Here is a 72,089-nt window from a genome sequence, read left to right as displayed (position 1 = left end):
GAACATTATTCTACAGTAAATGGACATAAAATTCAACAGTGGGGATATTTAAAATAAAATTGACCAGCTTCATTGGCTAAGTTTTCAAAGCACCACATGGGAGAGATTCACACAAATACTGTTAATAAAAAGCTTTACAAATTTGCACCTTTATCCCTAATTTTAAGCTAAAGATCATTTCTAACTTCTGTGAATGAGGAAATGTAAACGACTGAAAGAAAATGAAGTAAAACCTAGCAACTAGAGCTTTTAAAGTTAAAAATACTCCACCATGCCCATTTGTAATCTCACAAGCTAAGGGCTAAATAGTAGTACAGTGAGGGAGGTACTCACGAAGCAGAAGATTTGCAACAATTTGGTGACATTTCTTAGCTATTATAATGCTAAGATTGTATGTAAAAGTGTAAGAGAAGAATAATGAAACATTAGGATGTTAAATTTTAGCTGTTAGAAAACATCCAAGTTCAGTGAGAGTAGCCACTGTTAACAGTTTACCTCCAAGTTTTCATTGTGATTTAGTCATTATCTCAGTTATACCTGGGCCAAAAGCAGATAGTTAAATAAAGCCTGTATAAAACTCAGTGACATTAAATGAAAGAGGAAGAAAAAATACCTGAGTGGCACAGTGTATTTTCCAAAATAAATCTTTTTTTTAAAAAAGGACTTTCATCTTTACTCATATTCATTGACTTCTCAGAGGAATAGCTGGTGAAAAAGTCTTTCATCCAGAGCAGCTTAGAATGCCAGATTGTCTCATTGCATGCTGAACTGGCCAGAGAAAACCAAACGTTTATGATGTGAAGGCTATATTGGACTTGTAAATAAGGTTGAGACACTCAAAAAAACAAAAGCTGTTTGCAAGTGAAAGTGCCCATAAATTAAACAAGAGGAAAACATAAGGGAAAATCACCTCAGTTTTCTGGACAATATCATCTCCCTATATTAATATTAGACCATAGTCAAGGACTGGGGCTTTATCATGAAAGACCAGGATATTTTGGTCTCAGGCACTTATGGGCTATTGCTTTCTCTGTTACACTTTTTTTCAGCAATAATATATACTATCAGCACAAAAGAATAAGAGCAAGGAAAACGAAAACGAAAAGGAAAAGGAAAAGGAAAAGCCTGATTTCTTCACAGATCACTGTAATAGTTAATTTTAATAATTTCAAAATAAAATGTATTTTTCCCCCAAGGCTTTTAAATTCTAAGAATAGTAGACATAATAATATAATATCATAAATTGTTGCCATATTGCTTTCACTCCTGATCAGAAGAATAAATGAGAGAACCACGATTACTTACTGTGCTCAGATAGTCTACAGTCCTTTATGATGTTTTAAAATTTTATTGTTGATGTGGAGAATAAGAGTTACTGATATTAATCTTTTAATTAACGTTCATATCACCTGCTGGCTATTACTTTGTCTGACTTTTTGGAGTCAAATCAAAAAGACCTCTAGCACAACTAAATAATGGTTAACAATAACATATTATCTGGAAAATATCCTGTGTCCATAAAAGAACAGCGAATTCACTTGTTTAGTAACCACCAATTTAACAAAAGGTTTGGTTATTTTTGGCAGGGTGGGAGGAGAGGAAGGGGAGCATGGGATCACAGAGTGTAAGACACTTAGTAGCTACTACCCAAAGCGGAACTGAAGAAATAAGCAACTAGTTTCTGGGGGACAACTGGTGCAAAGCTTGCCAAAACACTAGGGAAGTTAGTTGCTACATTTGTGAGTTACATTAGGAGCTGTCTCAGCTACTATGAAGAATGAAGCTTGAAGGGTGAAGAACAGCATGTGGGTTTGTTTACCTTGTTTCTGTCTGTGAATTTTCCCAGGTCAGGCTAAACAATTCCAGGTTGCAAAGCCACCTTATGACTACAGAAGTTATAGGCAGAATCTACTCTACACTGCAATATGTAGTGTAGATATATCTGGCAGTAGAGACTGATGCAAAGTACTCTGTCTCTTCCAGACCACAACTCAATCTGCTTAGAAAAGCCAAATTTATCTTATCCAGGAAAAGTCAAGGTTTAGTTAAGACAGAGGCATAATATTTTAATTATTTTAACTCGTCTCTCTGCTTGCTAAGTAACTGAGGCAAAAAAGAAAAAAAAAGTTTTGTTTTGGAAAAGCTGTTCTCACTTACATTATGAAGCAAGACTTTTAGTAGAAGTTTTTTAACAAGGAATTTACAAGGGATTATGAGCCAAGAGGTTACTTCACTGCTATGTGCCTATGCTCACTTCATATGCAAGTAGCGTTCCTATATGCATATTGTGTTATCTTTCCACTGTCTAGTTCTGCTTATCTAACTCCGCACTTGCTTACGTATATTTCTGTGTGACATTAGAACTTCTGTTCACCCCGACTTTGTCAGCTAGCCTTTCTACTAAGGAACTCCTGATTATTTGGTCAGAGCAAAGATCTGCTGGAGACACTTTCTGACTGACCGAAGTGTCTATGCAGTGATTCAAGGAGATGTCCAGTTGCTTTGTAGGAATTGCAGTGATTGTCTTGGATAAGCACTGTAGAACATAAGACATGATGGACTGCTGCCCTGTCCCCACATGTATTAGTATATCTTGACCAAGTGTCAAGTCGTCTAACATACTGTAGATTGTCTGCCAAATGACTTCTCATTGATTTTGAGGGCAGGGATAAAGGAAGAATTGTGGGACAGAGAACCAGCCACCTAAGAAGCAGGAAAACTACATTTGCACCTAGGCATACCAAGGAAGGAGGAAAAGAAACCATCAGGTGAGCTAAACACAGGTGGCAGAGCTTTGGGGAGGAGGAAATAGCAGGACAGGATAGTGAATTTCCAAACAGCTACAGGTCATGGTTAGCCATCCTATTGCAAGAAAATCAGCTGTTTTGGCTGATGATGAGGAAGTTTCTGACACTGTTGTGAAACCACTTAACTACCTGTTGCTAGCTCCAGAAATGTACCTGTTATAATAATTGACATCTGGAACATAAGCTTCCCGGCCTGTGCTGAGGCTACTATTGGAACATGTGTGCTCCTTTAAAAGAGGTATTAAGTTTGCCACATAAGGGACGCCATTACTTGCTTTTACAGGGCTTAGAGGATGGGAAAGACAAGGAAAGGAAGTTAGCAAACAACAGCTTTCAGAAGCAAAATGATGCAACCCCAGCAAACAGCCAGCTAACAAAAAGAAATGGTCAACTGGCTGAGCAGTCAGCCAATTTTCCATTTGGGAAATTACACATGACCAGCTGCTCAGCTCTGTAATGAGAAATTGTCTTTGACCCCTATTGAAAGTGGGCTGTTAACTGCTTGCATAGCCCACCCCAACATCATGGCAGGACAGCTGAGATGCATCCCCATTGCTGGAGAGTCCCTGCATTCAAGAAATCAAGGTCACTAAGAAATGCTACATATGTTCTCATGTGTGGAACATGTCATGTCTACTTTCTTTAAAGTACTGATTGTTCAGCATACTCAAAGTAGCTGACCGTCTAAAGGATTTTTTTTGTTGTTGTTTTATTTAGTTAATTATGGGACTGCTAGCCATGGTATTTTATTTTATATTTTATTTTGTGTGATTAGGTTTTTTTGGATTGTGTTGTGCAAGAGATGACTTATTTGTTCAGGTGAGTATCTATTTAAATGCAGTTATCTCTGCTTGCTCACCTGAGGGCATGGCATACCATTCTAATGTTCTGTGTCAACTTCTTGCTGTTTTTTTTATACTTCTAAGATATTTTTGGTATGGTTATGACTTCTCACTTCCTTACAATAGTGTGGACAGCAAAAAAGGCTTAAACAAACATGTAGCTTTACTAAACTCATAAGTATAGATAAGGAGAAACTTGGGAACAGAACAATAAGACCTTCAAAACCACCAAGAGGAAAGAAAACGATTTTTTTTTAATTATCTAACAATCACGGTTATAACTATTATTACTATTACTATAACTATTATTACACAGAATAACTATGTCACAGTTGTACTCTAGAAAACCAGAGTACAACTGTGAAATCAAAATTTAAAATAAAATCACAGGATTTTATTTTATACTTTTATATATATGGCACAGGGACTGAGTGAGAGGGCATTGTTTGCTACCACAATTGTTGAAACTCTTGACAGCTCAGGGTGCTAGTGAAGATGCCATGAAAGCGCTGAAGGGAAAAGAAATACCTGATTCCCTGCACCTGACTGATAATTTGGAAAAGGAATTGGAAGAGTTAAGCGACAAAGCTGTAAGGGGCTAGCCTGCATGAGGGACACCCTTGCAGGGAGGCAGCTGCTGGCACAGGGCCTGCGTAGAGCCTGATGTCATTTTGGAGCCACAGGTGGTCAGAGGTGATCAGTGCCCGGATTTGTGGGGGTGTCCTGGGAATCCCTTCCAGCCTTTTCTTGCTCTCCATGTCCTTTCAAGGGAGCTTGATTTTCTGTTCCTCCTGGGCCTCCAGTAGCTTCCTGGATCCAGCACGTATTTGTTGCATCTCGCCCTGTACTCTGAAGGAGAGTTCCTCTTCTCAGGCTCTAAGGAAGTATGATCACCAAGGACCTCCAAAGGGAAAAGAGTTTATTTTTTATTTCTTCAAGAAATGTAAGCAATATTCATTCTCTCTACAGTATGAAACTTTCACTGTTTTTTATACACTATCCTTTCAAATTTGCAAGATTGGCTAGCTGGAGATAACCAGTGAAAAATAAGCAAGACTAGTGAACACATTGTGGCTATATTTTTAACCCCACATCCACCATCTTTTATTATGTTAAGTGAATATAAGAATTGCTCACCTATAGCACAGTTGTAATGGTGAGGAGTTATATTTTGCAGCCTGTTTACCAGTGTGTGTTCCTACTAAGCTTAGGAGTTTATATCTGCTTTGTCTCTTCTCCTTGAGGTACCTGACATACTTTCACCACAATTATCCCAACCTGTGAATGCCCACATGAACAAGTGGCTTTAAAGTAGTATTGTAATACCTACTGCAATGACCGTAGTCTGTTACATTATAGTATCTACTCAGATATAATTCTCTGCATGTTAAAAATATATACTTGTGTTTACATAAAAGAAGCTAGCTGGCCATTTGGGACCAACTGTTTGATGCAAGTGTTCAAAAAAAAAAAAAAAAAAAAAAAGAAAGAAAAAAGGTTTTAACTGATGAATAAGAAACTGAAATGCGAAGGTAACTTAGGTTAAGGTCAGTATTGGGAACTTCAATTCAAAAGTTAGCTGCAATGATACAGTAAATTAGCTGTTTGGAACAGTAAACTGCAGTTACCAAGATCTACAGGAAAGACTTCATTCATTTTGGGAAACAGTACTATTTTCTGTATAGATATTAGGACAGTGTGGTGAACACAAAGTCAGAGATGCCTTGCAGTGGGGCCATCCCAAAGAACTGCTCAACTTGAGATCCTGGATTTCAGAGACTTGAGGCAAGCAAATTTATCACATGACGGGCACTCTCAGAAAACACAATAAAAGGTCTTGTCCATCACATCACAACTCCTACGGCTGACAAGCAGAGAACGGATCCCTTCTTTTACAGCATATAGATCCCATAACAGTTGTTTCTAATTTGTCCCACACTGATAAGCTGTTCAGCTCAGAAGCAAGTTCATTCACCTTGGGATTTACCCCAAAAACATGATTTACTTCTCCACTATCATGAAGAACCACAGAAGATGTGAGCAAGGCAGCAATCTTTTGGACAGCAAGTTTCACAGTTCCACAGTGAGTCTGAAATGGGAAATGAAGTGGAATAGTTAGAGGACCAGGAAAAACTGTTTATGGGCTCTAGTATAAAAGTGGGCTATCATCAAAAGATAGAACCTGGCTAAACCAATTGCATGCAACAACGAGAACTTCACATATGGACAACACATAGCTGGGTTATTTTATAAAGCTGTTAGTTATAATGAAGATCAAGAAAAAAAGGGTTCAGAGTGCATTATACTCCATTGATGGGATAGTTTTTTCAAAGACCATTTTCCTTTCTTTCCTGTAAAGCCAAGGAACTACTTGGGAAACAAGCAACCAAACAACATCAAAAAATCCTACCAAAGCAAATGAACTTAAAATACAATTTCTGCAAATCTGTGCTGCTCCCTTCATCTCTGACTCTTAATTCCCTTCAGTAGCACTTGTCAAACTATATTTCTGGTACAAATTCTTAAAAACAGTTCCCATGAGTTATTCAGCTGCTTAGTTTACCTTAATTAAGATGAGGATTTGTTTTACAACTCTCAGCACAATCTCAAGCCAGATTAAGTTTGTCCTCTACTGTCCCTGTACAGTCAATCAAGATATACGCTTCTAGAGAACAATTCAACCTCATCTAAAATATGATATTTGAATGAACGTCAGGCAATCCCCATTTCTTTCCATTCCTGAATGAAGGAGATTAAGCAGCTCATTTAGACTAGATGCCTAACTTTTAAACATGTAGAACTAGGTGATAATAATCCCAGCCTAACAGTCTGTAATATTTGCAAGAACTTTTGAGTCATTGTTTTAATTTTATAGTTTAAACATACATACTCTAACTAAACATTTTTTTCCTTAGTTATTTTAGGTGGTAGTAAAAATCAGAAGTAGAAAATAATCATAGCTAGAACTGTGTAAATTCAGCTCTCAGTTGCTCACATGCTATGAGAGAGGATTTAAAAGAAAGATATATTTATTATGAGAGTACTTGTCAAGCACAGGTACAAGAGTGGCTAGAACTTGTCTGCAGAATCTGAGAAGTTAAAAGAAAAACAAAATCACCCAAATATTTTTTTTCTTAAATTGTATGTCTACTCACATAGTACTACTACTACACATATGCATTTACAGCCACTCTTTTTACTGCTTGTATTTAAAAAGGTGACTCAGAGAAAGCTAGGAGGTCAAAATTCACTAAGATTATCACAAAGCCTGAATGTCAATAATTACTGGATTTGAGTCCCAGAAATAACGTATGAAGAACCAAAAGCAAGCAAAAAAAATCCATACTGTTTCAATCACAGTTTCTGGTCAAAACTAAAGTAAAATGATGAGACATTGTTGTTGTACTGAAAGTCGGTAACTTCAAAAACATCATGCGCAGTGAAAGCCCTGAGCTACCCTTCTTGTAAATCTTAGTACGGTGACTGAAAATGTAAGGAAATAGAGTTAAGAGGAAATGCTCATGAAGTTGGCCTCTAATATTATGGGTTTTAAGCACTGATGTCAGTACTTTGAACTGCATTCTAGATTCTTCAAAATACTGATGTTATATTTAAATACTACAGATGGAGAACCACTGCTAAACTTTGGTTCTGACTGACAAGTCATAAACAATTTTTTCCCTATACCTGCAGCTGACATTGTTTTCATCATGTAGTGTGTATTTTCCATCAGTTCAGAAAGAATTTCCATTTCTGTGGACTAAGATTACACCCACATGATATTTTTGTTACCTGATTTTTGCTAAGTAGTGAGAAACTAGAGGCGGTGAGCTGTTCAAATGCAATGAAAAGTACATCTCCCTATTGGCTAAGTGCATACTACTTTCCTTAGCACCTTCACATGTCTGCAAATTTTTAGAGATTATTAAAGTTTTGTAGAACTACACACGAGAATGGAAAAAGATTGAAGACACATGGTATCCCATCCATTTCGTGTGGTCAGTTGGGGCAGCCAAACTCTACTGAAAGCAGTAATGATGTGACCACAGAAAGAGGGAATTATCACAGTGTGCTCTCTACGCATTATAATCCAGACCAAGTTTAAGCAGTGCTACCTTTGTACTCTGGATGACATCTGTGTTTTCTTGTGGGTCCTCCCTTCTGATTCATCTTGTAAATGAACAGACATAGTTGCTCAAATCGTGGGGTTTTTGAACGCTGAGGGACTCCAATCTCAATTTGCAAACGTTAATGACCAAAACTTGTGGTTTACAATTTATTTCCTGTCACGAGGGTTAGGAGTTCAGTGATGACAGCTGAAAGTATTCCTTGAAAATCAAGAACCTCAGAATAATAAAAAAAAGGATGGAATTCCAAAAAAGAAAAGAGGTTATGCCTTCTGTTCCCCAATAATTTCCTAGCCTTTTTGACTATGACCTTATACAAGGCAAAAAATAACCATGATGAAAAACACCTGACACCCTATCCATTACCAACATTAATGTTCAGATGAAGAGCCTCCACCCCCCACACCATATTGTCAATTCTTCCATCAAACAGCTGGTAATTGTCCAGGAGATACCTTATCGGTCATGTAGTATCAGCCCAGACAGTCTAAAACCCTTGACCACTAAGAAAACAAGTCTCCTATCTTTGTAAGAAGTTAATGCCAAATGATGAATTGGAGATGATATCTTGACCATCCAGTAATCTTTACTTTTATTTTTCTATCCAAAATCAAAGCTAAGCTTCAAAGCGGAAAATATCAGAATCCATCTGCTTGTTTTACTTGATCTTGCCGTGGTTCCTAAAGGGACTGCTCAGACATCTGAAGCATAATAAAACCTGTATAGGAAATGAGGAATCAAAGAGGAAAGAGACAAAATGATCAATGTCATTTAAGGTTATCAGCAAAAATAAATAAATAAATAAATAGGTAGATAGATAATTTAATAAATAAGGCAAAGTGACCTAGGGAAAGAAAGATGTTGAACTACTATATCAAGGGAAAGAGAAAAAGTAGATTTATGAATAAATTAGATTGAATGGCAAATACATACTTTCTTTTCCTAACAAAGTTTTTTAAAAGAAAACATAGTCCCAGGCTATTAGATAATAGACAATCAAAATTATGCTTGCATAATTAACTTTTAAGAAAACAGAAAAGATTCTTGGAAGCATTTACAGTTAACAGCACAATTTCTCAATTAGCAGCCAGAATCTTAAGTCAATTAGCCAATCAGTTTTCAGAATATTTAGCAAATATTTTTGAAAATCATGTAAAACTTGACTGATAAAATGTTACCATGTTTTGCAGGGTCCATCAGAATGTGTTCAATCTGAGTGCCACTTTTTGTCATAAGTCATACTGTTGACACTTGTCAGGTATGTTTAATTATTAAATAAATTATGTAGAAAGATATACACATTTATTTGTACATAAGAAATAACCTGTAAAAGGCTAGGTGGCACTTTGGCAAGTCATTCCTATGAGCGTGCACAGGAGCACTGGGATTGTAAAAGAGGATAAGGGACAAATGACAAGGAATCCAGCAAGCCATCACAACAGGCAGCAGTAGGCCTGATTTCATGTCAAACTTCATCTGATGATCCCTAGGAAGTGCCTGAATAGTACAAGTAAAATTTTCAAAAGCTTGACTTCCTAAGTAAAAAGGGACTTCGGCACTTAGGGTTAGATTTGTGAATCTACAAATTAGCAACCCAGTGGACAGCTTTTTGGCATCCAGCTCCTGAAGCAAAAATCAAAACCCAGAACGAGAGCACAGAAAATGATGATGCAATGCATCTTTGCAATGAGTGAAGGAAGTTCCTATCCCCTGTCTCCTCCCTCACCATGAGAGCTTGCAAACAAGGAAGTTATATACATTTGTTGTGAGGAAGCCTGAGACAGACTTAAGATTGGCACTTCAGAATGCTTATGATCCCAACTCCAGAGTCTTATCTTGATGATCCTTTCAAGGAATAGTCCAGGTTTCTTTTTTTTTTTTTTCCCTTCTTCTAGTATAGCAAAGCACAAGTGCTAATACTGTTTCAAACCCCAATCCAGCACCTTGAGCTGCTCCTGATGCTTCATAGCCATACAGATGTGGTGCCAAACTCCAGTGAACTACCTTACCTCTCAGAGAGAAGCAACAGGCATATAACTGTGCTGACCTCTCCTAGGCTTTGAGGTTATTTTTTAAATGAATCTGGATCTGAAAAGCTAAATGTAATATTTCTGTGGCTGATTGCCTTAGGAGACTGCATATGAATGCAGACGAACAAGCTGTTTTGGGGCAGGCTAGGTCTCTACTCCATGGTAACTACTGGGAATGTTTTTTCTCTTTTGGAGTTATTCAGCAGTGAAAGGCTAGAGGAGGGAAGGAAAGGGGGAGTAAAGGCAAGAGGTCACCAGAAAAAACTTACCCATATGTCTATGAGGAAAAAAAATCGGTTTTGAACTCAGAAATAGATGAAAAGCAGCAGTGCTTAAAAAGTCCTAGGGTAATAGTGAATAACAAGTCAAATATGATCTTGTAAACACTATAGAACCAAGAAAGAAAACAAAAATAAAAACTGTGCTATCATTTTAGGTAAACGGAGATGCAACCATCACAAATAAGACATGCATTCAGACCTGCCTAAATGTTGTGGCCTACCCCCATAATGCTGATCTCTGGGCATCTCAGAGTTTACAAATTGTGGAGAATTCTGAAAAGAAAAACACAAGCTAAGGTGCTGCATGGTCTGACCTTTGAGGATGGAACCAAAAAAGGTATAAAATATATATACCTTGGCTAAATTGTGTCAATGAGAGAAATACCTGAACAGTGTGGGTATCAAAGCAGGAAGAAAAATGGCTTAAACTGGTCCAAGGAGCATAATTAACAATAAAAGGAGAACTGTAAGGCAACATACAATTTTGTTGTCTTGAAACATATTCAGCTATAGAACAGTCCTCCAAAGGAGTGGAAGAAAACCCATCACTCAAATAAGTATACAAGTTCTCTACTTGTAATATGATAGAAATTTACCTCAGAAGTTATATCAATCATACTATTCAGCAGAAATCATATTCAATATGAACAGGACACCTAAATCTAACCTTTAAAACAATTATAAAAAAAAATACTATTGGATATGTGGCAGAGAATAATATTCTATTGGCAAAGAAAATGATAAGGTAAACAAGTGTTATGGCCAAATGGATGCATAATTCTGAATTTCTTACAGAATAGTATCTTTCATTGCAACAGATTAAGATACTATGGACACAGATTTGTGACTTCCAAAAAATGAGCAGTAAAGCTTATTAGGGATGAGGAGAATTTTTTTTTAATCTTACTCTAAGATCTGCAGTGCCAGGAAAAAAAACTCATAAGGTCACCATAATGACAATAACAAATATCTAAATAGAAAAGAATGATTTGCCCTCTTCTGTAGCGGGGGAAAAAAAAATCCAAACTAGGGAATAGCCATTTACCCTTCTCCACCAATGCAGGTAAGATTTTTCTTACCTGGCTAAGGGATGATGTAGTCAAGTAGTCAGAATACAAGGAAATGAGCTGAAGGCAAAACACTGCAGAGATACTGAAATAGCGCTGTAGCACTCAGTCAAATTCCATACACGATGTGCATACAAACGCAGGCTAATGTAATAGATGTGTTTGATGAAAAAGATAAATGAGACAGAACAAACAAAAATACAACTTTTGAAAAGGCATTTTTCTCTAGCAGCAGCAGCTTGTTCTCTGTCTCTCAAAGGAAAAGCTCAGTAGTCTACTCTGCTTCAACTCTTTTTTTTTTTTAGTATTTATCTGATGTTTGCAACCACTGAAGTTTCAAACTGAAATGAAACCTGTTCAAAAATACCCTGCACGACTACAGATTCTTAGTAAAATGTTTTTTCATTTAACAAAAATACGAGCAGTATCCAGTACCCTGTGGACCTCTGACCATAAGTGCCCCTGAGGCAAGAACTGCTTCTGTTTTTGCAGATGAGTGGTGGAGACTTATTGACTCACTTTAAGGACAAAGGAATAGTTAACAGAACAGAGTTAATGAAAGGAACTTGAAATTAATTAAGAATATACTACTTTTCCCCTGACCCTCCTCCAAAAAAAGAAGTGGTAACAAGCTTTCTTAGATTTAATACTGATATAATCAAAGCTCAAGAATTCAAATGACATGAAACAGGCTTTAATAGAACAAGTGGAAAATTTTCGTCTGTGCAGAGGAATACTTTGTGCAAGGTGACCAAAGCAGCATAATATGTTAAAGCACACAGCTGCATAGAAGCAGGAAAAACATGTCAGCATAGAGAATAACATAAAGTAGATTTTAAATGGAAAGCTTATGCTTCACATTGTTTCCAAGGCTAAGATGGGACTTCTATACATGTCCTAGTTTTACTGACTACTTTGGCCTTGTGGCATGTCCAGAATAAAAGGTCCTGTTGAAGAACTTTCCCAATATCCAACAGTCATTTACATGTAAAATTAATATTATATATTTCTTCATTTTTGTACCTACTTTCTTCTTTTGTGAACTTATTTACATCTGAGCAAAGACACTGGAGAATCAGGCGCAGAAACGGTGATGTACAGAGAGCTGAAGAGTTATAAATAACAAATCAACCAAAGAAACCAGCTTGTTGCCAAAAGGAAGTAGTGCAGAAAAATCATTTGCGCATGGCTCCTTCACAAACCAGAGTGTAATTTGGGATAAATATAATGTAATTTGGACTAAAATGTCTTTTGTTGCAATGAATGACAAACTGGAGATGCCATGATCTCGGCTATACCATATTTAATATAAGCATACATGGATATAAATAAAGTGCATTTACAAATGTAAAAAGTTGAAGGCAATATAGCTCCTAAAAATTGCTGCTTACCCCCTTCACTCACTAGAATGTTTTAATCAGATTGACCTACAGCACATAATCAGGCAGTTTCCATTAGGACACATTTAAGATCTTATCCATTTCATCTAGACTCTAAACTAAGTCCTTCCAATCACTTTAACCTGATTACTAACAGATGAAAAATGACTTGTCTAGTACAATTGTCAAAACAAGTCCAGATCAGTGATCTAATATGAGCTCTGAGGAAACAGTCATGACATCCTAAATGTTGACTCAAAAAAAAAAAAATATATCCAACTTGACCTTTCTAATGTTTTTGTATTTCTCCTACAAATTCAATGTTTTCAATACTTACACAGGTTTTTTGTTAAGACATATGGGCAACTTTTTTATTTTGAATTCATTAGTAAAATATTAAAGCCTTTGACAATACTGTATATCTTTGTTTAAGTTTGTTCTTACAGGTCCCGGAATTGGACCCATATGCACACAAACTGATTAATCCTCCTGTCCATCTTGACTCTGAATATTGAAGTGACTTTGGTATTGTATTCCTATTTAATAAACAAATAATTGAAACACATAACCTAGCAAGAGGGCACTCTTAGCATGTGCACATAGGAAGCTGACAGCAGACAACCTTCTTTCACACTGTCATGCAATGCTTACCCCTTAACACAAACTTCAGGCTTTAAATTAGAGGAAGATAGGTTTTAAACAAAATCAAGCAGTAACTCTGCCCCTATTAGATCAGCCAATTTGAACTGAACAACACAGACTTTCTAATTAGAGAAAATTACATTTCAGCTCATCTTCTTGTCTTCTATGGTTCGTTTTCTACTTCCTTAAGTTATCAAAATAACTACACAATACTTACCTTTACCTGACCAGCTGTAAACTCAGATGGGAAGTGAGAAAGTCTTTTTTTGAGGGTCCAGCCCAGGGAAGGACAGTTTCAATTTCCACCTGAAGCTCTACAGAAATCTTTTCAGCAGCAGTTGCTTATCTGTTAGGATGAATTAGCAGAGCTTCCAGCTGCTCTAATAGCACTTTTGCCTTTGCTAGAATCGACTGATTTCAAAATCATTGGAGGAAGATTACAGAAAAATTGTACAAATTTTCCTCTTTGTGCTTTCAGCCACTGTGGGATTTTCGATGCAGAAAATTTCAAGGTTAGATGAATTAGACATGTCATGTATAGTTTTCATGACAAAGACAGTGTAAAATCTGAGAGCAGACATTTGGATTCTCCTGGCAATCTACTTACAAGCCCATTTCTCATTAAGGCGGCTCATGTTCAGTGCTGTTCATGGTGTATGCAAACATAAAAGTATTGTACAAGAGTGAGTACAACCAGAAGATGTTTCTATGTATTGACAGACAAAGCCAGTCACATAGCCAAAGCCAGCTACAATGAGGTTAAGGAATTGTCTATAAAATCCGAACTGATATATCTGAGTGGTAAAATTCTGCTTATGCTGCAAAAAATCCAAACCTATTCCTACTGCAAGGTCAAGCAGTGTAATTTTTCTACATTTTTCAGAATTTATAATGAGGCACTTCTTATATGCTGACATTAGTACATAATTTATGTTCATCTAACATGTGCACACCATCAAAGAAGCAAATCTCCCATGCCTCTGCTCTTGCACCAATTTATGATTGATTTCTATTTGAGATTCCTATACCTAATAATAAATTCTGAAAAATGTAGAAACATTATCTCACTGCTTTTTGTGATTTAAGTATATGCTTGGGTCCTGGGACTAAAGAGAATACTTAAATACTTCTTTGAATATAGATACTTTCCTGGATTGGATTTATAGGTATAAATTTGTTAAATTTGTTAATCTCTCAGTTATCCATTTTCTCACAAGATGCAGAGCAAAATCCCCACTTTATTTCAGCAGTGTCAAAATGAATTAACCCTATCAAAGTCAACAGAGCTAATTTGGATTGACATTGACAGAGTAGGATTTCCTTTCTTAAATGGAAAGATAGCAAATAGATATTTCTATAGAATTTCAGAACAGAGCTTTCTAGCCACTCACAGAACATACAGAACATTTTTGGGCTTAATAAAAATATCTGCGAAGTTTGCTATTGCAACCCAATTCTTTCAGATTCACCAATGTTTTGCCAGATTTCAGTATAAAATTATCAGAAAATCCTGATAATCACCATATCATAGTTTTTTGTCTGCAGTTAAAATTTTGAGACTTTAGTGGGAAAACCTGAAATATGAGCTAGTTTTTCCTTGGATCATGAAGTAGCACTAAATGGTGTTTCAAAAGTTCTAACTTTAACAGCTGATATTTATATCTTTTAAGTTGGACATGCATATGTGCTACTGAGGGTGTAACCTAGCCTGCTGTGATTCTTTTTGGAAGCTTTCCAAGATACTACAGCTTTCAAAAATATTTTTCCTGTACATTTGCTTTTCCTTAGTGCTTAATTTTACACTGACTTAAAATGAAGCTGATCCTGGATTTCTGCATTTGGGTTTTGTTTGTTTTTAGCAATAGGTGTAGAACAGAAACTTGCTTACTAACGTAACTCCCCTAATCTTCAAAAGCACTTTTAAAATATTTAAGTTATGGAAAAATAGCAACAAATAAAGAATGTAATTAATCAAAATTAACTAGCCCATCAAAAAGGGGAGAAGAGAAATCCAACAGTTACATAACCATAAGCAAGAAATTAAAACATACACATGAAATGTATTGCTACGATAATATTAAAGTTTCACATGAACCAATAGCAGTATAATATGAAAAGGCAGTAAATCCAAAAGTCAAAGTGAAGAACTGCTATACCTTGTTTCCTCATAAATACTGCTATGCTTCTGAGAGTCAGCCTCCATTTTACCTTCTTCATGTTGTTTATAGATTTGTTTTCATCTGAATTGGTGACTTCTGACTCTGTGAACTTTCCGTTCATTAACAAATTCATTCTCTGCACATATTTTAGAGATGCTCATGCATTATGCACGCAGTGTGAAAAAAGGGGTCTTGCCAATATTTTCATCTTTACCTGCCCAAAGTGGAAAACTATACATGAAAATTAGGTGTCTAAATTTAATTTTTTCTATGTGGGTGATGACTTATGTGTGATTTTGAATTCAATCTCATAAAAATTAACCTGAGAGGAGCTGAGCACATACTATTATTGCTGACTTTAGGTAGGAAATATAAGAAATACGATGACTGTTTATGAGACTAACTAGATTTAGGTCCCAAATTTAAGAGAAGAACAAGAAGAGGAACAAATGACCAACAATACAATTAGTAGAAGTTAGCAGTGAAAAAGAACTATTTCCTGGTATGGTTTATTTACTACAAAAATAGGTCTAGTGGGACAGACTTTACATTTGTGTTTAGCCTTGAACCCACCTTTAAACCACACATAATTTTAACTCTGGCCTTGACTAGTCAAGAGCTGCTTTAACTTACGACAATTTGTAGCAAAACTCTATTGAGGTTATGAAACTGTTAGAGAACTGTAAGAGACCACAACAACTCTGACTACTTTCCTTTGTTTCATAGTTACAACCAGAACTATGTATTATGTTGGTAAGGAGACATTCTAATAGTTTTACAAAAAATGTTTAACTATCATCAATGTCCTACAATACTGATAACTCGTATAACTAATACGAAGAACTCAAATGAACGTTCAAAAGAAAAGGTAATCAAATGTTATTACTTCAGGGTACATCTTTTTTCAGACCTAAGTCTCAAAAAGGTTTGTATAGTGGAAATGGAAAAAGTTCAGAGAAAGGTGACAAATCTGATCAAATGCCTAGAAGAGCTTTTGCATAAGAATCAGCTAAATAAGCCTGGAGAGGAGATGGAACAGATAACTACAGGTATGTTCCAGTGCAAGAATTATGATACATCAAGAAAACTGAAGAGGTGGCATATTCAAAACCAACCAACCAATCAAGATAATCAGGACAAGAGAGAAATGAAAGAGATAATTGAGAGTTACTAAAAATACAGGCACCATTTCTGGCCTAGAAAGCCCTTGAGTCAGAAATTGTTGGAGGCTGGGATACACTTGGAGAATTATCATCCTTCAACTCCTTCCTGAGAATTTGCTGTTAGCCACTGTCAGACATAGGATGCTGAGCTGGATGGACCTTTTGTACGATCCAGTATTTTCCATTCTTACATTCTTAAGATCAATGAATGTAGATCAAAAAGAACGAAAACATGTAGGAGCATGCAAATTCACTCCTTATGGTTTCCAGTCCTGAGTATATATATTATAGCTGACTTTGGCTGCAGTTATATCACACAAAATTACTTTGGATCAAATCATTTTCATTAATAAAAAAGAACAATATTGCAATTTATTTTAATTTCCTGACACTCAAGGTGATTAATCTAATCTATTTTAATGACACCTACCTAGATGAATTAAATTTCAATTAGATTTTGATTAAAAAGAGATCACTAGAGGGACTGCCACTAAAGAAGAGAGAGCAAAATAGCCAAGGGCACTGCCCTGGAGAAGAGTAAACAAGGCACAAACCAGAGGGCAGTGCTGTTCTTTGTTATTTGTAATGCTAGTGTAATTGCAGCATCCTTTAAAATACACACTCTGAAGAATTTTGTCTTTGATGTTTAAAGCCTCTCTGTCCTCTTGTGAGGGTATTTTCTAGCATGTTCTATCCTACAGTTTCTTGAAATCCTTGCAAGTTTTAAGTCAAAATGCATATTTAGGACTGCTCTATACAGGAAATAGATTGTTCCCAGTAAGTTAAAAATAAATATGATAATTAAGACTTCCTAAATACAACATATAGCACAAAGAGAACATTACAAAAATGCAAGGAATTAATGGCAAGCAGCAGGAACATATATACCTTCCCTTCATTGGAGGGTGAGTGCTTAATGGTGACACAGTTGTGACCTAGCCTGACCTGGACCTAAACATGACAAATAAACTGCAGCTGAAATCTGTGTGCAGTTGTGCTCTCATACAAATACGCCTATACCTGTATCAGGAAAGGAATGCGAAGGTTTGTAACAAAGCATGTATAAAGCTCACATTACAACTGAGCAAAGTGCAAAGAGCTGGCTGCTTCAGATATGTTTCAGATAAGCATCTGAAAAATTTGTGAGTGCTTACACTGAATTCTGAACCATTTTTGCAGCCGTAGTTAACTGGACATCTTAATTCCTTGGCTGCATGACAGTTCCTGAGTTATTTCTAAATTGCAGCATGTATCTATGCTTAAATTCCTCTGATTTGAATTTATCTTTTTCAAGTTTGGTTTGAGAAATGTGGCTGACCTGGCAGCTCCTGCCTGCTTGATGTTACTAAGCTTTAATTCGGAATAGCCATTAAAATTCGTCTTGCTGTACAGTCCCTCAGCTCCCTGCCACAGGCTCACGGGAGAACCACTGTGGAGGGAATCTCTGTCTGAACAGCTGAGATCCAGGAGCAGCCCAGCTGGAGCCCAAGGCTCCACTTATATCTGCAAGGGTATTTTCCTACAGGGCAAATGGCATATACATATGCAAAGAAATGCTGCTGAAATTAATGCCACAAAATAACATAATAACATTTTGTACTTACATGATACCTTTCATCAAAGCATTTTTATGCAGTGTTTAATCCTAAATTCACTTCTTCAAAAAGGTATTATCTTCCCCATTTTTCACAATACATGATAGGTTTAGAAACAGAAGAAACTTGGCCTAAAACCAAATCAATCCAGCAAAAACTGTGTCTAAAACTTTTATATATGAGCATCTTTTAAGAAACTGTTAAAAAAAAAATGGCCAGAATGAAGAGACAACCTGCTTTGGCCAGCTCGGTGGTAACTGTAGTTAAAATAAAGTGAAAAAGGTAGTAGCTTCTGTAGTGAAACCACATGGTTAGTTAGTAATGATTGTCAGGTGAAAAGGAAACAGAGAGAAAGTTCCATAGGGAGGACTGAAACAGTGACGAGACACTACAACTGCCCCTCAAAAAAGGTGAAAAAACAAGCCATCCACATCAGTGTTGCTGACCAGTAGATAGAAAGTGGATAGAAGTAAGAGGATGACTCCAGCTCCCATGGGCTAAAAGACCTGGACATCAGTGAAATGCCTAATGCTAATCTAACCCTGTAGAATTTCACTAGCTGAAACACTGAAAGTATATTTAAATAGAGGGCTGGTCTGGGTCTTTATAATTAAGTGGACTTTCCTCACCTATCTATTTCTACACTCATGTAGAGCTCTAGTATAGAGCAGACAGACAAGCTGGCATCTGGGAAACTGTCAGCCCTTGATTCAAGAGCATCTATCAATAAGCACATAATTGGCCTTGTGTCGATTGAGCCTAAAGAAACAAAGGCAGTCTTAATTTATAAAATGAGTTGATAATCAATTCTTTACTGGAGAAAAGAATTATAAGCATCTGAAAATTGAACATTGAGTTTGAACTATTTGTATTCTTGAAATGCTGGATGCTCCTCTTTTCAAGCTTTTTCAGAGGAGATTAAAAATAATCTCCAAAATTCTTACAAATTGAAAGTACAAATTAACCCACATATATGTGAAAGGGAGTTAAAAGGTACCTGTAAAAAAAAGGAAGGAAGGAAAGAAGGAAGGAAGGAAGACAGGCAACCCTATATTGTTACAAATATGTTGAACAGCTTGAATTCTTTCTCTGAAGTCTTTAACATTTAATGGTTGACACCTATATAAAGCGTAGTCTGCTTTCAGGTAGCCCATTTGCTCCCTATGTCATAGAAATTAAGGCAGAGGTAATCATTAGATTATGTGATCTCACTTTCTCTTTTCTACAGACCACTACAATCCACTCAGATAGCTCATATCACTACAAGAGGATTTAATAAATAAAAGATAAAACTTAAAACAAAATTAACTGTATGTCAAAAATAAAGAAAAGAGAGATAAAGGGTTTCTTTTTTTCAGAAGTTACTTTATCAGATATTTTGTTCTCTCATTTCTTAATCTCAGTAGTTCTGTTTTCTATATGTAACACCTAGGGACAAAAGGGTGCAATATTAAAATAAATGCAGACACCCAAGTCTTCTCTCATGTACTTGGGATAGAGCAGAACAGAGGCAAAACTGAGGATCAGCAACAATATGGTTTCAGTAAATAAAAGTGGACTGCAGGTAGGTCTAAATCCAAAGTGTTGCACACTACAGGACTTTTTTGATCAGGTCAAAATGTTTTTCAACTTATGTTTGATTTACAATTCAAACAGAGGAAGTTTTTATGCTAAATGCTTACACAGTATACAAAATGTAAATATTCATAGCAATTTCTCCAAGAAGAATTTCTTGGTTCAGACTTTCCAGGAAAAGAGCTTCTAGGGGGAATAAAAAAAAGAAAAAAAGAAAAAAAAAGGAAAAAGAAATGGAACATTTTAAATAAAGTATTTTACTTCCTCATTTTTCCTCATTTTTAGTTTGATTTCACCAATTTACTGTGATTAAGATATTTTACAGAATCCTGTCAATAACTTGTAAAGACTACCTGTATACCATACAGCATCCTGCAGGCCAGAATAAAGCCATATTTCCTGCCAGTTGGCAGGCCCAGCTCCTTAACGGTGCACAATAAAGAGCCAAAACCCTGGAAATCCATCTCCCCACTCTCATGAAACCTTAGTGACTTTGACTCCAGAGCACCCAGCTTCCTTGCTGCTTGGTCTTCCAGGAGCTCTTCCAGGACAAGCTATAGAAGCTGCAACTCCTGTGTTCACAGATGGCCAGCAAATGTCAAGTATACTTGAGTTGTGGCAAGTAAACAGAAAAACTGAGCAAAGAAAAGTAATTTTAGTTTGAAAGATTTTAATTCCCATCTCAAATAAAAAAGAAGTCAAATTCAAATCTTAAAATGAAGGACAAAAAAACCCCAACATTTTTTCCATACAGTGGTGTCTATTATTCTCAGAATTTCATACAAAACTTTTTTCTTTTTGAGTTATTGATCTGATGGTCACTGCAACTCAGAGGCCTTCTGTAACTTTCTGAAGCTTGGGTTTACAAAGAGGATTTTGAGTTGCACACAAATTTAGACGGTTTATTTATGCTTCTATTTTCCTTCCACAGGATATTACAGTTATAAATACTGAAACAGTGAAAGCTGACTTAGCTGAATTAGTTGCTCTGTGAAACATTTCTTTTTAATCCTCATGTCAAGAAAACAGAGTATTCTAACTCAGAAAGAGTTCAGATGATAACACTGAGGACTGGCTATGGTCAAATGTTACTTTTAACTTTGTTTTCACATCTAATCAAAGTGCTTCCTGCTTTCCAAACACTTTCCTCTTTACTACCATTTTCAAATGTAGAGGCTGCACTGTCATTTCCATATTGCTCGCAAACGCAATCTGTCCAAAGTCAGAACTGAAGTTTACACAAAGAGAAAAACCCTTCACAAGGGAGTGGGATGTGAATGTTTTTCTACTCTACGCATTTACTCACTTTTCCAGAATATTGAGAAGGTCACCTTGAGATACTGCAACAACAGCCAGCATTTGCTTAATGGACCAAGCTGGTTGCCAAGACCCCCCTGTTTTGATTTATGCATCTCAGAATCATAAAGATTTACTCAAATAAGGTGTCATGGAGTATTTAATACTATGGTCCTTACAATATGTTTCTATATGCGCAGGATGCTATGTCCAAATGGAGAAGAGTCTACTACTTCAAAATAAGGGTGTATGAATAAAATCTGCAGGAATGTACACAAACATCAGTAAGCTACAGCAGGTACATTAACTACGTGGTTAGAGCACATGAAGTCGTGCTATGCATTATTCACAATTTACTTGCTTTGTCTCAATTCATATGACCTCAAGTGTTTACTTGTAGGAACTGCTTAAATGTATACTTCTCATGTTCATATGTTCTTTAACATTTGAAGCACAAGTGGGTATATGGAATTGAGAGTGTAAAAAGGACAGCTGTAACTTCTAAATGAATTTGGCACAATAAATTAACACACGAGGAATTTGCAGTAAGCTGCTTTTATGAAAAATTCAATAAACAGTTACTTGTAATAAAAATGGTAATAGGCATGTTAGTTCAGTAAATAATGATGGCAAAAACAGATTATACATTTTATTGGACTAATTAAGGAAAGCTTTATAGGATCAAATAGTTTTCATCAAATTAAAGAAATTCCTTTTTGAAAGAATAATGAGAATCATTTAAATTTTTCTGCTGAACTCAGTAAACTACTGGAAACTGGAAACTCACTGAACTGTAGTTCATTCCACAGACTTCTTATGGTTCTCATAATGTGCTTTTTAATGGGACTTTCATTTATTTAAGTTGTAAGCTACAATGTCTCAAAGAAAAGAAAAAAACCTAAAATCCTGTAGGAGCATAGCTATTCTATATTGTGCTTCACAGATATATTTAAAAGGGCCACAGACTTCTGAGAGAGCACTTTTCAAGCTTGGAAGAGCTCTTTTCTCTATTTGAGAACAGTTTGCTGCCTGGATCAGTGCCCAGATGTTACTTAAGAAATGCCTTCAGCATGGAGAAAATGTGTAAAGGAATGTATATTTGCACATTTTATTGAATAGGGATGGAATTACATTTTGTGCTTTTCCTTAAGTATGTACTTAACTTGCTTTGCTGAATCAAGGTGGAAATAGTTACCCTTAGAAAAGAATCTTACCTGCTTCCAATTAATTTAAGAGCAACTGTCAAGAACTCAGAGTATTCTGAGAAAACATTTACCCTGTCACCCTTTTATTTCACACTCAGCTATTAGTGGCAAAGTATGTCCCTGTACATTCTTGGTTTCAAATGATTTTCTTTTAATTATCCTTGCTTGAAACCATCTGTGGCCAATAGAAATAACTGTAGTTTCAGCTTCCTTTCATCATTAAGCCTGAACTTTTTGTATCCTGTCCAGAACCCTGATTGTTTATGGCACAGCCTGTCCTAATGACTTCCAAAACCATTAAGGCTCTCCTGACATGTAGGAAAACTAACAGGCTAGAACAGACAACCTGTGAGATGCAGACATTTCCGAAGCATTCATGATGCTATCACTCAGAAAGAAGTTCAAAAGCTGCTTCTTATAAGGGAATAAAACTTTTCAGAATTATATTTCCTCTTTTGAATTTCTAATTTCATTCTATTAGCTGACTTTTAAGATGCTGAGGCAAGCACCAAGTTCATTCTTGCTTGTATGGGACAAGAGAAGGAGGTAAAGGAAAATGTGGTGCTTTGCAAGAAGTGAAAACAAAGCCCAAATCTTATTTCTAATGCCTTATCACACACAATTCACACTCTCCCAAATTCCTTAGCTATTTGATGTACCAGGCACATATTAGGTACACATTTAATTCTCTATTTAATACAGCTGCAGGCAACAAGATGGGCTTTTATACCCTGATAAATTCTTGGTTTACAGCTGTTAATCATAGGCTAGTTTTTCTTCTGATGTGCAGCTGCTTTGCCATACAGCACCCCAGGGTAAATCAGTGCAGACTTTAGTTCACTAGTCAAACCAGTGGAAGAAGAAACTATGATAGCGTGAAACAGGCTTCACAGCACTCCTCTTTGCTGTTGCAAAAGGAACAGTTAAAAGAAGACATAATTAGAGTATTTGCATGCAAGGCTGACCTTCAGGTGTGTTTCTGGCTGCTACAGAGAGCATCAGCCATTTGGGAGATGCCAGCTGCTGTAGAAGGAGAACAGTCCTATAGAGCAGTTGCACAGACAGAGAAATGGATACATCAGCTTCATGCTAGGTATGTACATCATGCCGTTCTATCAAAACCCAGGATTTGGCCTTACAATACCAAGAGGCAAGAACTGCTCTATTAAATGTAATTAAATTGTAGCTGAAAATGTCAGGTATTGCTAACTTGTGCCTTTTAGCTGGTTTAGCCAGAAGAAAACAAAAAGTGCAATAACAACATAAAATCCTGATATTTGATTTCTATGAAAAAAAGCATTTTCTGCTTTAGCAAATACTCAAAGAGTTGTACAGACAATAAAGGAGAATAAATTTCAGTGCAGTCTAGTCTGCAAGGAATATAAATTAGCTTTCTGTAGCTTTGAGTCTCAAAATCACATATTCAAAATCTGTAACATTTTTAATTTTGCCCAGAGTGTTATTGTCTAATTGTCTATAATGTCCCCCCAAATTAATACCAAAATATCATTATACTCCATTGTAATCAACTTTGCTTTCATTCTGATTAGCTTCATTCTGGGCCCAATCCATGCCCATTTAGTTTAATGAGAGTTGGAATGGGCTCATAATTCGCCAGCTGTAATTTCCTAAGTATTGCTTTTTTCAAAATACTCTGTTTTTCTTCTCTTAGGGAAATATATGCTTTTAATCAACATCATGTTTTCTCTAAATCATGTACTAAATTCTGTTATATATCAGCAGCTAGGAAATCAATGGATTTAAAATACTATAGTTATTTTCATGGGCTTGGGGTTTTTTTTTTAAAAAAAAAAAAAAAAAGGGAAAAAGAACAGGTCTCTATTCAGTGCTACATCCAAGGGTAGGATAGTCAGTACAATAATTAGATATTTTTAAAGAAATCCATAACAAGCTCTTACTGTTAGTAAACACACACATGCGTGTGCATACGTACGCACGCACACACATACATATTCAGGAGCCATTCTAGGATAGTAAATTCTATAAATTCAGCTAAAAAAGATTAAGGTTTTAAAATAGTTAAACTATCAGTCTATTATGCCCATATAGAGTACTGTCCCTTTAAAAAAAAAAAAAAAAAAGACATTCAACTTAATTTTCTGATTATAACAATATTTAGATGAGACTGGTGACCACCTTACTTACATTGCTACTCTATACTGCGTGACAAATACCTCTTCTATTATTATATAATATCTATTAGTCAGTACACTTTCTTTTATATTATCCAGTCTATAGAATGCATCGGGAAGATTATGGCTAGAAAATTGTACCTAAAGGTTTAATCGAACATTTATTCTTCTCTAGCATAGTAGCGTGTTAATATAACTGGAGTTTGGATGCGGTTATTGAAACTTAATCACATCCGATTCACTTTTTTTTTTTTTTTTTTTTTTTTTTTTTTTCCCCCCCCCCAGAAGCCTTCAGTTCTTCAGTGTTTAACGTGTGGTACAGGAAACTTTTTCTTCTTTATAAAAGTGTTTCAGTCTTAAACTTTATCAAGTTGTTCGAATTTATCAGACAACTTCTTTTTGTTCATAAAATCATTATAAATATCCACCTTCATTATTTGTTCCTGAAGTAGCTTCACAGATTCTCCTTTGCTTAATTCTGGTCCATGATGTACTAAATGAGCTTCTCATATATTTTTTAAGTTTTGGCTTAGTTTTAAGCTGTCCAGTGTGCTGAGGACAGTGTGTTTATTAACACAATTGCAACAAATAGCATGAAGGTTGCAAAAGGGTTTTTGAATGTTCTAAATTAGAAGAATTCTTTAAAAAAGAAATCTCCCTACATGAAGGTTTTTATAGCAGCAAAGCCTGGCTCTTTGCATTCAGTTCTTGAGGAGCATTCACAGAGGCAATCTTTAAATTAAAGAGACAAGAAGCCATAGGTTGCCTTTATACTCATAAACTTTATAAACTGTGTATTTGATATGAATGTAGAATATATGAATTCATATTCTGTATTCATATTCTATAGTCTTTGCATAGTCTATCTGTCCATCTGTAGAGAAGATGTGCGTGTGTACATATATATGCATATATACACACCTGAAGGTACAGCCTTGAGCTGAATCACACCAGAAAAATTCCTTCTCCTCTTTTAACAGTGTGGGCAGGGTTTGGGCAGAGAAAAAGAAGTTTCACTGCAGTATAACCAGTCTTGTGAGTGGTTTTTTTTTGCTCTTGAAATGTGAGCAGCAGTTGCTACACAAGTGCTGACTATTTTGTTTACTTGATTGTTTTCATTTTATTTTAATAATTTATATGAGTTAGTAAAACAAGGAAGAAACTACTTTCTTGAGAACTTTTTCCCAACCTTGCTCACAAGATGCTTTGTACCCTATGGTTCTCTGCAGATCAGTAACTTGGCATAAGAAACCGTCACTTGCATAGCAGTAATATAATGCCTCTCTCAATTTGGAAACAGTCCCCATCCTCTGCTCATGCCGTCAAAGAGTGCATAGTTTAATAATAAAAGAGGAAGACATTGCCTTATTTCTGGTAGCTGTGGAGCGAATGGAATATTCAATACCAAGGTCTGTCTTTTTGTTTCCTGAATCTTTTAACTTGTCTAAAGTAAAGTATAGAGGTATAATAAATAGGGGTAACAAATTGGGTAGTAAATAGGGTAGTAAATAGGGGTATTTAACATCCAGAATTCAATACAACATTCCTTTCTATTCTCCCAAAATTGAGAAGGAGGAAGTACCTTTCCAGTTTCTGTTCTGATGGCTGCAAACAAAGTCCAAAGCACAGTGTGCCTGAAGTAACGGTGAATGCAAACACATTTAATTTGCTGCCCGCTATACCACTACGTCTCTCTGAGCGATATTGACCTGCTGCTATTTCCATTAAATTTCCATTAAAATTTTCCATTAAATAGCTGGATTTTTTTATTACCAGTCCCAGATACATTGGCCCACATTTCTCCAAGGTGAATCCTCTTTTCATATTTTCTGCCAATAGCCTAACTGGCAGTGACAGTATTTGCCCGCTGGGGTTAGTATGGCATATTTCAGCAGAATGATGTTAATCCTAGGAAATCAAGGAAAGTGTTTGCATTGATCCTCAAGTACTTGTAAAATGCATGTTAACTTTGCCAATGCATGTTTAAATATTCGTACTAGCCATTTTTCCTTATTTGTTTTTTATTAATGTGTATTTCACAGGCGCTTTGAGTACTCAATTTCCCCAACACCTTTTAAAACATTTTCTTACTGAAAGCAAGAAATAAAATGCATTGTGTCCTGGTTACTGGGCTCAAAGCAGGTGGAAATGGGGCAAGTGTGTGCATGCAAAGCAGATTCAAATCAGGACCTCTGCTCACAACACCTTCCTTTCCTACTTTCTACAGGAAGGGAAACACAGCTGGGCAGAGTCCTGCTGCTGCGCTGCTAACGCCAGCTTCCAGCACGTGACAAACTGAAGCACCTCTCACAGGTGGGATATGTCCACATCACACCACATGAGTTTTGTATGCTGTACCTACAAGACCCTATTGAGCCAAATGAAGTGGGATTATCACCGATCACTGAGTGCAAAGACAGATACACAACTGTTTCTTCCTTACATAAGTCTATTGTTTCTCATTATTAATTCAGTTTTTCTTTGATCTGAGATTTTTATTTTCTCTGACTACTGAGTAGTCATACATAGAATTAGGAAAAGTTATCTGACTCATCTTTGGACAGGAATCACTATGCACGGCCATTACCCTCAGATGCTTGAACATACAAATTTCATCCATGAGAGTCTGAATTAGACAGGACTTTTGAGGGTGGCCTACTTAGGACTGTTATTCTTTTCCACTCTAAGCATCAACCACAGCAATTGCTCATTTTCTGTACATGTACCCAAAATATTTAGCCAACATGCATTTCACTGTCAAATTTTCGTATCAACATCATTTCTTAACCTCCTGTATCTTCTTCACTCTATTGCTGTCCATGCAAATTTCACTCATCCTCATTGACAGTCCAGCTATGAGAATCATCCCACAAACTTTCAGTTATAATCACTAGGTCATAATCAGCATCATTTAGCCACATTCTAGCTAATGATTTTTATTGTACTTTGGGCATTTGTGTATAACCACTTTAAGAATATGAATATTAATATAATGAACTTAATCTTCACTTGCATAATTCAAATTCACTGAATCTTTTACCTTGGAGCTACAAAAAGTGATTGTAAATAACAACTTTCCTCATCTCTCCTGCTTTATAAGCCTTGTAATAAGCCTTGGATCTAGGAGGCTGACACTGTGCCTGTATAAATAACCATGAGTTTAAGTCAGAAGTCACTCAGTTCTCTTCAAAGAAATCAATCCAATAGTCAGAGAAACACAAATCATCTACACAGGTTGTTTGTAGGTGGTATACATCTTCCTGTCTCTTCAAGTCTGGGAACAACAGTGTGTCATCATGCTCTGTCTGGTATTTATTTTCTTTCAAGTGCTGGTGGGAATTTGTCAGCAATATCTAGGAGTCAATATACTGACTCTGAAAAACAGAGCACAAATATTTTAAGATAGCAAGCATCTCTTACTTCACTATTTACCATAAGAAATGATGCCAACTGGTGGTCTTAAAACAGCACTTTTAACATATTGGTTACATCTAGGAAAACCAGTGAAAGAATGCTTCCATAAGATCCATCAAAACAGCTGTGTGCCACTAAGTCAGGCTATGTGGGACTTGAGGGTTCGAGTCCGCTCCCATCTATTTTCCTGCTTGTGTGCAGGCGATAGGTTTTAAGAGCGGTTAGTGGAAGCAATGGAGATCCTTTCCCCTGGATGGATTCTCTGTATCCTCAGATTCTGAGAGAAACTGCTATGCAGTTGGAACAGAGGCACAAAGAAGGATGAATAGGGAAGGGGGAGAGAAGAAAGGAGAAAACAAGCTGCAGAATGAAGAGTCAGCTAATGTTCTGCATTGCATTCTCCTCCCCTGCTGCTATATCTTACTGCAGTGTCCAAACAGAAGAATACTAGAGTTTTACACGTGTGTTGATAAAAAAGATAGGAAGAGAGCGTATAAGCTTGGTATTATCAGTGACAATTAAATAAAGGTATGTCTATGCTTCATGCTTCTCTGTGTTTTCAGCTTTACTTTTTCAAGTTTTTACAAAAAAAAAAAAAAAAAAAAGAGAGAGCGAGCGATCGGGGAGAGAAAAATAAAGTAGGGACTGATTTTGTATTCCTGAGTATATGCATTATATCTCCTGAACTGACATGAGCTGCTGCACTGCATGATACAGCATTAGATCACACATGCCAGGATATGTCTTATTAGATGTAAGAATATTCAACAAAATTTGATCCTTTAAAGTGAGGTATTGTGATGGGTCAGATCATGTAAAAAGTATATACAGCTGTCTTCTGACACTGAATTTTCAACTATTTTTCTTTAAATAAAAAAAATACTCTTTTAAGTGGACAAAAAAGAGGAAGAGATATTAAGTGATAATAATGGTTCATGTTACCTGCTGGATCTGGGTATTTCTGGCTAAATGATATGGAGCAGATCTTTTCCCAGTCTATCATACTGTGCGATACTCTTCTTTCTTTCATCTATTTCTACTGTAAGCCTTTCAGAGATTACTGTTGTCTTATTCTGACTTGGATTCACCCTATTTAATTTAAATGCTTGACTGAACTGCTTAAATCAGGAGCTTAGTCACTTTAAGATTCCCATGTAGTCAAAGAAAAGAGGGAAACACCTCCAAATTTGATCGCTATAAGGAGACTTTCTAGTGCCTGCCAAAATGGGAACTTTATCTAATTTTAAAATTTACAGACTACTATTTAACATTATTATACTATTATAATATAAATATGTTAATAGAGACTGTTAATACACCTCTTCATCAAGTCAAAATTATTATAAAAATGTGCTCTTCTGTCACAAAGCTTTAGGAATATATTTAAGAAATCACTTTGTTACCCAGTACACTCTTTGGAAGGAAGGAAGGACATGAAAATTCCTTTCACAGAACAAGTTAATTGCAAGAAAAAAAAAAAAAAAGTAAAAAAGTAATTAATATTACAATGGGAGCCTCTTCGGGACACTCCAAAATATTATATTCAGTGCTATTCATACCATTTAATGTTGAAATTATTATATTTGAGTTGCCTTCAAACATCTCCACTCTTAAAAGAAAATGAGTCATTAACAATGCCAACAGATTTTTACTGTCATATTCAATGAAATTAGGGTGCTAAGAAGATAGCATACATATTTATGAGCACAGTTTATATATAGAAGGATGCTATTAGCTCCTGATAAAAAAGAATACTAACAAAATTTCTATGAGGTACTGAATAAAGAGTTAAAAGTAGGATAGTAGATATAGGCAAATAAACCAAAAAATAAGAAACATAGAAAACGTTTTCTTTCCTAGGACATTTACACCAAAGCTATTCCTGTCGCTTCCTATTTAGTACAACCTGCTTCCTTACCAAACAGTTGAGATACATAGAGCAGTACTCTGATTCAGAGGATGCTATCAGTTAGCAACATATAAGCCCTCTCTCAGTGACATAACCTGTAGAAATTAACATACTGATTTTGCTTATTTTGCTTTTATTTTTCCATTCAGTAAAGTCTAAAGACTTCCTAGGCACTGTGGTGAGACCATATCCTTCAATGTTCATTAAACCTTTGCTGCTGTTGCTGCCTCTCCTACAACTAGTATTTTTCATCAAGCTGTTCAAGCTTCATCCTCTAAATCTGTTTTCATATAAAAGAATCCCTCCTTGTACATACTCCCTCAGAATATATACATACTTTACTCCGAAGTTGGCTGTAGAACAAGAGCAATTATTAGGTGAAACTCAGCAGTCTGAATTATAGGATTTTAGACATACAGGCTTGAAGGAAGTCTTGAAAGGTCCACTTCCATGTTCAAAAGTAGGACCTACTATATCCATGTTAGTCTTTACCAATTTTTGTCTACCTTCCCACCATCATATTCCAGAATTCATTATTCTTACAGTTGAAGGCATCTCTTTTTCTGATTCATATTTTCTGCAATTTAAGCCCCTTACTTCTTATTGAATGCATTATGGATGTGGAAAATGAACAAGTTCTCATCCTTTTTGTAGCAACCTTTAAGGCACATGAAGACTTCTCATTCCCCCTTAATCCTTTACCCCTAGGCTTCCCTTTCTAGACCAAGGATGCTTGGTGTTTCCTCACAGGACATCTCTTTAACTGGTTGCTGTTTTCACTGTCCTACTCTGGACTACCTCCAGTTGAATTGCGTTTGTCTGGAAGGAAGATGCCAAAAACTGGATACAATATTTCTCTGAAGTGTTATGGGAATAAAAGAGAGGAGTATTATTACTTCACCTGTCTTGAGAATTGCCTCTGTGCTTTGCAACACACTTGTTTACATTCACAGTGGTCCCTCAATCCCATCCACAGAACTTGGCAGTTGCTCACGGGTCTGTATCTGTGCACTTCATTATTCATGCAAGTGTTGTCTCTACTGGATTTCATCCAGCTTTTTAAGACCAATTTCTCCAATTTGTTAAGAGCATTTAGAATCCCATTTCTGTCCTCACAGCATGCTTACAGTCCCTCCTGCGGATATAATAAGCAGGTTTTCCATTCCATCATCCTCGTTGCTAACGTAAACATCCTGCAGAGCCGAAGGTAGGACAGATTCCTTTGAAATCTTGTTCAGTACATCCTTCGTCTTTGACTGTAAAACATTACAGTGTGAATAAGTGTGAATATTCAATCCAAATTGTGTTCCTCATACACATACATGGTATTCTGGTGTATTCTTGCCTTCTTAGAAAGCTGTCATGGAAGATAACATTATTAGATTTAACAAAAATCAAAACATATGACATCTAATGCCTCCTTTATCTGTGAAGTCTATTGCCTTGTTGCAGAAAGAAATTACAGTTGTTTGACATGATTTGTTGATGACAGATCCGTGCCAGATACTACTCATCTCCTTGTTATCTTCCACATTTTCTACCTTATTTTTGAGATTCTGTTCTACAATTACTCTCTCAATAACCCTTACACTGCAGAAAAATATTTCCAGCCAAATGAGAGCTCTACATTTCACAAGTATTCTTTTACAAATAAATTCTAGGAGGAACTTTTCTCTTTCCCAGAGTCTTTGGAAAGTAGAAGGCTCAAGAAGTCCTTATTCTCTTTCATAACATGAGTGACATAGACTGAAGCTACTATAGTAATAGGGAGGGGAGCAACTCATAAGCAACTTACAACTGATCTTTATCATAAGTGAATTATCAGCCATGACAATGAGTTAACAAACTTTCCCCTACTCCTCTGATATTATGACTATTACTCAATCATGGTGAATAAATAGGAATATATCTCTGCATTAAAAAAAAAAAATTGGGTATTTGAAAAACAAGGTATTGCTCTATAAGTACTTCATGTAAGAGCTTCACAAAAATGTCCTGAATATCTATATCTGTAAAGGCTGTCACAGCCATAAGCAATATTAATAGAGGACACACATGCTCCCACAGAGGCAAAAATCCTGCTTCATTTCCACTGCATCATTTCTGCAAGGTTTTTTTTTCTTCATTTTCTTTGGAATACTTTGAATCACACATTCTAGCTCTCCAAAATGTCATGTTTTATCTCTGAGTTTTCCTAATGATCACACTGCTGTCTGGGGATTCGATTCCTTGTTAGCCTTTAGTCCTAAACAGCCCTGCTGAGCTCTGTTGCTTTCTAATTATTTTAAGCATATCAATTAAAGCTTCTCTTTAGTGTTTATATCAGAGACTTCTGTGCAAGAACGGCAGAAACCCTCACAGAAAGTCTTCAGCTCAGTTTGAAGACTGAGTGACAAAGGTCATTAAAGAAATGACTGAAAAAGAAAGGTTTTGTTCCACACAGTGTTTGAAAAGGAAAGAAAACATAACAAGAAAACTACTCCAAAGATTCACTTTCTCAGTGTTAGCTGCAGCCCTTAAAAACACCTGATTACAAGGAAACTATTCAAGGACCTTTCTTTTAAATGGAAATAAAATAACATAGAAAAAGAAAGGATTTTCCCCATAGCAGGAGGGGAAATATATATTTACCCCTAATTAGAGTCACTATACTTGGCTAGGAGATGCCACCTCTGGGTAAAGAAGCATCATATGAAAATAGAACAAAATAATAGCTTCCTTGGAATATTCCTGTAGTGTTTGATTTCCCAGGTGGAATGAGACATGTAGAGGTGTGCTAATATAAAGAGAGTCAAGACAACTATTTTATTTCAGTATGCTTAAATTTTACTGTAAATTTAATTGAATTCTGTAGAATTTGAAATCCAGTTTAAAGTTCAGGCTAATTATCTGTTTATTATGCACAGAACAGGGACATAGGATAGATCTGGATAACGTATCCTTGCCTTGCACTGCCTGATAACTTTTTCTTGTTATTCTTCCCAAGCAATAGTTGCAGGGGATCCTCTTGTCCTCTCACATGGCCTGTTTGCAGATACCTTTTTTTCGCATTCCCAGCACTAAATCCTTCTGAGGCATAAGGGGGACTGATTATGACAAGAACTTCCATTATGGGTCAAACAAAGGTCTGTAGTGCCCCAAATCATGTCTCCTATACTGATCAGGAATGGATTGTTGCAGAGGAGTATAGTGAAAGAAAAAGCATAGACACTTGATGAGACCCTTCTTTTGGAAATCTGAGGTTTTAGGGTCATACCTACATCACTGTATTTAATAGCCCTTAATGGGACTTTCTTCCATTAGTTAATCTAATTGCTGTTTGAACTGATTTATATTTTGGCATCCAAAACATCCTGCGGCAATGAGTTACACAATTCAGTTATATATTATATGAAAGGCAATTTATGTTCCTTTTCCTGATAATTTACTCGGGTGCTCTAGTTTTTGTGTTATGGAAAATGATTAACAGCTCCTACATCCTTTTCTCCCTGCCATTCATGACTTAAAATATTTCAGTTATACCATCCTTAGTCACTTCTTTCCAGACTTGAATAACCTTGCTTATAAAATATCTCCTTGTACAGAAGTCATTCTCTATGGTTCGTTATCACAGTTACACTTGCCAGTCCCATTTTTAATTCTGATGATCATAGCTCTGCAGAATACTGAGTTTTACTCTCCTATAACCTTATGGTGGCACTGCATATAGCGGACAAGATGTGGAAGACCAGGGGTTTCACAATGTTCTGGCTGTATTTTTTCTTAACACACGTCTTCTGTTTTCCCTCTTCTAACCAGTAATGAATTCAGGAAAGTTTGTTCCCTGTTACCTAATGACAGCTTAGCTTCTCCCACAGCATGGAGGAGGGACTTTGTCAAAATGCATGAATATTATATCAACCTTGCCTATGTGCTCAAATGACTTCTTCATATAACTAACAAATGTGAAACATGGATTCCCTCTACAAAGCCACATTGACTCTTCCCTATTATATCCCATTTATTTATATATCTATTAATGTGGTTGTTTATTAGTATTACAACAGATTTACTCAGTGTGAAGATGTGAGATTCACTCATTTGTAGTTCGATGAGTCCCCCAGCTGTCATTTTAAGGATTGTAACCTTCCATAACCAAGGCCATTTAAAGTCGTAGGCTACAAATTGAGTTAATTTTTCAGCAGTGTTGTATCTGATTTCTTTTGGAACTCCTGGTGGAAAGCCTTTTCATCCCACTGATTTATTACTGTTCATGACCAAATGTCTACAATCTTTTCTACTGATATTGCGATTTGAAGCTAAAGGAATAATCTGATGCCAGAACATCCATAAGCTGCACATTTACATTGGAGTCTAGCTGGGAAGGGAGTGGACTGACAGTTGCTTCTTATCTTTTTGCTCAGTTCTTGGAGTCAGTGCATGTTGAAGCTCTGTTTAGAATTCATTTTTTCTCTAGAAATTAAGGTCTATTTTGATGTTACAAAAACCTTACTTAGTCTTCACTTTTTCTTCAAACACACATCTGAATCTCCCCTAAGTTACTCCTGACATGACTTTTACATGCGTAGATTGAACACCTGCAGCAATGCATAGGATGGTTCAGACTTTCCTTGTTACTGTTTCCAGTTTTTCATAGATACAAGAAAATAGTGTCATCAGTTATATTCCATTTATATTTCCTTTTTTCCTTTGCTATTGTTCAATCTACAAACTTACAAACAATTTGAAGCTGAAGTATTACTTTGCCACATTATTCTAAAGTCTTGGTTCTTAGACAGAAGTCTGTTTCCTGTATCTGTTACTTATCTGTCTTTGGTAGGAGAAGACCTTGTGTTGTCTTTGCTCAGCTACACTTTTTTACCTTCACAGATAATGGTGTTTAGCTGCTTACTATTTTTTATCTACTGTATCATAATTATGCTCTGGAAAGATGATCATATCAAATTTACTGAAAAATGGAGTCAAAATTTACTATTGAGATTAAAGAGCTAATAAAGTTGTAAAATTTTGATCATCCATATACTGGGTAATTATGCTGTCAGTCTATTATTAGATTTCTATATAAAGAAGCTATAAGAGAAGCCATAAGAATGTTGCATAGCAAACAATACAGATGTTAGAGAAAATAATACGTGCAAGAAATATTTGTCAATTAGAAAATAATATTACAATCTAACAGTTAATTGTCTAAAAACTATAACCATTAGTATTGTCTTAAAATTGTAAATAACTATAGTATTTTTAGTAAGAAATGTACAATTAAAGATTATTTCTGAAAATTATTTTATTGCTTAAAAAAATTATAGTTCATTAATAATATACTTCTCAGTCAGAAAAAAAATTAAAAATACCAGAAAAAAGTTATTTATGTAGTCAGAGCCAGATTTCATGCCACCATATATTGACATTTTAACAATTATTCAAATATTTAACATATAAATAGTTTGCTCTAACTAACCATTCATCAACAGAAATTCACCAGTGTGTTTCATTACATCCTAAAATGTATCACAACAGTAACTTGTTGCTCAACTTCAAATCCCACACCCCAGTATGGTATCTCTTTCATATTTTAATTCAATGATAGAATATTTAAATTGCAAATGACCTCCTTTTGCTCCAGGATCTCACCCCTTGGTCCTGTTTAAGCTCCAATTCACATCTTAATAAAAAAAGAAATTTCACCATTTACCTACTCAATTTTAGTAGCATCATTGTTCTTTGATCTCTCTTTTATGACTCACTTGATGCCTCTACACTTCACACAAAACATTCTCACTGTTTCTTCTAAGTGAGTTTCTGTTCACCTTATATATTAACAATTTTTCTTATTCACCTGCCCCTCTATCCCTTTTTTTTAGTCCTGCAGATCACCATTTATGGGCTTTATCGTTATGCAAGAATATTGAATTTAAACATGAATTGTTTGTTCCACTCACTTTCAATTCATTAATAAATCAGAGCAAATTTTTAAAGCTTGAAGCTTTAAAGCTTTCAAAATACTATAGTTTTAGTATAGTTTCTAGTTTGTATAGTTTCTATAGTTAATATAGCTTCCTTTAAAGAAAAGATATTTCATTTTTTCCCCTTTTCTTCTCAGGGAGATCATCTTTTTATTAAAAAAAACTGAAAAGCAAAAACTTTGACTTTACATCTATAAATATTTCAGTCTTTTAATCAAGCAAACATTTAAAGTAAATGTATACACATAAACCCTACTTCTAGGACTCAGCTTTCATAATCTACAAATCACTGCAACCCAGAAACACAGACTGTGACAACAAACTGATGTCTAGACTTTGGCAGTTACACACCAGAAAGTGTGTCAGGAATAAAACTCAAGTCATTCCCTGTGCATAACCTTTTCTTTCCTCCAGTCTATTTCATTTGCTTTTCTATACATAGTTATTTTAGTATTTCTTAAAGTACATTTGTTGTTATAGAATAAAACCCCTCAGAAGTGGATTCACATTTTAGCATTTCACCCTAGACACTACGTCTTTAACAAAAGTGGCAACTAACACAAAAAATGGAAACACAGAGGTCCTGAGATGATATATCCAGAAATACCCAGCATTTGACTGTGGCATTCACACACTCAATGGTATATAAACTATTTCAAAGTGAAAAACTCTTGAGGAAGGCTAGAGTGGCATTGGGTCTCACAGGACCCCCAGCTTCTCTAAGAGCCTACACAGTGCTGGAGCTAGGAGCAGTGACTGAAGCAAGCATGTGTAAAACTTTAAATATGTGGCTAACTTGCTCTTGTAGGTCAGGATGAACAGGGGGACGAAGGCCAGACAGGGCAGGTGAGGAGCATCTGCTCAAAGATATGGCATACCTTGTAGGGCAGGTGAGGTGGTGAAAGTGGGCAGGTATGGCTGGAAGATGGGGGGACACTGGCTCGGAAAGGGACATGGAGGAAGGTGCAGGAGAACAGGGGCATGGTGGTGGGTTTCTGTCTTGGGAAGTTTCCTGGCACATCCCGAGGCACATACTGAGCAAGCCAGGAGCTGCTGCTGTGGTTGCCCTATCACAGCCAATGTGGTAACTGGCAGTGATAGTACAGACTAATCCATAGTGTTTTCATCCTCTCAAAGCCTTCATAAATGTTACAGATTTTGGAGAGCGCAGCTGAGTACCACCACAGTAAATGTTAGAAGTACCACTAGAGGGCATTAAAAACACCATAAATAACTTGCTGCTAATAGCAGCAGCAGCACTTCAAAAGATCCAGATGAAAAAAGCTGCAAAGAATAACAAGAAGGACAAACAGGAATCATATAGATTATCTCACAGAAAGATAACTGAACTGAAGATCCTGAAGTTCTGGAGCTAACACCACCAGATAGCTTCCACAGAGAAGACAAGAGTCAATACTAAATTTTATGTCAGCACTCAGATAATTAGCTAATTTACATATTTCAGCCTGTAGGCCGTCTACTTAATGACTAGTGAATGTTATAAAAAGATGACAAAAATTGTGTTGCATATTGTACCTGAAGATCAAATGGTGATCTTTAGCTTCATTGAGGGTAATAGAAGCAGCAGTAGGTAGCAAATGCTTTCCTCTCGCCGGTAGAGGTAGTGTAATTGTTGAGAGGTCTCTGTGGGCTGAGTAGAAGGGCAAAACAAAGAGTACATGCGAGCATCCAAAAAGCAGAGTTCTCATTTCTATTGTAAGATTTAGACATTTTTGCTTCGCATCGGTTCAGCTGCACAGCAGAACAAATGGCACAAAAGAAAAGGCACCTTGTAGGTAACAAGGTCTGTCAAGTATTGTCACTTCAAGAAACGTATTAGAAGTTTTCCTGCAAGCTTACCTCAGCACTGGGGGATTGTCTTCCCTACATTCTCTGATTCACCTTTAGGAAAGAAATCCAAAAAGACCTGAGAAATGCTGCCAATGGTGAAGTCACAGCATTTCTTTTTAAAGGCTCAGTTCCCAAAGGGTCACATAAACTGAACCTCCCTACAACGGTTTACTCTGCCTAGAGGGATTATATAAAAGATTTATTTACTGTGAAGAGATATTCTTTAAGGGAGCAATGTCTCTCAAGATCATTTTATTCCGTTTTTGGTCTGAAAAGGTCTTTAAATCCATACAAGCATGTTATACAGGACAAAGCCAAGGAGGGCTCAGCCCTTTAGGCCAGCAGTTCGGGCAGGACCATAAATAGTTCACACAGGAGAAAGGAGTTATAACATAATGCAAGATAGCCATAGCTGAGTGGAAAAAAAAACAGTTTTGCTAATAATGAGAGAGACAAACTGACTTAAAGTTGTGAACATAGACTCATAAAAGCTAAAGTCAGCTGTGAAATTCCAGTTTTAACATGCATGATATATCTTTGACTGTTGCTAACAAAAGAAAAAAAGAAAAAAGAAAGCTTCTTCCATTGAGGCAGGCACATAACAGAGAAGTATCCTCATTTAGCAAAGAAGAGTTTTTTAAAAAAAGTTTTATTTGAAAATATTGAAGTATATGAAAAAATGAATATAGCTGAAATCAACAGGAAAAGTAGAGCCACTTTAATTTAGGTTTTAATACACCACTTTTTCAGACAGGAATGATATTTATCATGTTTTTTGTGTTTAAAATCAGCTAATTTTTGCAAAGAATAGATTTAAAACTGTGGGGAAATTTCTTCTGACATTTGACATTTTTGCTGCTTTCTTGTAACTAAATGACATCACCTGCCACAGTTTTCATATGCATTTCCATAACATTTCAGACTACAGATACTCTCATGTTTAGATCTTAACACAAAAGGAGTTATTCTATTTTTTTCTACAGAGCACGGACTATCTTACTAGTTCCTGACCTTTTAAAAATATTAGGTTCAAATGTAGCATCCAGCAGAGCATTCTGCAGAGGAGACCTTTCAGCTGGTGAACAACCTGACTGAGAGAGATATGCAGATAGATCCCTTTCTTCTCCTTACATTATCCTCATTTTTTAATAAGTTTCAGGTCTGGCTTTTTTCTGTTTCAAAGTTTAAAATGTTACTGAATGTTCAAATTTCTTCATTTAAACTGTATGGTGCTAGCAGGGTTACCACATTCCTTGGATCAAATTAGGTGACAATCACCTGAACAAAGTTTTATTTTTAAGGGTGGAAAATATGATTTCCTGTAACATACACCTAATTAAGTTATCATAAGCTCCATTTGCATAATTGAAAATGGCACTTATTTTATAAGCATCACAATAATAACATTTATATAATAATAATATGTATCATTATAATTAACATAGTACATTATATATAATATTGCCATCAATATGAAACCCTTTACAATGAAATAATTTTTCATTTTAAATTCAGTCATGACAACATCAATATATTCCAAAAATTCTGCAACTCCATTTACACTTAGAAAAATACTATTTTCCTGATGTATTTATATAAGGACAGAATGAGCATTAAATGTTTTAAGAAATTTATAAAACTATGATTTTAAAAGGACATTAGCCCACAGTCTGATATGCAGCTGTGGGGCTTGTAGACATTCTCTTTTGACTTTTTCAGTACATTCTCTTTTGACTCTCTCGGTACAAAATATCTTTCATACAAACATGCCTTATGTAGCTTTTTATCAGATTTTCAAGCCTCCAGCAATCTTTATGATTTTCTATATAGTCAGGTTTTTTGAAGAGTAAGGGGTTGAGTCTGGCTCTATTAGTTTGTTTAGTTCAAATCAAAACAGAAAGTCACATTTTGGAAACTAATGTTTATCGCTGAGTGACATCCTGTCCATTTTTTCTCTCTTGTTGTACTTTTAGATGTGTTGTCGTTTATGATCAAACAATAACATCAATTCTTTGTAGTAATTTCCCTTTCAATAAATGCCATAATATTCAGCAAATACAAAACTAGATGTGTCTAATTTTTAAGATTATGTCATAGAAAACTTATAATACACTGTGACAGAAAAAGTACTGATCATTCGCTGAAATACTACTGCGGTCATAAAACCCATCAACCTATCTTAACTGTCCTTAAAGAACATAAGTAATACTAAGCAGCTATATAACACTCTTCTAATCTACAAAAAAAAAAAAAAGCTTTTAAAACATGAAAAATGTTACAAGATCCTTTCAACTGTGTAACATGAAGGTAACCACCCTGTGGATATCCTCACTATTGCTGTATAGATTCACAAAACGATATATATACTGTAACATTGAAATTCTTCTAGAGAAGAGAAAAAAATGATAGTAAGCTTTCATTACCAAATCATCAAGATCGAGTGGCAGCAGCTCTGTTTTATACTGTGGTATTTAATGTAACATATGAGCTGAACGATTAGCTAGAATCTGGAGCGTATTCATTTTTTAATGTTAAATTTGTAGATTCAGCGATGTTTCCCAAAAATGAAGATTCATACTATTATGCTCAAAGGGCCATACACTGACACAGCACAAAAGTTTGTATTGTAGTATATTTTTAATATTGTATGTATATAATAATATAAAGTATAACAGTTGTGTAATAGTCAAAAGCTATTAGATCTGTCAATATTCCTGTGGAAGCAGCAGGCCACAGAGAAGAATATTTCATCTTTAATTAAACCTTACATTGTTTCCTCAAGAGAAACAAAAATATTATAAATAGTTTCAAAAGGAGTTTTTTTGTTCTCTTTTTTTTTCAACAGAGGGTCCATATATATATAATGATTACTCAGTTTTATAAAACACCACCATTTTACTCTGGCAGTCAGACAATATCTTTGAAGTACTATGGCTAACACTCTGCAAGACCTTTTTGTTGTGTCAATGGCTTCTTCTCTGTTATATTTTATATTTTCCCAAATATTAGCAGTGGCAGCAGATTCAAGAAGTTCTTCATGCTGAAAAGCTATACTAGAATTATTTCAAATAATACTTTTTTTATGCAGCCCTAAACTTGCAAACATTTCTTAAGCAATTAAAAGCTACTTCTAGGAACAACAATAAGGTTGATGTCAAGCATTGCTATCTTTACTGTTTCATGCAAAATTGCATTGCCATTCATCCTAACAACTGCAAAGTCTTTTCTTCTAGAGCACCACCTATCCTCCTTGATGAAATGTTTCTATCACTGTCAGAGTCATGATCCACCTTTCCACCTATCTCTAACATAATTTTAGTATTATTAATTGGTAGATTCAACCATAGATGATAATTGTTCTGCCTGCTCGCTGTTCCTTTGTATGAGACCAATAAAATCTAGATATTGTGCCACATGCAGTTAATATATAACACATGAAAAATACATGGATTAGAATTATCATTAGGAACCAAAAGGATGACTGCACAGTCTAATTCTAGTTCCATTCCCAGCTATTCTGGAAATATATTTTAAATGTACTGGTTTTCATTTCAGTGGTGTCTGATGTAGTTCTACATTAAGTTTGTAAAGAAATGTAAGGTGCTGTTCTCAAAAACAGTCTTCATTTTATGGAGCAATTATCAGCAAAGGTAGCTCTGAATCAAGCGCTCAGAGTCCCTTGAGGGAATGCCAGAGTACTTCTTTCAGTCATTTCCAGCTGCCTCAGCCTGACCAGGTTCTTGTCTTCAAGTAGAAGGTAGTATCAGAGGGAACTGAGGCCTCAGATTTCATGAGAGTGTTTTCCATCACAGTTCTGTAACTCTCATCTGCATCTTCTCCAATCTGCAAGGAAACTTATTTCTCTTTTCAGCATTGTCATGAGGCTCAGAAACCTTGAAAATATACCGGTAGCACAATACAGCAAAGTGTGCTAATAGTTGGAACCTTCAAAGGGTTCAAGCAACCAAGCCTCCAGAGAAATTTCCAGAGAGGCTTGGTAAGACTGGCACCTTGCCCCTACCACAGTCCTAACTAGACCCAAGGCCCCCGTGTGACACGTGGGTAATCGTCACGCAGATAAGCATTCACTCTCAGACATTTTCTTCCTTGCCTGGCATTTCCTTACTAAGCTTACAAATACAAAAATAGCAGCTTGGATGATATTACTCAGAAATGGAGTCACATTCATAGCTTCAATTTAGGTGTGCAAGTCATAAAGTAGTGGTCAAATTTTTGGTGTTATTTTGCTTTTCCTTTTTCAATGTCGAAGTTAATTTTTTTGAAAGACTGATCTATTCATTGGTTCCATTGCTTAGATACTAGTGTAAAGGTCTATTTTCATCTGAAAGTTGAATTGATTTATTTTTCCCTGTATTCATAAGGCAAAGCAAGAATAAATGGCAGTCCTGTAAGATAAGACATGAGCAGTCATCTGGAAAGTGGCTAATGGTAGCTTGCAGGATGCTTCCAGTATAGCAGTTTCTGGGTTCATACATGAAATACTAGAGCTTGGTAGTTTGTACTTTTAAAGATGAATGGAGGAACACTAGGGTTTATTATGCCCTTGCCAGTAGTTGCCTAGTATCTGAAAATCAAGCTTTGAATGAACCTAATAAGCTGATCTTGCAGATTTTACGACTCTCCCTGCTAAAGCTGCCTGCTTCCCATGAGAGCATGGGAGAAAAGTCATAGCACAAAATCCTCTGAATCACTTACCCTTTGTGCCTCAGTGCCACTGAAATTATAAGGATAGCATACTTGGAAGAAACATCCTTTACAGAAGGTTGTTTTTCCTAACCTTGCTACATGAGGGATTATTCTAGCAGTAATGGCAACACACACAGGGGCCACAAGCAGGAATCTGGCCTCCTTTTCTGCAGTGTGCAGAGGTGCCAGAATCCTTTCTGTCATCCTCTCTCATCTTCTCCCTAAATCTTCTAGAAAAACTGTTGCAGAAGTGCATTCAAAATATAGACACTTGATGTCTCTGAATGCTGGATAAAGATCAGATAAAATAAATTTCTGGAAACTAAGCTGGTACTCAGACTGTGCAGAAGCCCCATCCTTCTGCCAATTTTCTTTAACAAATACTTCAGCTACAGAAAGACCATGATTTTTCGAGACATTGTCATCTGGAAGCTTGTCTTAGGAAAGCAAGGTTTTCTAAACAGAAGGAGGAAGGAAACAGTCAGAAAGCTTTTTCCTTGTTTGTTTTGTAGTCCTAAAAAAGTTCAGCATTTCAGCCACAGACTAGGCAACAAATAAACTACCTGTTGACAGACTTACTTCACAGAATAATATTTCAGCCAGATATATACTGCTTGTCTGTGAACTAGAGGTTTGAAATCATTATTACTAGCCTGATAACTCCTCCACAAAGCAAATTTAACGTTATTAAGGTTAGTGTGTTTTCACAATGAGTGCAACAGCCTCAGTCCAGGCTCAGATCAATTACCTCCACCTTATGAATGTTGCCTGTGTACACTTGCATTTTTCTAAAGCTGGTAGTTAAGGGAAAAAAAGACAACTAATAATCTCCAGTAAAACTGCCTCTAATTTTTATTATTGGAGTTCTTTTATTGGAGTTCTTTGAGATTTTTTTCGATAAGTTCAACTTCAGAAATCTGCAGCATGCAATAATTACAGCCAGACAGGAGAAAGTCCCGCACAGCAATACATTGCAGTCTAAAGTCACACCTCCAGAATACTGATGAAGAGGGAAAACAAGAACGAGCAAACAAATATGCCAATATTACATACTGCTGCAGTCCCCTTGGTGGGCTATATGATACTACTTCATGAATAAAGATGGAGTAAACTACATTTGTAGCATAATAAGAAAAGGTAATTAGTGCCATCTATTCACCACAGTTAGAATTTGACGAGAACAATTTGATTACTTTTATCACATTTTAAACTTTGAGTAAGATTTTCAGCTCTGTAATCCAGTTAGTGGTGAAGTGTGGAGAATATAAGTCAGCTTCCCAATATGATTGATGAGTATCTGCTGTGCAGGATAGGACTTGGAAGAAAATACAGAACTCATAATATAGACACTGTCTGCTTGCTTTAAAGCAAATCTCTTCTAAATCAGTTTGAATCCTTCAACCAGACTAAAATATAAACTTAGTATCTTCTCTGAACGAACAGGAAATGGAAAACTATTCATAGGAAAGAGGAGCCCTTTTTGATTTGAACTTAGCAGTACTTGATAGTTATTACTTATAATAATAAATATTTTTCTATTTTCTTTTTAGTTATAAAAATTTTACATTTACATTTTTCATTTTCATATTCTTACAAATTTATATATACTGTATATTATATATTATACTTATATAAATTTATATAACTTATTACATACTTTTAGTTTTCATTTTTAATTTATTTTTTCATTTTTATAATAATAAATTTAGAATAATAGATTATTTATATTTTATTAACTCCCACATTGCACTCAGAATTGGGCTCTAGCTGTGCCAGGCACTGTACAAACACAAGGATAATTACAGTGATACACCATTTCAAAGTCAAGCATAAATTTATTGACAAAAGGTTGAGTGATACGCACTGAGACAATGGCAAGCAACGAGAATTAAATCCTAAGACCCAGATCCTCGTTACCACAGATGTCAAAGCAGCCGTGGTACAGCGAGCCGCGGAGTTTGCCTCACAGGCTTGTACCACCGGCATGCCCTCACCAGCAGCTCTACTGTTGGGCGTCTCCTCCACATGAATGGGTGGAAGGTGAGATCCATTTGTGGCCCCTTCTCCTGATCCCGATCCGCAGAGGAACTCGATCCCAAATAGTAGTGGCAAAAACAAGCAAGCAGACAAAACCCTCAATCTCTTTGAAGGAGAGGTGAAATTAAACTACCTGTCTGCTGCACACTTCTAATGCATAGCAGTGCCATGGAGTTACTTGTCCTCATCATTGTTTGAGCCAGGCCCTCTCATGAGTAAAATATTTTGTGGAAAGAAGAGCACGTCACCCTGAGTTTTGTTTACCATGCTTTCAAACTTCTCTGTTTCCCTCAAAATTAAGGTTATTTAAGGACTTTATTATTATGATGATGATAATGCTAGAGCTTTTTATTGTCTCATTCTAAGAAAGAAGATTTGTCTATTGATGAAAATGTGGAAGCTTTTTCTAGATGATGAGATAACTAGATATATTGCATCCTGTTATGGATAATCACACTGTTTTCTGATATGATTTTTTTAATAAACATTCATGTGGTGTGTAGTTTTGCTCTGATGATATAGCTTTATGTGTCAGAATACAAATTATATTTCTTTATAAAATATTTAAAATGCTGAGGGATTACTCTTTTTATATTTAATTTCCACCCACAGTGTTTTGTGGATTTCTTTATGACAAGATTTTTCTTCTTTTTTAAATGTTGTGGAATATGAGAACTTATATTTTTCCTGTTATTTTCCCTGGTGTTTTGCAATTTTTCTTTCAAAAGATAAACTTACAAAAAAATGGCACTAAGGGCAGACACTCATCTAGGATTTCAGTCTGGAAAGTGAAATAGGTAGATTTAAATTAAATCCTTATTTGGATCAGAACTCTGCCTTAACAATACTCCCTACCTGCAGCAGGTTTTGGGTTTACATGTCTCTGCATCTGCAGGAAACTTTATTTCCTTGGCAAGTGCTGCGGTCTGTCTTTCAATATCCTTCTATAGCACTGTGTGTCCAATGCACATTCATCCAATAGTTTGGATGTCTGGAATATCAATTAAATACATATGTAATTCCAAGAGATAGTTAAATAAGTACTTTCTGTGTTAGTGATATTTTCAATTCAAGGATTTCAATGCACTTTTCAACCCATAAGAAAAAAGTCACTACTCCCCTGAACTGGGCACAATTATCCCCTTTTTGGAGACAGAAAAACTGAGGCCCTGAATAATTAAAGTGACAGGTCTAAAATTCCAGAGGAAATATGAAATATTCCTAGTAATAAAATGAAAAACCAAAATTCCAGCTATTCACCTAAATACCTTAGATACATTTATGGCTTCTCATTACCTCTGCAAGGTTATGGCAGTGCCATTATAAGTGATTTACACTTAAAAACATAGGTGACTTAGGTGGAGTACCTGAGTCTAAAAATGAGATCTTAAAAACCGTTGCATTCTTTCCTCTTATATCTGGAGGCGTTTGGCAATGTTTGTTACTTTTCTCTGTTAAAACAGAATAATTTTCCACAGGAGAGGATGCCAAGCCTATTGTCTGATAGCACTTTCCAGGGAGAGGAATAGAGCATCAGAAGAGCTATTTCTTCAGCAAAAAGAGGAATTCCGGCTTTCTGGTTTGAAATAAATTTTGCAACAGAAGAATCTGGATGTGCTACTATACGTCTCATATGGCGTATAGTAGCATTGCATTGCCTTAGCAGGGCACCTGAGCTCTGAAGAGAGACAGGTTTTAAAGCAGTTCCTTCTCTCTTTGTAGGTCTATGAGCCATCTGCCTACAGACATCTTTGTGCCTCTGTTGAGCATACTGTTTTTGCACAACTCCCCAGTGAGAGTTTGGGAACGCATTCAAGGGGACAGGCAGCCAAAAGTTAGGTGCACAACTGCAGGACAAAATTACAGAATTACTTCTGTAAGTAAAGACAGATGTCAAGAACTGTGTTACTGTTGTGTCAAGCCATTTAAACCAGTTCTTCCTAATCTCTAGTTGGCCTGTGGGCAGACTTCAAGACTGACATAAAAACTGGTTGACTGAAGCACAAACCAGTTCTTGTTTTTCTGAAAAACAGAACTTGTCAGCTAGGACAGGATGGAAACTACTAACAATTCTCTGCATGACCTCAGACAGGTCATATTAGCCCAGAGTCTTTCTTCTTTCCATTAATCAGGTTTTCCACTTCACTCAAATATTCATATGAAAAAAATGAGCAGCCTTTAATGCTGAATTAATATTTCAAATACTCCTGGGTATTAAGGCATTGCTCTGATAGTTTTAAGGTATGGTTACTGCAAAAGATGAGGAAGTGTCAATTAGCATACTGTAAGTCAACAGAGCATGTGATGTGTCAGGGAAAAGATTACAGATGAATAATAATATATAGGTATCTGCAGATGGAACAAATCCCACTAAGCAGCTTTAGCCCAGTTCTTTTCAGAAAGAAACATGGGATTTCAGAGGGAAACATCCTGGTAAGCGGTCACAGCAGCACATATGGTGCCCACACTAACTGGTGCAGCTGGATGCAGCTGGACCAATTTGGAACCATGCAAGCTTTGTATGATTAAAGGCAAGAGATGCTTCCTATGAGCAGTAGAATGATTTTATCTACCACTGCATCGTTATTGGTATCAGTCTGGAAGAGCTATATTCCACTGGGCTCTTCACCTTCAGAAACTAACACTACAAAATGAAGGATGGTATGGTCACAAAAAATGATCTGAGAGCTGGAAACATCTTACCATTCCAGACTTAGAAATTTCAATCTTTCAATCTCCTCTCTCTCTCTCTCTCTCTTTTTTTTTTTTTTTAACAAAATAAAATTACAGATCTGTGGCAATAACAGCCAGGAATTAAAGAATTTTTAGCAGATAGGGATGCATTACATAGCACAATGCAATGTAGTGGACAAGCAGTATGATGCATTACTGGGCACATGCTCAGATTAATTAGGTCTATGGAGAAGCAAGGTAGACTGGCTTGAACAGATCCCCTCACTGCCATGCTGGCACTAGTGTGTATTCGCACACCACCAAGTTCTACTCCGTGTAAGTACGCTGCTGCAGAACAGCTCACGCAGGAAAGGGTTTGCTCTGAAAATTTCAGTATAGAAAACACAGGGTTTCTGCTGAATTGAAGAGCAATCTAGTATTCTTTTTTGTGTATCAGCTGATTCACTGGGATGAAATCCTGTCTCAGCCTTCCTTTTGATAAGCAGACATAAATAAGTAAAACGCATTGTAAAAAATATCTACTTGAACAAATTACCAAGAAAAGTGGTGGACGCTAGATTTCCTGAAGTTTTCAGATGCAATCTTTCTTTCTACAAGATATGTTAGTCAGACACAAGTTATTGGGAGTAATTAAAAGACAACTAGATAGCTTACTGTAAACAAGAAGTTGAACTAGGTAAATCACTGAAGTTCTTTACTTAAAACATACGAGCCTGTGGAGTTATCTTGAGATAGAGCCCCGCTGGAGCCCCAGGCTGGACTACAGACCTGACAGGCAAAAAAACAGCCCTTGCTCTTCATTCTGTTCAACATAGCTGAGCAATGGGTACATGTTTTTTTATCCCTATTGCCCGCTTTAATATTATTTTACGTGAGTGGCATTTTTCCCCGCCATGTTTTTATAACTTTGAGTTATACACTGGAGCAAGGAAAATGCTTTTGGCTACTGGAAGTTGGTCTGAAGAGAGGAGGGAAGTGTTACAGCTGCTATTGTGAAACAGAAACGTAAGCTATGGTGGTAAGGAGCAATTTCAGAAATGTAGAAAAAATAACAACAAAAAGGTGGGTAGCTTCCATGCAGGGAAAGAAAGGCTTGATTGAGAGTATAGCTGTCTGCCATGAACACAGAGAAAAGAATAGATAAAAAGAAAGGCAAAAAAAATCTTCTTTGTGCTCGTTTGCTGGAAGAAGTGAGACAACAGTAAGGATATATCCAAAAGAGAGGAGGTTATATGAAATTAGAAAAATCCAGGACAAAAGTATATACAGAAGAAAAGGCATGGCCAAGCTGAGAGGTAAAGAATTATTAATTAGCTTTCTTCCTCCTCATATGAAAATTTTCATCTCTATTCAATATCCCAGTAACTCAATGTACAATCTCATTAAGAAGGATATGTAGAGACTATGAAATTATGTTTTTTGAATCAGCAAAGGTTGGTACTATGTTTCTAGTTCCTATATTATTCTCTATCATCACTAGTAGTATTTTTATAATCTTTCATATACTTTTTCTCCTTCAAGAATCAGTTTCTAGTCATTATTCCTCAAAAATATTTGCTTACTTTCTTCAGAAATTAATATTATTAATCCTTGTCCATTGTTTCAGATGTTCACGCTCTTGTCATCGCTACAAACATGAAATTTGTGCTATGTAGCAAAAGGTGTAAACTTTAATTAACGTTCTTTCATCAACCCCACTGGGTTTAATAAACGTGGTTTATTAATAAAAACAGAGAAAGTGCTACAATTCATCCTGGGTTGTGCAAAACATTTCTGCTAGGCAGCCGCATCTAAGCCACAATGCTTTAGGCTGTAACAAACAGAATCCTTGCAGATCAAAAGATTTGAACTTGCCTTTGGGATTTACACAGACTACTTGTTTAATGCAGATTGAGGTCATCTGTGTGATTGCATATTCATTGGCGGAATAGAAAAATCCTTGTGTGCAACATTGTCTTTCTTGTTCATTTTATAAAAATGTGGAATAGAAACTCCACTGCAAGATCTAATCAATACGATTAAGCTACATTTTACAGAGGAGAAACAAATGAGAACCAGATGGCTTTCCTCCATGGGGATTAAACTTTGCTAAAGATCCCTTAGGCCAGCACTCAGTGTGAAACAAAAAGATAAAAGAGCAGCAGTGACATAAATTTTTGGGCAGGTGCTGCGTCTGATGCAAGCAATAACTGATAAACAAATCAGTTTTATCAGGATACAACCTTAAAAAATTACTGAGTGCTTCTCTGCTCCACTGAGAACCTTGACCTGTACTTTGCAAGGGACCTATGTTATAAACTTGCTTCTAACAGAACAACCTTGAAAGTAGGTCAAGGTTGTTAGTGCAGGTGGGAGCTCTTCCTGCTGTCTTCTCTAACAAATCCCTAAGGATCTGCCTCTGTAAAGGTTCGAGACACACACCTTCAGCATACAGACCAGGCTGGGATTATTTGAGTCTATTGCCCAGAGCAGAAAAATCAGATACATATCTTTTGCATCCCCTTTATACTAAGTTGGTAAATTCAGTACATTAAAATGCAGTGTATTTGCATTATGCAGTACTATACAAAAGTTTTCTGAAGAGAACCCTACTAAGAATTTAAAATCAAGCATCAGATTGTCTTTCTAATCTGTATACTCTTACACTCAAGTCTTTAATTATGTTAAAGGTCTATTGTTTACAGTGATTCCGTTTTCAGTTGGTACTTAAGTCATGTAAGAACAACAAGGATGAAGACACTGGTTAAGACAATGATTCTTCTAGCTCAGTGTCCCCTCTCCAGGAGAAGCCTATAGCAGATAGGAAGGGAAGAACAAAATCACAGTATAAACAAACAGTAATAATTTTCCAGTATTTTTTTCCAGCTTGCCAAGACTTGCAAGTCTCCCATTTCCTGAGCCACAGGTACCATGATTACTCTCGTAACCCTGCTTTCATGAGCATCTAAGCAACAGCTTCCTTCTCCGCATTGTATATGGCACAGTGTCTTTGAATGTCTCTCTCCTGCTGTGAGTCAAGCACATGGGCTTACTTAGTGTTTAGCAAAACAAACTTTGAAAGAGTATAATGTGTTCCCCACATTTCATTACAGAAAACAATGTTGATTTTACTGTTGATGTGACTTTGAACATGGGAGTAAAATTAAATTGTTGTCTAATATGTCTAAAATACGGAAAATTAACACTACAAAAATTAAAATAGTAAGGTTTTGTTTTTAATTTAATAACTGTCCTATCTACACAACAGTATAAAAATGAATTAAGCAGCGGTCTGTCCTGAGAATTTTAACATAGTCATTTTTTTTTCTAAACAATCTTAAAAAAAAAAAAAAAAAGAAAGCTTTCTCTGGTGTAGCAATGATTCATATGACTAGTCACAGATGTCTCAAACTATACTGAAGGAATTACAGATAACAGGGAGAAAAATTAAAACTGTGTTCTTAAAAGCAGATATGCTGTTACTGAAACAATCTGCAGACATGAGCAGCGTTAGTGTCTAAATGGCCCAAAAGTTATAAATAAAACAGGCCTTCATTTTGGCTCATTTCCTTTGTCTCCCATCCTCTTAAAAAACCAAAAAACCCAACCCCCTGCCAAAAAGGCAACCTGCAGTGCATTCAACCCAGGGATGTATTCACAGATGCATGTTCCCTGTTTTCTCCACCATCGCCCCTACTCAGACACTGGCCAAAATATTAGCTCTGTCAAATCAGTAAGAGTTTTGACATTGACTTCAATGAAACTAGAATTTCACCTTTCATTTTTTTACTTGAACAATCACATTTAAGCCTATTACTCTGCACAGATAAATTAGCTCAGAAGGACTTTCTAGCACTAGGTCTTTCTTGGCAGCTATTTCGTCTCCTTCCTATCAGCATTAATTTTGTGTATCTGGGAGAAAAAAAATAGTAAAATAAAATATCTTTTTCAAGACCAGTGTTGATGGAACATAAACATCTATGGATTCATCAGAAAACTAATGAAAACTTACAAGTTTTCTAGATAACTTGAATATATTCTTTTAGTCCATCAAGAAAAAGCCTTCCCTTATTTTGTTTCATACTCTAGGAAATCATTTGCTCACATGCACGCAAATAAAACATACAGTCATTTTGGTCTGGACATGTCTTGCCTGACTATGAAAGCTGTGAACTGGTGGAGAAACAAGATTAACGTTGCTGGTAATTATTCAGATTTCATGGCTGCAATTATCAGTAATTTTTCTAAAATACTTCTAATTGAATCTGCTATAATGTAGAAACTTTCTAGGAAAATAAATACCTCTAGCTTTCTGGGGGGTTTTATGTGATAATTTTTTGTTGGGGGGGAGATTACTTTACTTATTTATTTTATATTTATGACAAGTGCTGCATTCACCGATCTTGGATGATAATCTCTTTTTCTTTATAGTTTTTTTTGTACTGTCACAGCCACATAGGTTAATACTCAGAAAACAGTTCTAGTGACACACAAGTCTTTAGTCTCTCTATTGAGAATGCCTACAACATCAGCAACTGGGATGCTAATGCTTCCTAATTCAGGTATAAAAAAATTCCCAAGAACTCGCCTTGCACAGATCAGAAAAATACCATGCCATAACACTCTATCAACTTGCTGCTTCTGGCAAGAGATTTCACATTTAAACAAACAAACAAACACAAACACACACAAACCCAGTAAAATAAGATTATCTGACTTCAGTACTCAGATGATTTCAACTAACCATTTCAAAAGTATTTTGCTATTTCTCCATTTGTTTATCCAGCAATATACAACTAATCTAATACTAGACTGAAGTAATGTCTCTTGTATAACTATTGAAAATGAAAGATTTTAAAATATTAGCACTATAATAGCAACACTATAACCTTTATGAAACCTTTAAGTTTTAAATCATTTTTTCAGATGAATGCTGCTAATGTCCTCTAAGAACATCAACTACTACATACCTTTCCATTCATGCAACCGAAAGTGTCTGAAAGTTTCTTTGAATTAACAAGTACAGTATCAATTTATCTTACATTTACATGAAAGAGCACAATAAATAATTTTTTATTTTTATCCATCACATTTAATTAATAATTTTGGTATTTCAGGTTTGAACTGTGACTGTCAAATGTTTCTGGAAAATATGCAGAACATGTCCTTTGTTGCATCTACAAAGACAAACTACTGCCTCCATTTCTTTTCTTTTCATAAAATGACCAGCCAGTTAACTACCTTTGTGTTTTGAAGACAGAGAGCATCAATAGTAAGAATATTATTTTATAAAATAAATATGCATGGATACATAGTTCTGATCTAGTTACAAACATTTAATGAGAATTAATTATAAATACAAATTAAAATCACAGAAGTGTGACCAAAACTTTTTCACCTCTTTTCATTCCAAAACTGGATTGCTGCATGCAGGACAGGGAAAGGTACTTTTCTACCAACTGATGTAGAGCAATGCAGAATCAACACTGTTGTCTACCTAAAATATTAAAACTGACATTTCCAAATTATTAATATTACTGCCTTTTTAGAACATTTTGATATCATTCAAAATGTGTAGCAAAAATTGGTGTTGCAAATTCTTCAAAGGCAAACATTTTTATCTTGTGTTTTATGATAACATCATATGGTAAATATGTAGCTGAATGCAGTTTATCTATAAGATAATGTAAGCTAGCTTTACTGAAACTAGTCTGATGACACAGAGATTCAGATCTATGCAGTGGACATGTGAATGTGTCAGAGCAGACATGATGCTTCTGAAGCTTTGTCTAAGGACATCGGTAAGGCATGGTTTGCAAAAGTAATACGCTTTATCAGCAGTTATTAATCAGTGCAGCTGGAGAAAGGAGCAAGTGTCTACTGAAACAGAAGCAATGCACATTTTTATATAAAAATATGCAGTCCCTATTTAGACATATCGTCTTAGGAATGCTGGTAACATTTACAGGCCGGTAGGTATGAACATGTTGCAGTTTTAATTCCCATTCTGTAACTCTGCTGAAGACAATGGATTTACACCATTTGAATATGAATATTCTTCTTTTTCAGATAAAAACACTTACACCAAAGGAATCAGAGGTCTGTCCAAACAAGTCTTGTTGACAGCATATTTTCTGAATCCAAATATTGCAACTTGATGAAGGAAATAACCCAAACAGCGTTGAAACAAAAAACCTAAGCCAGCATTACAAAAAGAATGAGAAGGCTGGTAATTTATTCATGCAGCATTAGACACAATATACTGGCAAAGAATTTTAAAGAGGTAACTTTCACATCTTTCCTGACTATATCAACTGGCAGATTTCACAACTTTTTTTTTATAAGACTAGAATCAAAGTCTCCAATCAGAACCAGAATACCAACATCTCAGGCATCAGCTACCGTTAGCAAAGACTGGAATTGTGTAATTCAACATAGACATCTTTAATTATACAAGGAAATTAAATAAAAAAAAAACAATGCTCAAAGGAAAACTCCAGTGTAATCCAAGAGATAATCTAATTACAAAGGAGAGTAAGTTATTAAAAATGAAGTGTCTTGATAATAAAGAATAATTAGGAAACAAGCAGATAAACACAACTCTCAATTCTTTGAGGAAGCAGAATCAGATTGATGGAAATGCGTGAGCCTGTGTGCATGCTTATATAAAAGAGAAGGCTGAAAATCAGGTAATTAGATATAGGATTAGTGTAGTCTCTCTCTATTGGAATTTTCTTTTAATTATTATTTTTATTTTAGTCACCTAAAAGCATGAAGAATTTTCACACCAAATGTTTACTAACTTTCCCCAACAGAGGTTTCTCACACAAATTTTTCTACACCAAAAAAACAGGTGATCATTTCAAGTCAACAGAGCTTGAGTTAATTTTCACACTTGCCTCATAAAAGTTCATTCTTCCTAATACTGACATATAGCATTTAGATTTAATTCCAGAGGAAACACCGTGTCCTGGAAGAGCATTGTCTGTCTAAGGAAGGAAAAAAAATCCAAACACAGCTTTCTCTTCTTCTCCTCCTGCGGTTTGATACTTTTCCAACAGTGGGATTCTGCAGTCACTTCATATTAATTCATGGGTTAGGAAAATGATTGGTTTTATTCAGGTGAAGTCAGTTCTAATCCAGAGCCCATCATCGTCTATGGAGGAATCCCATTGACTTTGGCTAGATCAGGTCATTTATCACTGTGAATAATTCATTTATCTAAAAGGACTGCTCAGAGTTACAAGTCCAACATTTAGTTGCATCTTTAGGACTAAATTTCTAGGTAATGCATATTTATTTAACTGGCTAGGTTTTTTACCTAATAAAGTTATTTAACAGAAGTCTCCTGATAATGATTAGTTTTGACAATATAAGGCTAACACTTTCATTTCAGGACTACTTTGTAGCTACAACCAATGCCCCATTTGTCCTGTTAATATGAATTAAGGATGGATCAATAGCTCCAGATATGAATTCTCCAACTTTTGAGAGTCCCCAATGCGACATTACTTAAACATGGGATTCAGTATTTCATTATGAAATACTTGTGCACATATACATTTAGATCAAACATTAGAGTCCAGATCTTCCATGAGATGAAGGTAAGTCGTGAGTATACCTTTCATTAATGTACCTTTATCATGGAATTGACATCATTTACACCCACATTATTATACTACTGCAAGTATACTAGCAGCATTTCCTGCTGCTATTGTCAAATGGTTATTAGCAGAACCATTGGGCAGCCGCACAACTTCTAGCTCTATAAAACAGCAAAAAGGGAAACTGAAATATCTTCCAGGCTTTGCACTCTGCACTCTGCAAATCATATTTTACATTTTTAATAAAATAATTGACACCTCTGGCTATCAGATTTTCTGCAAAATACCGATTTGCATTAGTTTTGCTTTGGAAGCTTGGTAGAGATGCTTGTCATTAGAAGATTCAGGGACAGAGGTGTCCTGAGACAACAAAATGAAGAAACCTCTAGCTATTTCTGCATTTTCTGAGATTCTGGCTAACAAAAGCATGTGTTTTTGTGAGACCAGTTCTTTCTCATGACCTTTTCTCATCACTGATTTGCTGCAAGACTCTGAGGAGATTGCTGTACCTTACTGAGTTTTAATTTATCCACCTGTTCATGTTAACAACTTTTTTTGTAAGGCCTTTCCTCTGTGCATCCTATTCGAATTGAGTGATTTGGCCAGCATTACATGTGCAATTAGGAAGTGCCTGTCCCTTTGCTGTAATGGCTACAAACATGCTAGAAGTCACTTCCCTTAACATGTTCCTTGTATTCCCAGATAGGAAATAGAGCTTTTATGTATAGGTTACAACAGGTTCTGAGACCAAATCGTTTTCCTTTGCTATGTAATTCCTTTCTTCCTAACAACTATATAATGTCCTACTAATCTTTTTTGTGTCTATTTCCATAAGGATGCTTTTACTAGATTTTTATAAGTGCCTGAAACCAGCAGCAGCATCTAGATAGCATAATATATTTTTCATATAAGTTTTGAGTTGTTTGAGAAATTAATATTTATAAAGATGACCCGATGAAATGTTCCATGTGAAAACTGAAATGTTAAAATTTTGCTGATTCTGGACTTTCATCAAATTTGTTGTTGTGAGCAGAATCAAATAAAAGTAAATAAAAAATAAAATAAAATTTTAAAAATCCTGAAAATAAGATATTTCATTCAAGAGAATTTGATCTCAATACTGTTTTACAGGATAATGACATTCAAAAAGTCTGCACCAGCAAGCCCCTCTCAAAGTCTAGGGTGGATGGGGAGATGGATACATAAACAATTTAAAAACCAAGGTCTGATTTCCTTGCATTTCTACTTCAATATAGAACATTGAAAGGCAATTGAATTAGGTAAAAACAACAACAACAACAACAACAACAAACAAAACAAAGCAAAATCCCTAGAACAACAGAAACAGGAGATGTAAGATCAATGAGAAATCACTGTTTTTACTGAAGCCAAAATTCCACTCAAAAACCCACAATCATGTCAGTTTCTGCCAAAGTATCAGTGTTTCCAAGCTAACCTCTTTCCGCATGTTTTTTTGTCTAACAGCACTGTCAGACCCACTGGCTTTTTCAAGCTCTTCCATCTTTTGTTGTAAATAACAACCGAATAACCAAATCATACAGTACTTGCTATCTGAATATTACCTCTTGAAATCTAAACTTTTGCTTTTTCAAACAAAGCAGACTAGCAACACCTCACAATATTAGAGATCTCCTGTTTTTCTGGGGAAGTAGTTTTTTCCCTTTTTTTTTTTTTTTTTTTTTTTTTTTTTTTTTTTTTTTTTGTCTGTGTGTGTCTGAAATCTGTCTCTTTTGTTCTCTCAGGAATATACCTTCTTCTCTTCAATCCACTAAGCAAATTCCCGGAGTCATAAGTTTCTTTCCCAAGAGCAGTCCTGTATCAGTCCCTACTGCACAGTCTTAGAAAATTTGGGCATTATATTCCTGATATGTAGGATTATTTAGATTAGTTCTACTGTTCTACAGAAAACTTGTAATTCTCTACTCATTTCCAAATACTTTTTCAGAAATGGTAGAAATTTCCTAGAAAGTCTATATTATATTTACAAAATATATCCATCTCTGTCTCTGACTGGGGTCTCTGATTTGCAGCACATTTTTCTGGAACACTAGGTATATATGAAAAATGTGATTGTTTTATCCGCTTTGGCATAACATGAAAAAACATGCTAGGCACCCTTTTCCCCTCCAAAATTAATAGCAACCCTCTCTCTACAAATGCTGTAAGTTTCTCCACTTGAATGGCAAACCTTAAATGCACAGTGCATTTCCAGTGCACAGAGATTCCACCATGGTGGGGCATCAGTGGGAAACCCGAGCATTCTGGGGTGGGAGGCTCTTTTGAGAGCTGTAGACTCTCTACTTTCCTGCTAGCATAAAGCATTTAGATTCAAAGAATTAAGATAAAATAGTAAAGGTGCCCAAAAAAATTATAAAAGTGGTTAGAGTAATATGAAAAAAGTAAAAACCATAATGAAATTATCTCACAATCTAGAGATTTTTATGATGAAATTTATAAAATGGGTACATTTGAATTAATCTCATAATTACCCTAATATACCACTTCAGAATTTCAAAGTACTATCATACGGAGTTCAGCTATTTCAAAATTCACTGCACTCAAAATGCAGCAATAAAACGAGAGAAGTCTTGACAAATCAAATTAAATTATATGTATAATCCATGTTACAGAGAAAGGGATAAGGATATTTTTCTTCCTTATTATAGTTACTGTATTTTTTTTTGGTACTGGTATATAGAAATAGACAGACAGGTAGATACATACATACATGCATACATGCATACATGCATATATACAACAGGAGAAGCCTCTAAAAGATCAAAAGTTCATCTGACTATGGGAACATTTTGAGATGTTGCTTTCTAACTGTCTTGGAGTTACCTAAATGGAGTAACTGTCTGTAAAACAAACAAACAAAAATCTACACTATCTTAGCATAGCGTAGCACAGGCAGCCAGGTGAGACGGTTAAACTGGCCGCGTCAGCAGCAGGCTATCGTGGTGGTGGAGATGGTTTCGGACCAGCTGCCTGCTGCAGAGTACTCACACTGAAGCAGCTACTTCCAGGCACTGAGATGTGCAGTATATGGCAATTTCAGTCATCTGAACTCCTGGATCTAACTAAAAAGGGGAATTTTTGGTGTTACAAAAGTGAATGAATAGCAAGGGTTTTTTATACCACAAAAAAGCTTGCTTGCACTTAGAAGAAAATTCATACTGGGTCTTTGATGTAGCACCTCCTTTGGAAAATTTCAGGCCACACACAAAAAAACAAACGCTAGTGAAGTATTTGATTACATTTTCTCAGATTATTGTCTAAGCTACAGTAACAGTAGTTGACATAAACTGTGCGAAAGCTGTCTACTTGGAAATTCTCCTCTTAAACCTGACTTTCACTGTAAAAATAGTTTGCAAAATAATTTTGTCAAATAAAATTGGCTATCATGTCAGTATAAACAGATACAATCTTAGCAATGGAATTTCTTTTCTTGATTTTTTTTGTGCTGCTTTCTGAAAATTGAACCGATAATTTTCAGGATGTCTTTTAGGCCTGACTTAATATAAAGCAGTCATAATTTGTAGGAGTTACGGAAGTATGTACCACTGTATGATGCTTGAAGGAGGAAGAGAGCAGGGGCACACCAGGTGTCATTCATTAAAAAATTTAGAATTATGCTCTAAGCCATTCATTTCAATTATGAGATTCTGTAACACTGGTTTCCATGAAAGAGACTCATTTAGTGGCAAAGAACCACCAAAGCCAGACATGGTACCTGTAAACAAGAAGGATTCATTACACACTAAGCAAAACTAACATATGAAAAGTATTGTGATTCCAAAGACTATATTTCAATCTAAGACTATTGAGAGACAGTAATTTTTAATACAAAGTCTTCATACTCTTTAACGTCTGCCTGAACTAGCAATTTTCAGCCAGTTATTTATCTCTCTAGATAAAAGCTTTAAGTAACAGTTGATTTGTACTAACGATATTACAGAACAAGTCTACCAGAATGAAATGATGATGTCTAGAAGCCTAAGTGACAGTGAAGCTTACTGTGGTGCCTAAGGCATTGCCCCTTTTTAGTAGTTTTATTTAGGGAGAAATAGAGATAATATGTTAAGTCATTGGGAAGGAAAAATAAAATTTTATACTGCTTAATAGCAGTCATTACAAAAGATCAATACACAGTGTTGCTACCCTCTGTATGAAGTTACATAAAGTGTTCTCTGCTGTGGATTTACAGGTACGAAGCATAAAACTCAATTTATAAACTCTGAAATGGTCTCTGCCAGTCCAACATTTGCACATTTCTTAGAGGCAATGCAGTAATTCCAGGAGGAAAGGAAACAACAAAACTGGACAAAGTTGGGATATTCTGTGTACATTTTAACTACAAAGCCCAAGAAGTAACACCCAAAGGCTAAATGTGCTTTGGAAACTATTCACCATTCCTAAACACTGATTTGCCAACAGTATTCCCAGTTAGCCTATGATGTAGCCAACAAGCAATAAAACTAAGAGTATGCACTCTTGTAATGAAGTTGAAATTTTTCCCCACAGATATAAAAGAAGAAATTATACAGAAGCAGTACATTAAAATATTATTATGGATCATCTCTCTTTAGTACTTCTAATAAAAGTTTTCAGCCAGTGGAAGATTTTGATCATCACAGAAAATCATAGTGACACTTAGGAAATTATTTCCACATCATCTGGAAAACTCTTGGTCTAATCATTTTGCTGTCTCTCTTATTTTGGTCACCTTTCCCTATCTTAATGCTTTCAAGGACCATTATCTCACATTAACTCTCATATACTGAGACTGCATTTGGCAACATTTACATTAAACTAATCCTTTGTCCATACTCATCCCTTGCGATAAACACGAGCTTTTGCAGGCAGTTCCATGGGGCTCGCGGGAGAGGAATTGCCTCCGGGTGACATGCAGGGGCAGGCGAGGTGTCTCCCTGTGCCGACGCTGGCTTCAAGCCTGCTTTTCGCAGCAGCTGGACCAGAGGCTGCATACTCATAGTGAAAAGTCCAAATCTGACCGGTTTGTACGTTGCCACATTGACTCATTTCCCACAACACCCATGTCTGTGTGTGGGGAGGGGAGGACTGGGTTCTGCTGCATCCATTCTCGCTGAGCTACTTCCACCTTTGGATAACATATAACTTTATACCAGGCTAAGATAGATGCAAGTAATACATCAGCTCATCTCCAGTTCCACCAAGTGGTTGTGCTCACAACAGAAAAATGACATATATATTTATAGCATATATAGTAATAATTTTTATGAAAAATACTGTAGTTTTAGCTGCAGATCTTGCATAGGAAAAGTACGTTCATTCTTATAACTAGCATGTGTTCTATCTACAGTTTAACAGAGGAATTTGAGAACCATATTATAGTGCTCAGACTTAAGCCATCAATACACAAAATGTTTTGCCTCATTTGCTCTTATTCCAATACTGAGTTCTGAACCCTGAAAAAAAAGTCAAAGGAGTTGGATTATTACTATTATTTTTATTTTCACAATGTATATCATCAGGACTTAATTTCATTTTTAAATTAAGGAATGCCTCTTGTAAAATAATTAAAGATGATTTGCAGTGTTTAGAAACCAAACTACAAAACTTTAAAATATCCAGATATGTGACACCACCTTAAACATTTTTCATTGCTTTTACCTGGAAGATGGTTTAGGTTAAATCTTAGGTGTACGTCAGTGCTAAAACTTGCTTGTTTTCTGGCATTAAGAGGTCTCATCTCCAGAACATTACTTCATAAAATGCACATCATGTAACACAAGTCAAGAGGAAAAGGATTTCTTATATTAAAAATATTCATACCCATAATTACTTAGTACCAGTACACCTGTATATCACTGTACCAGCAAAGAATAAAAAACAAACCAATAAATAAAAACGCAGGTATTGATGTGATTTGGGCATAACTACAAATCTCCAAAATATCTACGCTAGCACTAAAATTAACTTTGGAACAATTTAAAATGATAACACTTCCACAATTTCAAGTAGAATTTTGCAATCATTTCCATCATCTATCTGCAAGGAAATAAATACTTAGAAAAAACCCAACAACTCTATTTTGGAAATAAAATGGTGTGTGTGGGGGAGGGTATCTGCTTTTATTTTGTTTTTCTAAAAGGAAAACTGGAAAAAAAAGGAGAGAGAGAAAAGAAACCAGGAATTCCACATACCTTTTTGTATGGATAGTAAAATCCATGCGGTTATATTCTGGCCAGGGTGAGATTTCTTTTTTATTTGTTTGGTTTGGGGGTTGGATTTTTTTTTTTTTTTTTAACTTTTGCACCAGACGTGGAGGTGTCACTGGGAATCTTAAAGATTTTAAAAGTTATTGGAAGTCCTGCCTTTTCTCAGATAATAGATAGCTATTGTTTGAGCATAGAATAGCTATCTAGCTAATACAATGTACAATGATTACTGCCCTGGCATCTAATCCAAAATTTATCTATCCCTGAAAAGGAGTTTATCTTTTACTCAAATTTGGTGCCAATTTTTTTGTAATTGATTTTATCTTGGAAACTGCTAAGATAAGCTAACAGTCAAAGCCTCTGTGATAACTTAGATGGGGATGGGTGGACATTCATCATAAAGGTATTAAAGAAAAATTTATTTTCCCTTTTAAGCAGATGTTCATAGGACTTGGTTTACTTCATGAGGCCCCTAAAAGGCAGCTGGGTCAAGGCTGTAGCTCCACCAGTTTGCTCACTGACTTTGGTAAGGGTGTAGTATGTAAACATACAGAATACCATATGTCTACTACGTTTCCCAGCTGTGTCACGGCTATTCGGTCCTTCAGAGTAAAGGATAGCACTGAAATAAATAAATAAATAAATAAATAAATAAATAAATAAATCACATACAGTAAAGGTCCCTGAGAACTAGTACCATAAGGAAGATCATCAAAATAATGTTATGATTTATTTAAAATGCTCCCAGTCGAGAGGATAGCTTTCTATAATTTTCACTGACCTTCTAAAGGTTTTGCCCATAATTGTTTACAATATTTTAATCTGATATACAAAAATAACAATCTTCTAAATACTTTCCTCCTTAGCATATCTTGCTGCCACACTGTTGACCAAATCTTGTACATAGAACAAATAGTTAAATATATAAACTCAGAGCTCAGAGAAGTGTATTTGTTTAACTGCTTCATTCTTTATTGTGTTTATTTCAATGGCTTCCATGAATTATTCAGAATGTTTTAGGATAGCCTAGAGAAAATGTATTCTTTTAAAAGGTTCATTTCTCAGGCATTCTTTTAAGTGAGTTAGATGGCAACAAAGTTTTAGAAACTAGATCTATAAATATGGAATGATTTTTTTAAAAACTAACTCATTCAAGAGTAAGCAATGCTGTATTAATACGAAAAGACGATCAGAACTCATGACCCAAACTCTTCTTTTTTTTTAATTGTCTCAGCAGAATTCACTTTGTTCAAAGATTACTTTCATGTCTAAAACCAGTTTCTACTGAGAGATTGAGGGAACTCTGATGGGGAGTACAACACAGCACAATTGCTTCAATTTATGCCAGGCTCTATATCGGGCAAGGAAAATCTATAACAGTAAACAATTCACCAAAAAATGCATTGAAATTCACCTTGGCATGCAGTTGATTTTTTTCTGGACAAAATGGATAAAAATAAGGAGATATCCAAGAATTTCAAGTGTTACCCAACAACAGCAGCAGTTATCTTCAAACCTTAACTGAACATGCTGTACAAAAAAAAAAGTCAAAATATTTTAATAGATTTCTTACTCAATCATTTACAATTTTCATTCTCTCATAAATCATAACCATATAAAAATTTAATTTTTTTGCTTAAAGTTTGAAATAATGCATCTATTTTGCCACTTACAATGTTTTGTTTATTAACATTATGGTTCAAAAATCCCTTCTTTCCAGAGAGTTAGATTTTCTTTTTCATGGATTTTCTTTTTAAGAGCTTGTTTCCTGAAAGGCAATTTTGCCATCGATTTCGGTAGGACTCAACCTCCAAAATAATAGCTGTCTTCATGCAAGACACTAATAAGGTTTCAGGTAACAGATACCTCTGTTATGGCCTAGACTTCAACTATTTAAGCCCCAGAAGAATCTTGAGTATGACGCAAGTTTGGTTCGACTCTGCTTATCACTTATTTTTATCTGAAAACTCATAGTCAAGAGTCTCTGACAAATATGAAACAATGCTTTGACATGGCAATTAATATACACCTTCAGATATATAAATCTGTAGAAAACTGTAAAGCTGTGGAAAACACAAGGATATGACACCTTCATGTTTCCCTCATCTTTTTTCTTATTTTTAAGGAACAGTACGGGTTGAATAGACACTACTACCTACTAAGGCTGTTTTTCACACAATATCAGTGCAGATTCATTTTCCTGTATCAAAAGATGGAAAGATCATATTCAGTGGAAAACAGAAACAGGTAGGAGTTCACTGCTGGCCCAGATCCATGGGCTAAGGGGCCTTCAGTCCATCCTTGGCTAAATTCAGGAAGAACCTGGTCTTACTGTAACTTTGGGAATGAAAGGCAAACTTGCAAGGTCAGAGTAAATCCTGAGACATGGACAAAATCTTGAACTTGTGACTTGGTTCTGCCAAATGCAAAGGACTGTGCATGAAACTTAGCAAGTATATTCTATGTCTATGAACTGCTTTGAGGGGGCTGGTTTATTCAGATTTTTGGTTCATTTGATTGTTTAAAGTGGTGAATAGCAAATTCTTTACTATTGCTACTTATCTCCGAAATCCTTCAGGATTAGCTTGTTTCCTGACATTTTGGTATATCTACTCTCTTCTCATTTGGAATATGAAATGTTCTGAATAAATATGTAAAACTGTAACTTATCAAAATATCAAAACAAAAAGTTATAATTCAAGTTTTGATTAAATACATAGTTTTTGATAAACCTTATGCAATTAACTTAGTTAGATTTTTGCCATATTCTTAGGCCCAATTTTTAAATACGTGAATATATGAATTGGGATCTTATTGGTTAGCCATGGTTACCACGTAGTCATGGTAAATATTAACATTGTCAGTACTCCTAAGCCTATATTCAGTAGACATCTCTGGCTTAAAACGACCATCATCTGAATTTTTATTATATATAAACACCAGACAAGTAATTTTAATTGCAGTGAAACTTCAGCAATGAAATGCCCTTCTCTGCTCTAAGATTTTTAGAGCCAAACGCAATAGGCAAGGCCCTGTGGCAAGCAGCTAAGTTTTCCTGCTATCATTATAGTGCATGAAGTCTTTACACATTAAGGTCACAGTTCTTAAATAAGATTTGCAAGTTGCAAATGTCTAGTTATGAATTCATGAGCTGGAAATGTGCAGTCATAAAATTTACTAGTCCCATGGCTCAACATTTACAATGTGTGAATCTGAGAAGATTTATGAAGTTGTATGGTAGTCTTTAGCAGACGATGTCACCTGCCAACTTCTCATTATGTTGGACATTTTATTTTAAAGCCACAGCTGCCACTTTTAACAAATTACTTCAAAAAGGTGTATAACTTGGGGAAGGGGGGGAAGGACAGAAGGAGGAAAGAGGGTGGGCAAAGATATTAGGGGGCAAACTAAGTTCAGGCAAACCTTTTGACTATCTTGACAAAAACATGTCCTGGTAGCATTCCTGACTTTAGTAGCCAGCAGATAATGTTTTACGTAGCTTACTAGTTGATCCCTAAGATCCCCCAAGTGCTAACAGCGAAAGAGACTTAGTTTCTTCCATCTTGCTACTCCCTCAAACCTGTATTGGTGCACCAGGTTTGAACACGCCATATGTACTGATCGATAAAAATGACCTTTCAATTTTCCCTTCTTTCTAGCCTTATTAACAACTGTTAAACACTGAAATCATCCTTTTTTAACATTCAGCTCCTGCCAATGCAGGGGTTCTAGCTGGTGCCTCAAGAGGAAACTTCCCGTGACTGGACTAGATAGAGTTCTTCAGAAAAGAAAACTATAAGCTATAGACTTCCCTGCCAGAAAAGTTCAAAAGAACAAGATATCATAATGAAACTGCCTTTTTTAAAATATTCTTTTAAAGTAGCTGGCTATTTAATTGTAGAATGAGTTCAACAGCTTGGGGCCTTATTGAAGCCTCTACTTATCACCTGCATGCTTATATGTTTATTTCAAAAGTGTCCTGTAGACATTTCAGTGCTAACACATGAACAGTTAAAACATTATCTTTATTTTTATATACACACTGTAAAACATTTAAAATTTTTAACTTGTAATACAAAACTGAAGCCATATTTGGAATAACCATTTTTTTTCATTTTAACAGATTCCTACCAGTTAATATAGCTTGTGAGCACAAAAAGACATTTTTGCATGCATGACAATATCCTTTTAGGACTCCAGTTCAGAGAAGTAATGTGATGATAAAGATGATGCGTTTTTACTGACACCAGGCAACTAAAGTGTTAATGTTTGATAGATTCCTATTTTATATCCAATCCAGTGGAAATATTTTTGAAGTTATAATATTATAAATGCGTATCGGAGCATTTTCCTTACACCAAAATACGTATATCTTCTATTTAAATGTGTGTCAGTTCTTGTCAGGCTTTCAAGAATGCTCAGTCACTTCTACCACTATGATCCTCCTCATTACTAGTCAAAATGCTTGTCAATTGTGGTTTTTCGTATTGGTTGTTTTTAAAGGTTCTAAATAAACCACATCCTCTTTTAGTGCTGCTTGATTGCTAATAACACTGGGCAAAATATTTCCATTTCACAAAGTCTCCCACAGACACCTTCTACAGTTTCAATTCATACAAGTTTGCCTCAGACTGTAGCTTTATTGCAAGTGCCATTTGAACCTCAGGACTTAAAGAAACAATCATTTGAAGGAAATGAATTTTCTCCTTTTCACATCAAAGCTATGTAAATTGATGGATAGTTTTTTTATTATTATTATTCCTTACTAGGGAAAAATTGCTATGGTTATTTTATCCTTCCCTTATTTCATCCATTTAACTGTTTCCCTTTTTTTGCATTAGCTTATATTGTGAAACGTTGTAATATACACACAACTTCCACAAAGAGGTCCTATATATAGTGGGTAATTAACATTTATCATGAATATGGATCATTAAAAATACCTATAGACAAATAAATATCAAGTGCAGAGATTTCAAAAGCTCTAAGAATTTTGCTATAGAAAATTTGACAGGCAAGATCTGCTACACAAGCAATGAAGAACGTAATTCACAGGGGATGCAGAATACATGTCCTTGACACATGACTCCGTAAGCCACTTTAAAGTCATTAGTTTAACTTTCCACAATCTCACTGTCAGAAACAGATTTGGCCCATATTAGCTATAACTGCCATCTTTGTGAACACTTAAATCTCTATTCTTGTTAAAGGTCTGAATTGTCAGAGGTGGGATTCAGAAAAATAGTTGCTACCCACACTGCTTTCTTTTCCGCTAACCCCTGCTGGCAATCAGAAAATTACAGAATATATATATTTATATCTCGATACTACCCTTTATTTAGACAAAGCAAAATACTTCAATTCAAATAATTTTTTTCAAATAAAAAAAAAGAGGAGGCTGTGTTTCTCAGCAGTCAAATATACAAAAGAACAAACTGAAAATGCAAGACAATCAGCTGTCAAGGATGCTCATGAAACAGACTGGATTGCTCTTGTGAACCACAAAAGAATCTGGAAGGGAAATGGTTCAATATTGAGAAAAAACAGCCAAGAGTGTGTTTTGGTTTGGTTTGGTTTTTTTTTTTTGGACACCAGACTAAGTCATATTATTTCACTTACTCATTTTTTAAAAGATTAAGTGTTTTAATCCATTGACCTCCTTTTAAATATAGTAATATAATTTCTTCAAAAATTCTCCTGCTTTTCTGAACTTCAGATACATTTTCTCCTCTTTCTGGCCTGTATTCCAGATAAGTACACTTCGCTGTAACTAAATGCTGCATTGTAAATCACAAACTTTTCTTTGCATCAACTCCCTTGAGAAACTTTTTTTAAAATCTCCTGATACCGCATCATTCTCCAAATAAGATCTCACTGGTGTGTTGCAGAAAAGGAAAAAAAAATTGTTTTCTTCTTGAGTTACTTCTCTGTCCCCTCTCATCCAATGTCTTCCCCCTCTCTAGTATTTCATAGACACAATTTATTGATATGCTCTCATTTTATAAACCATCTGCCTGTCCCTGAAATCACATTGCATCTCCTGAATTCCCTTGCACCATCTTTTATCTGCTCCAGTATTATTCTCCTTTGCTTTTCAGCCCAATGTCCCTTTCTGCCCTCAAAGTGCAAGTGTGCTTTTGTCTCTCTTACTCCCCCGTCAAACCTTCAACCCTTCTTGATTCTCTAACTTCCCCTTTCTTTTCAGTTTTGCCAGGCACACTATTCACAGCCACCACCTACAATCTTCCACTTGAGCTAGCCAAGACCCCCTTCATTTCAATTTCCAGCCTTCGCTCTTCCCACAGTCAACTATTCCTAGTTAATGTCTGGCGCAGGAAAAAACTGCTCAACTTGCAAGTTTTGAAGCAAGTCCAGACTGAAGTGATATATTGAGTTATAAATGATAGGTAATTAACCAGCAATCAAATCAGTAGGCTATACATTCAGGATCAATATCTGCAATATAACAGGTAAACTACAATGCTAGACATTTACACATGTCTAGAAATTTGTAGGTGTTTGTCAACACCCTTCTGTGACCTGCCCCAGGAGCAGTAACCTTGCACAGATATGCATGCATGCACGCATATGCACATGTATGCATGCACGCATATATGCACACATACGCATGCACACACACCCTGCAATGTGCAGGCCTCCACACCACAGGCCACATGGGTTACAAACACACCCCTCACCAGGGAGCACTCAGGGGCTCCCTCACACCACTCCTTCCTCCTCCTAATGCACATCGGTGAGCAGCCTCCCACAAGGCCACATCCACACACCTGGGTGCAGGTGCCTCCCTGTCACACCCCACACTGCCACCCCCCCGGGCTGGACACCGGCAGCTCTCGATACCCGTCCCATGGGGGGCTGCCGTGGTGGCCGTGCAGTGTCCAGCTGGGTTTGCCTGCTGCCGCATTTTTCCCACGCCAAGGTCACTCCCCACAGTCACAGATGTTCATACTTCTCATATACTGTTTTTAAGCTGACTCTTTCTATTCTCAAAAGCCTCTCAGTAATTACCTGGTTATGGCTTAATCCGGCAGATGGTTATCTTCCCCAGGAATATCAGTTTTGGGACAAACACCCTCACAGACATAGGGAGTCCCTACCCCTTATTCAGCACCCATTCTTCATGCTGAGTCCATTCCTTCATTTCAAAATCAACCCATGACACTAATCTTACTGATGACTTGTTCCATGTCAAACAAATCCCTGCATGCTTTGTCTTAATGTCTCAGTGGTTTAAGAGACACTCCCTATAAACATCCACTAAATTGACTCACCGCCATTCTTTACATCTCTTCTTAGCAGGCTGCTTTCCTATGATGGCCAAGAAAAAGCTAACGCAGCTTTTCATCTGCTAAGATCACCCGTGTTGATCAATATGTTCTCACCATCTCCTTTCACTCTTCATGTTGATATCCTGTCTGCTACCTTTTATGTTATGCTTGTAAGCTTTATGAGAAAACTGAAATCTTTTTGTTGCATTCATACAGCTTCAAAACTGCAATATTTTGGTCTGTTTTGAGATTCAAACAATACAAGTAATATAAATTATTTCACAGAAAATGCCATCCACTGAATAGGTGTTTGTTCAGGGAGTCCTCCACTGCGTAAGGAAATTGTGTGCTCCCACAATGCATCCTGCAGAAAAGAATACAATGCTTCCGAAAGTCATACTGACAAAGGATCACAACATACAACTCTAAGCAATTATTATAGAACTGCCATCTTTACTACTAGAAATACCAATCTCAGTTACAAATAGCCTAAATCATTCAGTTCCTTCAATCAACATTACCAAGAATAGTAACAGATGCATTTGGGGAGGATCTAAAATAGTAACATATGCATTTGGGGGGGATCTAAAAATATCATGTATCTCTCTGCTATTAGATGAGCATTAAAGGCTCAAGATTTCTACAATGTTTTGCATGTATCCAAAACTTAGTTATTCTTCATTACTCACTCTTCAGTGTTTGCATCTAGGAGAAAAAAACAATGTAGAAAAATGGAAAGTATGTGCCAGCAAAGCTGTGAAACAGCATTATTTTTCTTTTGAGTAATAGAATTTTGTTTTTATGAGGGAACATTATTACCTAGGTAATGACTCACCAACCAATCAGGTGGTAAAACCTCACAAAGCAGAATGACAGTTGCTGCGCCTAAATAACTACTCTTCAGTTTGAAGAAAGGTTCTTACATGATGCTCTATGTGCAACTGTGAAACAAAAGGGACCTATGTTCTTATAACACCAACATATTTTCTTCTCTTTGATCCTTCTTGTCTCCACTTATCTCCATAGCTACAATCCCTTCTTCCCTCTCTGAGCATATGGCATGTACCACCTGAAGCTGTTAGGGATCAATCCAACTGCACAGCAGCCTTTTCTCAAAAAAAGGGGGGGGAATCCAGAGCCATACCAGGTGAACTATAACTCCCTTAGCCCATTCTACCCATGTCTGCTTTGCGGAGTTTTTCTTTGCATAATGTATCTTAGAAATTCTTGAAATCAGCTTTATAGCCTCCATAGCTTTTTTTTTTAATATAACCACCATAGCTTTCAACTGTTTCCATAACGCCTTTTCCCCCTCATGCCTTCTGAATCCAGGAACTGCTTTCAGCCTGACCTTTCTTTCAAAATCGTATCCATCACTGCTGTTGTAGGTCCTCTCTTCTCATATTCCAACTCCTTTTGCAGCGCTTTTTTTGAAGAATGGTCCTCTAACACTTCGTGAGGTTTCCCTCCTACCCCTGTACAGAGAGAGTGGCAACCTCATTCGCAAACACAGCTGCAGCCGTTGTCTCTCGGAGTCTGATCACCAGTCCAGCACATTGCCTTTGGCTTGTTCTAAAAGATCCTGTTGTTCTACAAGGAAATATTTTTAGAAATACCTCTTATTTGCATGGAATAGAAGCAAAATATTAAAGACAGATCTGAGGATCAGTGGAGAATTCTCTGTATGATGAACTGTCAGATTTGCTTCTTTGTGTTTTAAGGCGTTTTGAGAATGGAGCATAGTGATAGCTGACAAAGAAAGATCATACATAACTTAAGTTTTTAACTAAAGTCATAATATGAAATCAATTATTTTTATAATTGAAATAGAAGTCATACATCAAACTCTACAGGAAAAGGTTAAAGGTCAGGTAGTCTCCATTTTACAAAGTGTTTTGTTGAACAGATATCAGATCTAAATATTCTAGCTTTGTAAAGGATTTGTTGAAATAACTTTTTTTCCCTCCTCTTCTTGCAAGTACTGGTCTGGAACAAAACCAAAGTTTGATAATGCAAAAGCACTGACATGCTGGTGGAGAGCTACTTATCACGCTTCCTCTGACACCTGCTGGAGTATTTGGGACAGCCGTGGCAGGAATGGTTCTATCCATACCGCATAGTGTGGTACCTCAAAGCATGCACTGAATTCCAGGTCAAGGATTCATTGGCATGTAAGTATTATAAAGTAGCCCAAGGAATGAGCTTGCATCATGGAAAATCAAGAGAGAAACCATTCTTGCTGTTGTGGTAGTTATTAAAACTAGAGAGGCAATCAGAATGACTCGCTTTTCCTAAGAAGAAGCTTCTTTCATCTAGAAATTGTAACTAAGTGACCAAAACTGAAGTAATTTTTCTGTTGGGGGAAAATGCAATAATGTCTCTATATTACAGCAAGTATGATTCACTCCCATAAATTACCAAAACACACATTTAACACAAAGATACGAGCAGCAGAGTTCTACATTCATGCCGTGAAGCTAAGCAGCTGCTTTGCAGGAGCAATGGCCCTCCCACTTCCAAGCTGAAGGGCAGGCCCAAAGAGTGCATTTCCCCAGCACAGCAGCATGTGGTGCAGAGAACCCACTGCCAGAGCAGATCAAGCTGCCCATGGTGCCAGGAGCAGCACAGCTGCACCCGTGCAGCATGCTGCCAAAATTCATTACCTCTGAGAGGCAGAGCTTTGCTTATTTACCTGGATTACTTTGAGGCCTCAGCTGACATCAACCTGCTGGATTGTATATCTAACACTGGCTTCAGATGGGTGCCCTTCAATGTTGCATGCTACAGACAAGCAAAATCACACTTGGCTATAGATGTTACATTATGGAATACCCTCAAATCAAACCATAGTTTTCTACAGACAAACAGGTAAGACATGAACAGTGGACATTTTCTTTTACCTCTTTTTACAAATCCTCCCTTCACATCTTACTGAAGTGTCAGTCAGCCTTTGAAAGACAAAATCAGCATTCAAAACCATACTGTTTAAACAGAAAGTAAAATCTTTGCTCCATTAATGTTAAATAATATTACCTATTTGATGTGTACTATACAGTTCCAAACAGGAACTAGACAGTGTGAAAGTTTAGAGACTTTGCTCTAACAAAGTTACTCAAGACTTATTGACTTCTTATCTTGTAGACACTTTCTATAGCATCATTATAGACAAGTTTACTTCTCTGAACCAAGAACATTAAAAGAACTAGAAAAATGTCTGTTTCACTTTGGTTTAAAAATGAAGCAACTATGAGTAACTGGTCAATTGACCTAAGAGCAATTAGCATTAAGCTTTGATTTTGAAAACAAGCCTAAAACTAAATTACCTCCACAAGTTTCTGTGTGTTATCCACACAGTAGTCATTCCTGCATACACAAAAAGCAGAATTCCAAAATCCTCCCTGAATCTTCCAGTCGCTGAGACCTGTGTGTATTTCACAGCACTACCATATGGATAGGATCATGAGATTTACGTTTGAAGGCTTCTATAAACTTTGTCTGCTAGCATTGAGCATAGAAAAGCTTCCATGAGCAGCAATCACCCTAACAGAACTTTTTCCAAAATCAGTTTTAGATATATGAATCTTTGGTCCTTCTAACTATAAAGTTTATATTCACACTTTGAAAGCATTGCTTTCTGATGACAATGCCCCATTTAATTTGCTCACGTAAAAAAACAGAGGACACTTCCTAACCTGTTAAGTGTGACTGGGTTTCTTGAGTCCAAAAGGGAAAGGGAAAGGTTTTTACCACCATTAACTAAGAATTAAATAACCTTTTCACAGACTGTATGCAATGCAGAGTGACAATGTAATTAAAATGGTGTGATGTGTGATTTGTGTAGACAGCACTGAGAGCTGTAACCAGATTAACTACATGACTTGCACACACTGCCTGCAATGAGTTATACCACTCTAAATAATTACAAGAATTAAGCTCTAACACAGGCTGTCTACAAAATATATTGGCTCTGACCAGATTAAGTACTAGAATTAATAGATTTACACTGACTATGCCCACAAAGGGAAAGTCCCTTGCAATATAAAAAACAGGGAATGTGAATAAACTATGCACAGTACAACGCAGTCACAACTCTAGTC

At 36.0% G+C, this 72,089-nt stretch overlaps 1 long non-coding RNA gene across 1 annotated transcript; it reads left to right on the top strand.

The window, feature by feature from the left end:
• The first annotated feature begins 23,048 nt into the window (after positions 1-23,048).
• Positions 23,049-57,953, top strand: LOC112984691 (uncharacterized). Its single transcript, XR_003259557.2, has 4 exons — positions 23,049-23,261; positions 26,549-26,634; positions 51,993-52,147; positions 52,945-57,953. It is a non-coding gene; the product is annotated as an uncharacterized LOC112984691 (long non-coding RNA).
• Positions 57,954-72,089: the final 14,136 nt, after the last annotated feature.

This window comes from Dromaius novaehollandiae, chromosome 2 (genome assembly GCF_036370855.1).
Source record: "Dromaius novaehollandiae isolate bDroNov1 chromosome 2, bDroNov1.hap1, whole genome shotgun sequence".
Taxonomy (NCBI): domain Eukaryota; kingdom Metazoa; phylum Chordata; class Aves; order Casuariiformes; family Dromaiidae; genus Dromaius; species Dromaius novaehollandiae.
Note: the sequence above shows the minus strand (reverse complement) of the source record. Positions and strands in the feature narration are given on the sequence as shown.